This window comes from Carassius auratus, unplaced genomic scaffold (genome assembly GCF_003368295.1).
Source record: "Carassius auratus strain Wakin unplaced genomic scaffold, ASM336829v1 scaf_tig00215205, whole genome shotgun sequence".
In the NCBI taxonomy this organism is placed as follows: Eukaryota; Metazoa; Chordata; class Actinopteri; order Cypriniformes; family Cyprinidae; genus Carassius; species Carassius auratus.
Window position 1 is genome coordinate 948,635 of NW_020527982.1, and position 72,089 is coordinate 1,020,723.

Consider the following 72,089-nt stretch of genomic DNA (forward strand, 5'->3'; position numbering starts at 1 on the left):
AAGTCTTATGTAAGCTGTTTGCTTTGATCTTCAAACATATACAACAACTCTGTTTTGTTTTCAACAGAATTCGATTGCTCCCCCCTCCCACTGCCCCCCCGCTGATTTGTGTTCATGTTGTGTTTTTTAGTTTCCGAATCACCGTACATTTGCTTCATCAGAGTAGCAGCTGTTTACCCCTGTTAGGTAACGACCATAAAAAGCTCCAAAAGAACGAGGGAATCACTTTCTGCGAGCAGACGTCAATCAAACCTGTGTGCGCACCAAAAGGCCCCGGTGTATTCACAGGGCATTCTGCAGGAGGTCCGAATAAAAATGCAATGTTGAGTTTTTTTTGTAAATGAACCAGAAATTGTAAACAAAACCACACGTGTGCTAAGGCCATCCATTCATCGGACAGAAATTCTCAAGCAGGCTCTATTTAATATTTATTTTTTATTTCAATTACCGAAAAACAATTAGTAATATTTTTGGACACACACACACACACACACACACACACACACACACACATATATATATATATATATATATATACTGACCAGTCATACCCATTAAAGAGAGAATATACAAATATAGAGGTTGCTCGTGTGTGGTTATCAGTGTGTTTGGACAGAAGTGAGTAGAGGAGATTCAACAAGAGTATTTCCACCTGCTTGTGATTTAGTGTGTTGCATAGGAAATGTGATACTGCTGAGTTTGAGGGATGTGAGTGATATGAGTTTGTGCAAGCCTGAAAACATTACTATACTTTCATAGGGCTTGAAGGTTGTGTTTGTGGTTATGTATTCAGGGGGCCGGAGGCTAATTGACTTTTGGGGTAATTAGCATGTCGTTGAAAATCATTAATTCTACTCACTTTTCCTCCCTCATGTTTCCATTCGTGGGCTGGTCCGCGGCGCTCCGCTCAGTTGTCACTGTAATGGATGAGTCCATTAGCTGCCCCTGGCAGGGAGGTGATCGGTCAGAGAGTAAACTGGGTAAAAAGGCCAAAACTGTCACCAAACAACTTAAGCTAATAGCGTCACCACTTTACTTGATGAAATGTGTTAACACGCTCTCGTGCTTCACTTTTCTCCCTCCATCCCTCAGATAAACACACATGGTCAACACCCATATATTCCAGTCTCTCCTCTCTGCCGTCCTCTGTCATTTTCTCTTTCCACTGCTCCCTCTTTTCCACCTCTTTTTGCCATTTAACTTCTTGGGAGTGATGGTGCTGGAGAATATTAGGTCACTAATAAAGAACTGACATTTCCTTTCAGAATTTGAGTGTTATGACTTGGCATTAGGGTGAGACAGGGTTCTGAAACACTGTGTGTGTTCTGCAAGCAACAACTAATCCAGCAATTCACCAGTGAGCAAAGAAAAAAAATCGGTCTGATTTTGTACGTGCTCACTTAGAACTGGACTATGTTCAGAATAGAACACTAATGTACTCTGTACAGTACACTGAATTCTGCCTAATATTAAAAATAGCATGTGAACATTGATTAGTAAATATTTCAAATATTATGCAGTGAAGTACAGTAATATGCATTGTTTTTTCATTCTTTGGCTGTGTCCTAATTGAGATGCGGCATTCAAAAACCGAATGCATCACAGTGGCACAATTTCAAAGCCTTCCTAAACAGGTCATGAAGGATACAACAACTGGATCAGTCGTGAACCAAACTATCCCAAGATTCACTAGTGACAAGGAGATTTCCCCCTTTCATGTAAAAGCGCTTTGAATACCCCCAAAAATTCTATATAAATGTAATTAATTATTCTTATTATTGCATATCAGTGATGACAGGATGTATATATAAACAACAGACAAACAAAACACAAGTTTCTGTCAGGTGTCTGAATGAAAGTGTCTTTTTATGTTTAGTTCTGTAATTGATTAAATTTATCATTTATGACTAGCCTATAAATGACTATAAATGAATTTTCTGTGTGTGTGTAATTATGATTGCATTAATAGCAGTTCTTTTGCTCTGTTTGTTTTAACTGAGTCAGTAGATCACTTATTTTTCTGCCCTTGGCTTCATCGTGAGCCCCCGCAGTCTTAGCGGTTATTGTGGTGGGATGTTTTTCCCTCCCATATCTATGTCTCAGTCCAGAGGATGCTGCTTATCCAATACTAGATGGTTTTGGCTCTACATGACAGAGTTTCTCTTATATTTACCCGTCCGGAAGGTAGGATATGTCTCTCTGTGTCCATTTCTAGTTATTAAATGTGTGCTTGAGGGTTCAAACCAAAGACTTTGGTTGCCAGCCTAGATTTGTAATCCTCACCCTGGCATCAACCCTGTCGTATGTGTATTTGTGTGTGGTGTTTTGGAGTTAAATATTTTGACTGCAGTGAAAACAGAACTGAGACACTGTTTAACATTTAGCAAACTCCATGATGCAGTAAAATTTGCATTTATTCCTTTTTTTCTATTGCTTAGACCTTAACTGACACTAGTGCCATGGTATCATATAACCACACCAATAGTTGATACATACCACTGCAGTGAATTATTACCATATTCATGCCATTTGGTATTTCTATTTTTGACCAAAGCTCTATATATTAATCCAGCATTTTTTGACCTCTTGTCACTTTCCTATAGTTTTCTTCATATATTTAAACACTGTTCAAGTTCATGTCCTTTGTTTAGTTTTAAATGTTTAGGCTGATAAACAGTCCTAATGAGTGTGAACGCAATCTCCCTTTAGTCAGAGGCCTGCCTCTAATCACGGTAACAAACAGAGACAGACCGGCTACAATGTTTGCCACATGTTCCTGATCACAGATCTGCAGGAATTACGCCATAATCCTAATTTAAATGACCACAACTCTCAGATTGAATTACTGCTTTACACTGGTGAAGTCACAGCACTGCTTTTGGCACTGTAAACTTAATTCAGCTCTGAGGCACATTTAAACAGTTATATATACAGCATACCTTATACTATATGTACTTTAGCCATGTAATTTGTCTTTCACATATAGGCTACATTTTGAAAGAATACAAGTATGCTGCATTTTGCACAGAACATATTCTGGGGTTATTTTATTTAACAAAAAAAAAAAAAAAAAAAAAAAAAACAACAACAAACAAAAAAGAAAAACATGCAGAACAACATTTCTGGCATCTAGCTGTAAGGAATGAATTTGATTATTTTGAAATATTAAATAATTAATCATTAGTTACAAGCATTTAAAAAATGGGTTATATTTCTAATATAATTAAGATTTTTTTTCTAAAAATATATATTTTTTTAAATATGTATTTATATATATATATATATATATATATATATATATATATAATTACTTATTAGTTAGAAGCATGTCATATGATATGATAATTAAGAATTTTTATTTATTTATAATATTAAAATAATATTTATTATTATTGTTAATACTATTTAAAATGTTTTAGTTTAGTACATCGTTAGTATGTTGTTTTGGACAATGTAGCATGTTGTCCTAGCTGTCCTAGCTATCCTAGTGTCTATCAGGTAAAATTTTCCCAGACTTCCCAGCTGCTCTCTCTCTCTCTCTCTCTGAAGGACAGCTGTGTGATAAAGTAAGATTGTTCTAACAGTTTTTTTTTTAAAGCTTAACGGTAGCAGTTCTGGTGTTTTAGTAGGAGGAATATAAATATCAGTGTTGGAATGTTTGAATGATTCAGAAAAGCGCTCACTAGAAGACTGCGTTTGAGGGTTTCAGAGGCCTTCTAAAATTGTTCTGTCTCTAAATGCTATCAGTCAGTGTCAGACTGCACATGTGCTGTATGTTTCTATAGCCTAATTCTACACACTTCTATAGCCTAATTCTACACACCTAATGTACACAATTCATCACTGGTACAAAGGTTCTTAACCGAATGCATCCTTGAATACACATCCTTTCTCTTTTATTCACTTCATCCCTTTTAATCTGCCAGTTTTTTCAATACCAAAAAATGCTGCTTTACTCAGATCAGTGAGGGGCCCATCATTCTCTCTCTCTCTCTCTCTCTCTCTCTGATGAGGTGTTGTGTCATTAAACTTCTCTTTCCCAGGAGGCCAAAATCTTGAGGTGTGTTATGAATGTTACTCTCTGAATAGAATCTTTTTAATCTCAGGTCTTCCTCTGCTGAGGACTCAGATAGTCTTCCGAATCCACCAAGACACCAGTTAGACTTCAAAAACTGCTCAATGTGGATTTCAATGGGAAAGTTTGTGGGTTTGTCACAGGTTTTGCAAAAGGAGTTATTAAAGTATCTGGGAGCACAAACTTTATTCAATTGACATGCAATAATAATAATTATTATTATATGACCTCTTTCAGGGTGTCTTGGTGAAGTTAAAGCCACCCGGCAGGGTGCGTTTGCAGTATGGTGTCAGCTATGATAAAACTATAGGAAAATACAGTGATCTGGACTTGGCTGGGTGCCTGTTTAGTAGGATCCCATCTCTCTCAATCAAGTCTGCAGTCCCACAAAAACACATTACTTTCAGCAGCTCAGATACCCAAACAAGGCAGAGACAAGAACAGCAGAGAAAACGAAAGCTTGAGGGGATTAAATCAGGAGAGAACATAAAGAAGGTCAATCATATAAAGATGCTTCCTTCACCAACTAACACCCGTCAATTCACTTAGCACCCCGTCAAGCAACCCTCGCTCTAATAAATCAGTAGGCAGAATGAACAACCACAGAAAAGACGAACCAATGTGTTCTCAATTAGCCACCTCCTGAGGAGCAAAAGAGGGAAGGAAAATGGTGATGGGTGAGAAAGGGGACGTCCCGAAAAGAGAACGAGAGGATCTAGAGGTGATGCTTTGCCCCAGATGATTTATGGTTAATGGTTTAATTATCTGCTTTTGAAGCTTAACAAAGACCACCTGGAACTAAATGTGCAACCCAGCTAGAGAAAAGCAAGACAGTACATCTGACAAGCTGATCTCTCTCTCTGCTTGGTAGATCAGTTAAAAACAGGAAGTGGGCCGGTGGCTATTTTGTCTGTTGCTCTCACTCGCTGTCTTTCCTCTTTGACACTCTCAATTCTCTTCTTTCAGCATAATCCACTATTCATCGCTCCATTCAAACTGAAATCCCACACTGCACGGTCATGGACACATAGACACACTCACTGTGAATATATTAGAAAGAAATGCCTCAACTCTCACATCACCATTCGGTTTGTTTGGTGTGGGGCTCAAAGCGAGTGAAATTTAATTTGTGTATGTGTGTGTTCTCTGTCTTTTGAATAAAAACTGAGAGCAAACAATACTTGGGCATCTGTGGTCTTTAACCTATACTGAGATCCACAGTGGGCTGTGGGTTTGGGACAAGATACTTTGGAATACTGATATTTTAGAGAGAGTTTTGAAAAACAATTTATTTCCACAAAATTCAATTCACAAAAATCAGCACAATTGTTTTCAACATTAATAATAAGAAGACATATTTCTTAAGCATCAAATATTAGAGGCATATTAGAAGGATTTCTGAAGAATCATGTGACTGAAGACTGGAGTAATTACTTCTGAAAATTCAGTTAAATATTATTTAAATTGTAATACTAATTCACAATATTAATGTTACCGTGTTTTTGATCAAATAAATGAGGCCTTGAGCATGCTCTTCTTTCAAAAGCATCCAAAGAGCAACCATATCAAAATGACAAAAGAAAAGATTAATTTCTAGTTCATCTGCCTTACTAGAATATGAAACATTGGGAGCACACAGGAGGATTTTTCTGTTAAAACAGTTTAGTTTAAGCATGTTTGCATTGTGAAATCAGATTCAGATATTGCAGAATTAATCTATCTTTCCATACCCAGACAGCAAACTGACTACGAAACGCATGCACACATATGTTCCAGTACATACTCATGCATCGCCTGTGCTGACATCTTCATAATTCATGCATCTCTGGTTTGTCTTTCTGTCAGCAGTGAAAATGTGGGTGTCGGATTCAGGTTAATTATGTGTGTGTGAGAGAAAGACACTTGCTTCATGCTCTACTGTCATGAGTGAAAGACTGTGAGTCTTTAAAACCAAGCATCGTCTCGGGATGGGGGTCATGATCCTTGACCTTGGAGTTGTCCAAGTTGTCGTCTCCCTTCCAAACACAAAAAGCAGAGCACAAACCAGCCTTGTACCAAGAGAGGAACTCTCTCTCACTGTATCCTTGCAGAGCTTCTAACAGACAGTGGATCTTAAAGGGGACATGTAGAAAAACAGTTCAGGAAACCCATTTGATACTACACTCTCAGAAAAAAGGTCCAAAAGCTGTCATTAGGGAGATACCTTTTTTAGAAGTTATACTTTTGTACCTTATTTACCCCCAAAGAGTGCATTTTAGTATGTATATATACTATCTATCAATTATCTAAAGGGTGTTGTATTAGTACCTTTCCAAAGGGTGCCACTACTCCCCTAGTGACAGCTTTTGGATCTTTTTTTCCTGAGAGAGTATATAGACATTGCAAGTAAATTGCTGCGGAAGTGTATATTGCTAATTCAAACTTTTTTTTTATTTTTTTGTAAATTATGTGACCCTGAAAACCAAGATCTTGCTCTCTTGCAGGATGTTTTTCTTATAAAATGTCTCAGAATGTCCTGTTTTTTATATATGTATAACAACTTTTCAAATGTACAGTCTTGCGGTGAAACACCAGATGATAATGCTGGACTGATTGTGGAATTTGTAATGGAAAATAAAATATATTGTATATGTGGGAGAGGAATTCATGGGTGACTTTGCATGGTTCTCTATTTTATGCTTGTTAGTTTGAAAGCATTTCTGTAGATTAGCTTTGAATGCTGCTAATTAGCAGGGTTACCGTAGCACCCGTTTCAGAGAAATATGAGTTACATGCTTGTTTTTGTTAGGGCTTTGGGATAAGCAGTGCATGAGCACATCACAGACATGCCGCTTGGCAGCACTACAATCCATGCTTGCCATCTGATCTTTTCAATAAAAGGGTAAGATAACTCACAAATGTTAATGACATAATCATGATTATGTCATGATTTCTCACCACCAGGTCGCTGCAAATTTTTTCTGATTCAAACAAATAATTCTCTTTGCAGTTGGTCATTGGTGCTTCTGTGGTGAATGTCTTTTCTTTTCTTTTTTTGTGCCCCACAGAAGAAAATAAGTCATACAGGTTTTAGAATAACATAAGGGTGAGTAAATGATGACAGAAGTTTCATTTTTAGGTGAACATTCAGTTTAAGAACAGATTCTGTGACAGGATACTGTCATGATGAAACCGGGATTACACCGAGAGATGAAATATGGCCAGATGGAAGGTGTTAGGTAAAGCCTGACTGTATTTCTGCTTGCTACGAGATGTCATCCCTTCTTGCTTGGTTTGCATTGCTTTCTCTTACTTTCTCTCATTCAGACGTTTGAAACCTCATCCTGTGGCTCACAGCTTCACTCAACATACCTTCCGTCTTTCCTTTAATCTCTCCATCTCTCATCCCCTCATTTCCTTCACCATTATTTGTGGATCATTTCAGTTTTTCCTTTTCTTTGCTCTCCCCCTCTGCTTTCTGTTCAGGCGAGCTGGAGGGAGACTCCCAGTTCCTTCGTGGAGGTCCTGCAGCTCGTGGCTCTCCTCAGGGTTTCCGGGCTCAGGATTTTGTAATTTTCCGAGTCTTTTTTTTTCTGTATGATGACTGCTTTGGGGCCACTGAGTGTTTCAGGGTTCTCTAAACTTTCAAGAGGGCCCCATTCTAGCATGAAGACCTACACACACACACACACACACACACACACACACGCGCGCGCAATGTCTTCCTGACTGCTAAACACCTGTTTGTAATAGTATGTGTTCTAATATTTACATTTAGAGACAGGGGTTTGGACTTCGTTTGTTGTCTGTTTTATCTAATTTGTTTTTCACTGGTTCTCTTACGCTGTGTTGAGACCAGCTCTGTGCATTAGAGAGATTGTGTAAAGTCAATATCCGGTCATACAATAGAGTTTCTTAAGGGAAAGAGATTTGCCCTTTATTTGAAAATAGTTGGTCACAAAAAAACATGTGAAAGTGTTTTGATTGCTGATGAAAGATTTTATTTATTGGTTCTGTTTGAAATGAGCACATTGTTTTTCCTACTCTTATCAAATCAGTTAATTCCTTGAAACACATTCCCAGGTCTGTTTGGCACTATATAGGTTGCTTTTTCTCTCTTTATGTTTTTTGTACTTTACAGAGGCTTTCCCCCGTTGTGTTTCATTGTGTTCATCTGAAGGTCAAATTTTCCAAGAGACAACCAAAATACACTACTATTCGAATGTTTGGGGGCCAGTAACAGTTTTTGCCACTTTGAAGTAAGTCACTTATGCTCACAAAATCATACAGGATTAAATTTTATGAAAATCAAAAATAGCAGGTTTTGCGTGAGGGGTAGGTTTAGGTGTAGGGTTATGTAAAGGGATAGAATATTCAGTTTATACATTATAAAATTCATTATCTATGGGATGTCCCCATAAAACAAGGAAACCTGTGTGTGTGAAAGGAGAGAGTCCCCTCACTGGAAACTGTTCGGGTTTACAGGGGTCAGGTGTCATCATCGGGACAACAGGGAGAACAGAGAATAGGATGACAGATTCCCAGACATGTAACGAGAAAGCTGTGATTGGTGGTTTGGGTTTACAGAGCGGGTCACAGTGGTCAGACTGACAGGCCTTTGAGCACACACTGTCTGATAGGCAACCTGCTGTGGAAACAGTGAAACGCTCAGGGAGTGAGAGCTAGTTCATTTAGAGACCGAGCGGAAAAAGAGGACTAAAGGTTGAGGAGAAGAGGAGAAAGGGATGCTCGGGGTCACTCATATGTTTGCCATGTGTGAAGAAAAACAGGAGAAATCCTCGCATGAGAAGTGTTGTTTTTTGTATGTGTTTAAAGGGAAAGTTCACCAAAAATGTTCACCCTCACTTTCAGGCCAACCAAAATGTAAATCTTTCTCTTTTTTTATTGGAGAAATTCAGCATTACATCACTTGCTTACCTATAAAGTGAATGGGTGCCAACAGGATGAGAGTCTGAATGAAAGCTGATAAAAAATATGATGATCTACAAATAATCCACATGACTTCAGTCATCAATTCATATCAGATTGTCAGAAGAGAAATATGCACAGATCGAGCAAAAACAGTCCAAAACGAATATGTTGATGGATTTTAATGTGAGAGGATTTTTGATTGGAAGAAGCGTTATGGACTTGAAGTTAAACATAGCGAGAACAAGTGATGAAATGCTAAATTTCTCCAAATCTGTTCCAATAAACAAACAAATTTGTCTGGCCTGAGAGTTAACACATTTCTGGCAAATTTTCATCTTTGATTGAACTAAAAGTGAGCTTTAAATCAATATGAAATATGAAGTTGATCGTATTTACTTTATTAATACATGCAATATTAATACACCGTATTATTCATTGGTACATTTTTTTATAGAAAAAAATGCCTTTGTAATCTTTGATCAAAATGTAATAACTTGCCCCACATCTGGAATGGCTTTAGAGTTTATCCAAATCAGCTCTGCCTTATATATCATTTTTGATTATCCCGTTTTTCTCTGAATTATGTTGAATTACAGAAGTAAAATGGGTTACAAATAACATTTCACTTCACTTCAAGTGAGAGGCGCTAGTTAATTTTTATAAAATGTTTTCTTTTTTCAAATTTGTTACATTTATCAACTTCATTTATCATCTTTTTTACTTCTCGATTAGTTTTCTCTCCCAAAAGGTAGAACAGATAATGGCCATGATGAGCTTATAAAACACACTCATCTAATAAATGATATTTAAAAGCTGCCAAAGTAAATGTGTTGGCACATGCATTTAATAACATTATTGACATTCCTTTTTATTTTTTACTTAAAATTATTTATTTTATTTTTTATTGTTATATGTTTTTAATGTTTTATTTAATTTGTCTTTTTATTATTATTTATGTCACATATTTTGTTATATGTTTCCAGTGAAAACGACTTGTTTCTGGTAACATATGCAGGGACTTTCCCCATCATTTAGCCCACTTAAATCCCAGCAAGCTTGTGTTCATCTGCTTTCTCTTTTGACTACCATATGAATTCAAATCAACAACCAATTTGAAGAACCTACCCCACATTTATCTTTTTAAAATTATCTGTTACACTTTGTTACATCAAAGTGATGCAGAAAAGATCTATCACTACTTCTGTTTAATCTTAGCTTTGATGTTAACATGTAACTAAGGACTGACACTCTGATAACCATTTATTTTTAATCATATTTTTGGGGAAATTAATATATGAATGTGCCTTAACAGTAATATCCATAAAAATGCTTTTCAAAAGAAATGAAAGAGAGTAAAAGGAAAAATTAAGAGTGGTTTATCACTGAAACCTTGTGTGTGTGTGTGTGTGTGTGTGCGTGTGTGTGTGTGTGTGTGTGTGTGTGTGTGTGTGTGTGTGTGTGTGTGTGTGTGAGAGAGAGAGAGAGAGAGAGAGAGAGAGAGAGAGAGAGACAGATGTGAAGCGGTAAAGGGGGACCGGTATGATGGAGTGCTCCCTAATGTGTTTATATGAAACTCTGTTCATTTTTCATGTTGGTTTTACTCGAGTGAGTGATGTGTGTGAACGAGATTGGAGACAGGATGGCTGTGGAATGTGCTGAACTGTCATTGCAGGTGCCTCTCCCAGAATGCACTTCTGTTCTTTGTGTGATGTCACGATAACATCAGTCATCCTCTTACTGTGACAATCGCTGTGCTATTGACCTCACCCCCCAGACCCCAATAATTTAACTGGGCTAGATTGTGATTGGGGGGTCAGCATAATGGGGCACCCCATGTAAGGTAGCCACAGAGATCAACTCATGCCAGACTGAATTACAACACTGGCACACACACACACACACACACACACACACACACACTCTATTATTCACAGTTCAGCTTCAGGAAGCCTCCAGTGCAGTCACACAGGATTAGTAATAATTACATGGAAATTAAACCTTTCATTTAACAATGTCATCTGTACCTTTGCCCTCTTCTGCTCTCTCTTTCATTCTCTTTGTTTCCCCATCATCAAGTTGAATTGAGCCGAAATGCAATTCTTTCAAGTGCATGTGCCCACCATGTGTTCATGTCCCACTGTGAGTGTGTGTGTGACTGATTGACTGTGGTGAAAGCGAGCTGCCAAGCTAAACCAAACCGACATAAATCTACATTTAACCACAAAGGCTCCAGCGATTACACAAAAGCTCCTAGTGTGCTGCCTCACTGCCTACATCTCACATAGACTGCTGACTTCTAAGACAGCATCTTAACTTTCATGAAACCTTTTAAATTACTGATTTTAAACACTTTAGTTTAGAAATGAGTATAAAGTCTGCCTTCAGTTTTAAGTACCATCTCAAATTCAAATCAACAACCGATGTGTAGCACCAAGTCCTCGTACTACAATTATCTTTTTCGATAATCCTTTACACTTTGGTACATCACAGTGCCGAAGAAAAGATCTGCACTTTTATTAAAACTTTAGTGTTAGCATTTAGCCAAGCTAACAACACCGTGACTAATAAATATGTTGCACGCACAAATATTGGGTATGTTAGACAATTTTTAATTACACGGAACTAATATATATATATTTTTTTTATGAATAGGGCATATTTGTTATTTATGTTTGTCACCTCATCCATATCTTGGCCTTGATTTTGTTTTTGTTTATTTCTTTATTACTACTTTTGCAAGGATTTCCTTCTCCGGGAGGGTTTTATGAGATTTTGCCTTAAAATCTGGCAATTTTTTCTTGGTATTTTGAATAAAGTTTATTTTTTGTTTATAAGTTTATGTATCAAAAGTACTTTCTCTAAATTGCCATTTTGGATTCTGAATTCACCACAGAAACACAGGGATACAGGGACACAAGAATTTGGCTAAAACATGTCAGGAGCACACCTATGATGTCTAAAATAATGCTTCCATAGGAAGCTCAGGTTTTGAAATTGAACAAAAAAAGTAAAAAAAAAAATGTGTGGAACAGCTGATGTGAATGTGTTTTTGAAGGGGCTTGAATTTCATGGGTATGAGTATGTGTTATTGCACAATAATTTGATATAGTGTTGTGGAATGTGTTATGTGAAGTGTGTGTATGGGTGTTGGCAGACATTTCACACCACATAGAATTTTAAGGAAAGAGTGAAATTACTTTCTTAGCACATTTTCTTTCTCCAAGTGTGCAATTATGCATGCTTTATTTTATTATAATATAATGAGGGTCTAAAAGTACCTGTAATTACCAACTCTTATCCACGAAATCCACTCCTGGGTGCAGTCTGGCTGTGATTTTGTGTGTGCTCTGTTAGATGGTCAGTGGTTTGATTGAGGGCTTTATGTCTTTGAGAACATGATACAGCACTAGCTCTAAATAGAGCACATATACAGTATCCTGCTGCTGGTCTGGTACGTGTAACATATAAAACAATATGTTTCCTGTTTTCCAAAACTGTTTCATATTTTGCTGAATGGATTTCTCTGTCTCTCTGAAACAATAATTTTATATATTCTTCACTGATTTGTTTGTTTATATGAGAAATCACAAGAGTCTTGAGGGAGGGTTCTGTTTGTTTTTCCCTAATATTCAATAATTATTGTTGAAGGGTGATTTTATTGATGGATGAACTGTAGAGTTTGTGGAATACTCTTAATTTTGAATGGAAAGGAAAATTTGAATGCGAGAACGTCCTCCTTTTTCCACCACATTGAATTTGCAGACTGGTCAGAAATTACTGGACTATAACAGGAATGAAATTAAATACTCTTAAGGAAGGAGAATTAATAAAGCAAGGTGATAAAGGAAGTTTTGGGAGTGATAAAGCAAGGCTGTGGAGGGCACACAGTGGGTGGAGCCAGTAGACACAAAAGCGCCCTGCGTCCCCCCCTGCTCAGGCCCAGAGGGCAGCCCAGGGTCAGACTCTCTCCCTGGGGCATCTTGTACTCCAGCCCCAGGCTTCCAACAGGCCTGTGGGAAATTTTGGAAGGTCCTGAGAAAGGCCAGACCCTTTACAACTCAGAGACCTCACTTCACTCGCTTTCTCTCTCTCTCTATCCTCTCACCTCACTTCTATACGCTCTCTATATTCCTACATATTAAACACAGTAATAGCTCTACAACTCCAAGATGATGAAGATAACCTTTGTTTCCAAGTTGTGGCATAAATGTCTATAGAAAAGAGAAAATATTTGAGTTTTTTTGTATTGGCCGAGCATGTTTCATTTGTAAAAGTCAGATGTTTAGCATAAGAGACATCTATTGGCTTGGTAGGTTGGCGTAAGCTCGCTCTTTAAGGCACTACTAAATCCATGTTGACAAGTACGTGGAAGTGTTTGTGTTGTTGATTTTTATTCTTTCCCTCAATAATGTTGTATATCCTTGTCTGTCTACGTGTGAGTTTTTGGCCAAAGGATTTCAATTATAATCAGATATGTGTGAGAAAAGGTCAACAAAGTTGTGCAGATAGTAGTCCTCACAGCAGCCAAAGTTTAAATCACAAGATACATGAGCTCTATAACCCAAACCACACTAATGATATGCAATCAGCATTATTCTTTACTTTAAACTGTTCAAATACCCAATTTCACACTAAGATCCATCCATCCACCATGGCTAGATGAATAACATTGATATTGATGTTTTCTTTAATAATTTAACTATCATTGTCCCACAGTTGTGACATAGTTTCATAAGTGTACTTTGTTACCAAGGAGATGACATGTATTAAGAAAACAGAAAAATCAAGGTAAATTCAAGGTATTCCTGTAACTCAATCAGTGCAAATGTAAGCAATAAGTGTTAAAATATTACGTTTATTCAAAATATATAAAATGCGATTTATGAAATAAGCCTGAGAAATACAAACAGCTGTTGTGTAATCTCAAACTGTAATTAGAATTCAACAATAGTGTTTCATAGAAATGTCATCATGTTCAACAGAAGCCAAATAACACCGAACTCGGGTGTCGAACTCCAGCACTGCTTTAATCAGAGATGTTGAGATTGATTTTAGTGTGGAAAAAATCCATGCAGAAAAAAGGATATGGGCCAAAAAGGAAAGTGTGGCTGATATTCAACTAGCCGTGAGATGAACAGTTCTTTCCTATTTTAAATAAAGCTGGGGAGCAGATGTACAGGCCCAAGGTGAGATGAGATGTTGCTCAAGCACAAAAGAGACAGAATTATGAGGCTGTAAGTTATTATGTGTTACAGTACTTAAGTTTTTTATGAACTATGGGGTTTCTGTGCAAGTGTGTGCAGCACACGCAGGAGTAAGAATGTGTGTTACATTCTTTAAGATGAGATTGCTGAAGGGAGGACGTGTGATGATGGTTTTGCGTGTGTGTGTGTGTGTGTGATGGTGATGGTGTGTTTGTCGGCTTTGAGAAGGGAGTGCTGAGTGAGTGAGAGTTTGTCACTGAGATTTGTTATACAACCTGTCCTTCTCTCTCTCATTCCTCTTTCCTCAGTAATCTTCTCCGTCTCCTTTTCTCATGTAAATCCCTCCCTCCATGAAGAAGGCTCCATCTCTCCTTTAACATTTGGCTGACTGACATATGGAGTGTGTGTATGTGTAGGTGGAGTGTGTGAGATGTTTGAGCACATGCAGTGACTTCTGCAGGGGGTCAGTTATTGAATTGTGCATATGTAGTAAGTACATACTCATCCTTAACTTGATCATTAACTAAAACAGAAACACAATTGCTAAGTACACACACACACACACATAGACCTTTTATTGCATCTTCCACCCCATCTATTTCTCTCCTACTGTGCGGTTGTGTAAACCCACACATCTGCCTGCCAAACACTTCTGTAAAACTATTGCACATGCACATTGTTACAATAGAAACCCAGTAACAGTATGAACACAGATTTAGGTTTAGATGAATCACCCATAAATTAATAAAATCATAAGTACCAAATCAGCATACATTAGAATGATGTCCGAAGGATCATGTGACACTGAAAACTGAAGTAATGGCTGCTGAAAATACAGGTCTGCCAGCACAGAAATAAAAATATAGTAAAATAGAAAACATTTATTTAATTTGTAAAATATAATAATTGTAATATTTTAATTATAGTTTTTTTTACTGTATTTTTATCAAATAAATGCAGTCTTGGTAAAAAAATAAGAGTCTTATAAGAAAACATCTTACCCAGCTCAAAGTTTTTAGTGTATCTGTGTGAAAATTATGTATTTATTTTCAGTCAGGAGAATAATCTCAAATCTGGCCAAACCTCACAAGAAACTGAGTTCTGAGCTTCAGTCTCCAAGGGCTGAAGGGATGTTGGATCAGAACATGTGTGATTTCCTGTGATTTTTGCTTGTCTGACTGAGGTAAACTCTCCATAGGATCCGTGTCTACTCCTTACGGACCAGTCCTACTTCTCTCTCTTTTCTTCCCTCTTTCTTCTCTTTGTCTGTATTTTCAGGCTAGACTGAATTATTCTGGGCTGTAATAAAGGACCAGTGTCTGTGGGGTGACAGAGCAAGACAGGGTGAGGGATGCTGCAAGGACCTGTGGGAAATTATAGTTGTGAAATTGTGTGCGATATACTAATAAGAAGGCAAACTTTTCAAACACTTTTAATAGAGTAAAACTTATGAAACTCTGGATTGTGTCTTTTGCTTTCTGTTTATCTGCATTCTCTCTGATGTCTCTATCAGTCACACCACCAAGTGTGTGTGTGTGTGTGTGTGTGTGTGTGTGTGTGTGTGTGTGTGTGTGTGTCTGTGTTTACCAGCAGAGGTGTGGTCCTCTTCAGTTGAACAACACAAGTTTATGTGATCAGGAAATATCTACTCTCCATGCACCGACATTGGCAATTGACAATACAAGTTTGACCTTTGACTCCTGTACAGTCGGTGGCTGAGAAGGAAGGAAGCGATGTAATGCCTGGTCACTTGTGACCTACAATTGTACTAAAATATATTGATATTAAAGGGGGGGTGAAATGCTATTTCATGCATACTGAGTTTTTTACACTGTTAAAGAGTTGGATTCCCATGCTAAACATGGACAAAGTAAAAAAAAAAAAAGTTGTACATTTGAAGGAGTATTTCTGTTCCAAAAATACTCCTTCCGGTTTGTCACAAGTTTCGGAAAGTTTTTTTCGAGTATGGCTCTGTGTGACGTTAGATGGAGCGGAATTTCCTAATATGGGTGCTAAGGGCGCTTCTCCCAGAAGAGCGCGTGCTCCCGTAGAGCAGAGCACAGCAGAGACATTCACTGATCAGAGCGAGAGCGTCGCGAAATGTCACAAAAGGAGTGTGTTTTTGGTTGCCAGGGCAAGACAACCCTGCACAGATTACCAAAAAAAAAAAAAAAACAGCATTAAGGGACCAGTGGATGGAGTTTATTTTTACAGAGCATCAACGGAGTTGTGCAAGTGTTTGTGTTTGTTCCCTGCATTTCGAAGATGCTTGTTTTACGAACAAGGCCCAGTTTGACGCCGGATTTGCACATCGTTTATTTCTTAAGGATAATGCAGTCCCAACGAAAAAGGGTCACGATCGTGTGTTGGAACCGCAGGCGGTGAGTAAAACTGCTTCAAATATCTCTGTGTTGTTAACTTAGCTATCAGCGCGTAAGCACATCAAGTAAAAAACATGCGATGTTGTCATCAAACTGCACTTTCCACATGTACAGTTTAAAAAAAAAGACAACAAAGTGAAACTTTCCAAAACTGCTAAGCAAATATATACAGTTTCAATACATACCACTGCTCTTGTTAAATTTCAGCCACGGGATCTGATTCTGGATCATAAATATACACTGAATCTGACTGTTAGCCATGGTTTGTTTTGGATGATGTTTTTTTTTCCTCACGGTAATGTCACAGCTTCCAAACGCTCTCAATGAAAAAGCCTACTCGCGCTCGTGATTCTTTAGCTCCGCCCACACGTCACGCCTTCAGCCGGTCGTGTTTTTCTGGGAAAAATCGGTACAGACTATCTTTCTCTTATGAATATAATAAAACTAAAGACTTTTTGGAGTTATGAAGGATGCAGTACTACTCTATAGGTGCTCAAGATTAACAGGATATTGAGTGAAAACGAGCATTTCACCCCCCCTTTAAATACTTTCACAGTCATTCATTGTCATACACAGATGTGCTATGACCATTCAAACTGATTTGAAAAAAGTGTGTAAAACATTGTAGAAGAAATCAGTCATACATTAAATACTGCATATATATATGACATATACATGCCATTTATATTTCATATTGGCTATACGCTATTTATAAAAATGCTAAAAGTGTTTAAAAACTATGCTATGGAAGTTTTTTTTTTTTTTACTTGCAATTCTGATTTTATATCTCTCATTTCCAAATTGTAGAATATAAACTTGGCAGGGAATTGTGAGTTGTAAACTTTTTTTTTGTTATTCCATGGAAGGAAGCTTCCATAGGGAACTGTCATTGGAGCCATGCAGAAAAAAAGATGCATGACTCTCTTGATTATAAATGATGTGTGTTTACTGCAGGTTTTAGATCTTTTTTTCATCCTCATTTGCATAATATTCCATTTTAGTGTGATTTACAATGTATGTATGTGTTTAACAATCTCTCCAATAAGCATTTTGTTTCTTCCCTCTTGACGGGAGTCACTGGTTGTCAGTGCTGTTTTTGAATCTAGATTGTCTTTAAATTTAGAGGACAGAGTACCTCATCTTCCCTCTGTTCACATACTCTCTCTCTTTCTCAGTCACTCACTCCTTCCTTCGTCTGTGGGAATGAGGCTGTTATGGTGGTGGTGATTTGTGCTGATTATGAATGTGGAAACAGCACGTTCAATAGATTATCTCCCTTTGCAACTGCAGAAAATTAGTTCCAGAACATCAGACTAATCTGTGTATGTGTGTGTGTGTGCTGTGAGGGCATTTGAATGTTCCCACAGCATTTTTCCTAGATTATCTTGTTTTGTGGGCTGAGGAACCACACACAAACACAAAGTCCATAGAATGAGGGAGTGATGGTTTTTATGTCATCCATCTTAAACACTTACATACGCACCTACTGCCTTTTCATTGTTTTTTTTTTTTTTTTTTTTTGTCTTGTTGTCCAGTAAAAATATCAAAATGTCATTAAAACAAGATCAAGAAGCAAAACAGGTAGTAAGATGTGTTTTCAGAGAACATCTTTATCTGAAATTATTTTCCTTACCCCAATGGAAAAATGTTTATATAATTTTTCTTGTTTAAATGAGGTCTAAAGTCTTGACAGTGGGGTGAGGAAAATACTTAATTCAAAATATACAATATTCTTTTAAAACAAATCGTCTCAGGTTACGAATGTAACCATAGTTCCCTGAGTAGGGAACGATACACTACGTCCTCTAGGGGGCGCTATAGGGAACATCTCGTTGGGACCCGTGTCTGAAGCATACATTGAAAAAAACACCAATGGGTGGACGGCTACAGCCTCTGACGTCACTGTCGGTGCGACTATAAACAGGCACTGGGAGAACACATCATTCACTTCTTCAACTGAAACTTGCATCCGAAGCATGGCAGGGAGCTAGAGGATGCAGCGTCTTGTTCCCTACTCAGGGAACCATGGTTACATTCGTAACCTGAGACGTTCCCTTTGAAGGGAACTTCAAACTCTGTCCTCTAGGGGGCACTATGAGGAACAGTATACCCACGCCACAGGAGAGAGGTCTGTGGTGCGGTGCAGCTACACAGTAAAAAATGGGGTGTTAATATTTCAGAGTAAAGTTATTTTAACCCAGATAGAGTATTTTCAACATTTTGGGGAGTAAAACTGCTCTTTTAGTGGAGTTAAAAGTGAGTGTAAAAATCTGCAGAAACGCAGTGACAATTTCAACTCTACAGTAGTGATAAATACCCACCACTCTGCTGTGCTTGTCAAACGTGCTGCATTTCAGTGGAGGAAGATTGCGAAGGAGCAACGCTAGGCCACTAATATTGCTCGGTGAGTAACATCCTGTGTTGTCCACACCAAAACTGTATTTTTTAACTTTACATAATTTTAAAAGTGTGCTGATATTAGTTGAGGTCATATTACAAGTTATAGGAATCCGTATCGGTAACTGTGTTTCTTTATACATAAATTATGTTGCAATATTTTTATATATTGGTAATGTTAGCATGCTTCTGATAGTTAATGTTGGTCTTTTAAATGATAACTTAGATCACTGATTGCATGATGTGTTTGTTTAACATGGCTTAACAATTTTAAAGGGTTACTGTTCGAACTAAAATAGCTAATGTGCTAGCTAACTTTGGAACAGTTATTTGGTAGCTAATGGGATACCGTGCCTCTTAACTTTAACAAGCCTGTTAATTAGCTGCAGAAAATAGCCTAACGTTATCATCTAAGTAATGCATAGTGCATGAGAGAAATAAATAGGTAACTCTTAGTTGAACCAGCGCTAAATTATGATTTTGAATATATATTTTCTTTGCTAACAGGGGCAAAATGCTGTTGCGTGTTCAATTCGGGGAAGAGCAGAAATACGTCAAGCTGTCTGAGCTGACATTCGATGCTTTCTTGAAAGAAGGTGGGTACATTAGGTTAAAGCTATACTCTCTACATCATGGAGTGACACAATTAAACAGCTTTAACCTAATATGTTATGATATCTAGTTAGGTCAATAATCATATCTGTTGTGCTTTATATTTTCAGTTACATAAAATCGGCTGCAGATACCATGGTGACCAATGGTTTGAGGGTTCAAATGAGGGTTCAAAGTCTGTCTCAATGTAGCTTCAAAATCTCGATATGATCCTAGCAGAGAAATAAGGTTCTTATCTAGTTAAATGATCGGTCATTTTCAAAATAAAAATACCACATTTGTACGTGTTGTAGAATCTCAAGATGTGCCACATGTGCAGTCATGATGTCGTAAAGGTCCAATTTTGGTTAAAAATTATATTATTTTTATTTTGAAAACAGCCGATCGTTTCACTATATAAGACCCTTATTTCTCTGCAGGGATTGTCAGGTCTTTGAAGCTACATTAAGACATTTGACCCTTAATTTGAACCCTCAAACCATTGGTCACCATGGAAGTTCATTATATGGAGAAAAATCCTGGAATGTTTTCCTCAAAAAACGTATATTATTTTCGCCTGAAGAAAGAAAGACATGAACATCTTGGATGACATGGGGGTGAGTAACTTATCAGCAAAAACATTTTTCAAAGTGAACTAATTCTTAAACAGTTGTTTAAAATATATCTTCTATCACCACAATCTTGTGATCTAATCTATTGTCAGAAGTTAGTCACCAAAACAATTCTGTTGAATGTGTTTTGTTGTAGGTTGAAACCAGTGTGCAGCAGCATCTAAACAACATCACCAAAAGCAGTCAGCCCTACCTTCTCGCCCAGGGATCCACACAGAGCACCATTCACTCCTACTTTATTGTGTTTGACAAGCATGCACTTCCATGCAAGGCAACAGGTTCAGTTGGAGATTTTGCCGAACTCTTTAAAGCCCATTACGTCTTTGGTACGTCATACAGTCCTTCATTCGCTCCATATGACATACAAATGTTATATGGAAGGAATGACACATCTCTCCTTGTCGTGCCATATTGCTTTCTCAGGTAAACATTTTTATGTTATACATGTTTCTGTCAGAGATAAGGCAATGGGTTTGCAATGTAAATTCAGTGACATTGAAATACTTGATTTTTTTACAATAAATTGTGAGTTCTGTGATCTAGTGTTATTGTGCTTGTTTTTATTTCGATAGTAGTTGTTAGTTCTGTAATTCAGTAACAATGCATCTTATAATTTATATATACTTTTTAAAACACTGTAGAGAAATGAAAATTAAATATTACACATAAAGTGTCATTTTTAAAAAGAGTAAAATTAACTCTATACTGTGTAATTATATTACTCTTAACAGTGTGATTACACTACAGTGTTAAATACTTTTACACATTTCATTGTTATTTTTTACACAATATTGAGTAGAATTAACTCTAAAAATTTGACACTGACCAAAGAGTAAATTTTACACTGATTTCGAGTGGGACCAAATGTTATCTGAAACAGAGTCAAATTCAACTCTTTAGGAGTTAAATTAACACTTCTGTTTTTACTGTGTACCTGATCAGGAGAAAGGCCTCCATCCAGGTCTCTTAGCAGATCAGCCCGATAGGCTTGAAGTACCACCATCGTGTGTAACAAAGCCACAGCCTGCTGCTTCGTATGCCTTGCCAAAACCTATGGATGCAAGAAGAAAATGGCGCTCTTACCAGTTCTTTCAGATGCACGCTTCAAACAGAACAGCCAGTGAAGACGAAGAAGAGAATGACGTGTTCTCCCAGTGCCTGTTTATAGTCGCACCGGTAGTGACGTCAGAGGCTGTAGCCGGCCAAAAAGTTGGTGTTTTTTCAATGTATGCTTCAGACACAGTTCACGACAAGGTGTTCCCCATAGCGCCCTCTAGAGGACGCAGCTCAAAGCTTCCCTTGAAAGGGAACTTACTATCTTCTACAATTTTGCTTTTTAAGTAAATATTTTTTTTTCAAAGATGTCTAGATATATTCAGTCCCTCCAGAAAAACGCGATTATGCGATTGCGTGATTTAATGCATAATCAGCCAAGGGCCGCATATTTATGCGGAGGTCGCATTTTTTTTAAATACACCGCACTTTCGCCGCATAAAATCCCGATTTCAGGAAGCAAAATATATGGAGGTCGCATGATTTCATAATCATAATAATTTTCGTTGCAAAAAAGTCACATATATCTTAGCAGAAAGTTGAAAAACGTTTACTTCACACAAGTAAATTATTTTTATTTCCCAATGGGAACCTTATGAAGTGACGTAATTACGCGACGTGAACATCATTCTGTGAAGCCCGTGGTGAAACCAGGGTGAAGGACGCAAATCATTCTCATCTGCCAACAAAAATAAGCACAAAAGACCGCGCGAAGCAGTTAGCCGGGGTGTTACATGACAGTAGGGGCAAATTATTTTGAGAGAGGGATGAAGATGGCAAATGATAGGACGTTAGTTTTCATTTTCACAGTGGACTGTTGTAGTTTCATTCAGTAGTTGATGCACCTCTACAGTTGTAAGATTCTACTTTTTTGTTACAGAATAGTACCAAAACCTTACAGTTGTAAGTATATTAGTAGTATGTAAAATAATTTATGTTGCAATAAGAGATTGCACTTTGCAATTCCTGTAAAACAGCATTTTAATATTTGTGTGTATATTTTATTTGTATTCATTTTTACAGAAGTTGTTGAATATTCATTTTGTAAAGCTATAGAGAACTTGTTTGACTCAATGTTTTGTAAGTTTGAGCCATGTGTTAATTAAGGTCTGAAATAAAACAGAATGAGAACTTAAATATTCTGTGATTTAGTATGCTTGCTTATCATAGGAAGTCATAAGAAAGGGGGGGGGGGTCACCATTTTTTCTCTTTTTCATCAAACCGCAGTTTTTGCAAGTTCCCACAATTTCATCGCATAAGATTGCAAAAATATCCCGCATATTTCCATTGCACTGTATATTAGTTGACAAGACAAAGACAAACATACTTAAGTATGAATGAGAGATATGTAATATAATAACAATAATGAAAAAATTTATATGGAAACAAAAAGCTGAAGACACCCATGAAGACATTCCTGAAGATTTATGCTATTTTCACAAAACTAAAAAGATCAAGTGAAGATTAATTAAGGCAGATAAGGTAAAATCCTTTTTGACAAAGCAAATCTTCTGTCAGAAGTAAATCAGAATATGTAGATTATGATAGCAGTCTTCATAATCGTATAAGTTAAGCAAATATGTTTCTGTGGAGTTTAATATGACCTTATGTGCTAACTCTGCCATAAAATTAGGATTTGCAGGGGGTCTATGGAAGTCTTAAAGGCATGGCTTGACATGAATAATGTCTTCAAGTGTGTGTCTTTGTAGAGCTGACAAATAGTTTTGTCTTCACAAAGAGTAAGTTGATTAAACAGATGAAAGACAAAGGGCCAAAGTTAGTGAGTGTGAAAAATAAGGCATTAATATCCACAAAGCTGTACATATGAAGAATGAATTTCATGAGGAAAAGTCAAGGTACACAAACTTGAAGATTAATAGAGTGTGCTAGATTAGTGTGTAAGATTAATATTGTATATGCGTGTGTGTCAGTCTGCCAGTCTCCTTCAGTCAGTATTAGTCTGGGAATTGTTGCATGAGGAAAAATATCTGTAATGTGAAAGTTTAAAGGTCACTGGCTGCCAGGTGAATTCCAGTGGTGCTATGCCAACCTCCTGATGATAACTGGTCAGCTGCCAGAGGATTGCTGGAATTTTGCTGGGTCATCGTCACATAGCATTTGTGATTGCTGGGACATTGCCATGTAAAAGATCAATGGCTGCCGATGTAAATGCCAGATTTTGACTGGTTCCACGCCAAAAGTCAAACTGTGAGTGAATGTGGATGGGCCATATGTGTTGTACATAGGAGGATAAATGACTTTTTATTAAATATACAGTACAGTGTGTTGCTCACAATGGTATATTGTCATCTTATTTTGTAGTGCATTGGATTAATTTGTTCAAGCTTGGCAGTGGAGTTCACTGTCTTGAGTTTTGTGTTTGAAAAATGTACAAACCATCTGCTTCAATATATCATTTTGATAGCGCAGGTTTTGTCTTTCTCTCTTCCTCGTCCCTCTTTTTTGCTCACCCCTTTGTCCACAGGTAACACAATTCCCCTTTAGGAGGTTATGTGGTTTTAACCTTTGACCCCATGCCCCTTGTTAGTTGGTGCTCGGTAAGTTGTGAAACAATTGGCTGTTTGTGGTTCTGTGGATTCCAGTGGTGATTGTCGTTCAGCAACAGAAACAATCTTTTGCCTGTCATCTTTTAAAGCTCTATTTTGGGTGTATATTGTGTGTTTGTGTGGATTTGGCTCTGGCTAATCTGCTCATCTCTGGGGAGTCTGGACACTTGACTGTGTTGAAAGTCTATATATGTCTGTTCTTGCCCGTTATGAGTGTGTGTGCACAAATTGTTGTTCCTTATTTGTTCATGCTGTAGAGATTTGTACATGTTCATATAGGTTTAGAAATGTTAATATGTTTTAATAATACTTAATATCTTGCTGATTTTAAGGAGCCTGTGTTTTTTGGATTGCAGCCATAGACTAATGCATGTGTGAATGCATCTAATAGATGCAGTGTGTGTTCATGTGATTGACTATAAAGTTCCTGCTGTGGCTGGTTTGAGAGGGTAATTGGTGGTAATTGGTAGTAAATGTCCAGGAGGCACAAAGACCATTTCAACTGTGATCTATAAACACAACTGCCAATACTTTACTGTGTGTGTCCACCTTAAATAAATTACCCCTTTGTGTTGGTGGATGACTGAGTGTGTATATGGCATGGTTCTGTATGTGTATATGTGTGTGTTTGCCTATGGGACCTATTGCCTTAAAGTCACACCGAAGGATTAGGACCAGGCGCCATATGGAAATGGGAAATTAGCCTGAGGCTGCGTGTGTGTGTCCAGAAGGCTTTGTAGAAAGTGCACCGGTATTTCCATTGAGACGTTAAGCGCAAAGCGCCCAGATTCTTGACAGGAAACAGACTTATAGTGGACCTGTGTATGTAGGTTAGGGAGTGAATGTGTATATTTATTAGGAAGAGAGAGGAATGGTGTCCTTAAGTTATTTAACACAAGTAATATATGTTCTGTTACAAAAACCTAGTGACCAGTTAACAGGGATAGTTCACCCCAAAATAAACATTCTGTTATCATTTATCTTCATGTCATTCCAAATCCTTAAGACTTACCTTCTTCTGTGGAACACACACACACACAATGTTTTTTAAAACAATGGAAGTCAAAGTGGCCAGTGTCATTTTGGACCCCACTGATTTTCATTGCATTAGCTGAAACATTCTTTAAAATATCTTCTCTTGTGTTCCACAGAAGAAAGCATGTTATATATGTTTGAGTAAGACAAATGTTGCATATGACCAAACCTATGTTTACTAGAAAAGAATTGATAAAATAGTTGTGTAATTAAAAAAAGATTATTCTACCAAATATTTTGTATAGAGTATAACATTGCGAGCTTTGAATCACGCTAACATCAAACTCTAACAAAGTTCTGCAGGAAAGAGTCCTAAAATCCAAAAAACAAGAAATAATTTTAGCACTTTCGGTTTTATTTTCCCAAAGTCATTGAGTTTTCTGATTGGGTATTTGATTAAATTTCTGAAATAAGATTTGTGATTAACACAAACTAGATTATTTTTCACGTTTTATTCTACAGCATAAACTACATGAACAATACCACACTCTTGATATTTTTTTGTTTTACCGTCTTAAAAAAGGTGATTGTTAACAAACGGCTAAATGTGAAGTTGTCAGGGACATTAACCAATGAAAACTCAAGAAGGAAAACTGATCTACTCACTAGTCCACCTTCACAGCGTCGTTGTGTTTATAATCGTTTTCTTGCAAACTATTCAAACTCAAACTTTCCAACCTGCAGATTTTGAATAAAGATGAATAGAGTTGTCGTAAACCCATAGTGATTGTGACATTTGAGTGACAGTAGTTTGTTTATAGTATAACTTTTAACTTCTAGTGTTTACGTTTAATCTTCAGAATTCATAAAAAAAAATTCATTTCTGAAGGTTCTGAAAACTTATTTTCTGCAGACTGCAATTATCCAAAAGCCAATGCTTTCCAGCAAAATTCCAGTCTGAATTGAATGCTTTGTAAGTCAAACACATTTGACAAATAATTAAATTGAATAAAATATAAAAAATATATGAAGGAGGAGGTGGTCTTGGGTTCTGGTGAGTGGTTTGGCACCTGGAGCAGTAGGTGGGGAGGATCCAAAGTTTGCATCATTATCAAGGGTCTTGTGGAGTTTAGGGGTGGTTTAGAGGTTCATTGGGGGCAAATTGACTCCCTTAGTGGAGGTTTAGGAGTCAAACACTTATCTTAAATAAATCTCAGTGTTTTAAATAGATGGAGGCAGAGAGAAAGGTATTTGTATGAAATAAAGTAGGATTAAGGTGAGGTCTGGTCTTCATTGGGTTCAGACAGAGTAGCAGAGACCTATAAAACCTTCATGATTGTCTATAAGCTTTCTAACACCCTCATTTCCTCACACAAAGATGGACAAACACATGCACAAACATTCTCTTCATGATCTCCAAATGTTTATTCAGTGTGCTCAAATTAAAATACCATACCCAGCTTCGTTACATCCGTACACTGAGGCATATATCACCATTTTATGTGGCATTCCCATGAGCACACCCACAAACACCCAAAAATCCTCTTGTTGGATATCCTCAATGGCTTTTAGTAGCATTATAAATCAATGTGATTCATTCCTTATGTTGCTGAACTTTGTGTGTGGGGGAATAAAGTTAGTAAATGAATTGGACACACCCTAAACAAACGTGAAATTCACACACTCACTTGCCACACATGTGCATATTGATCTTGTGGTTTTATTTAGAGTGTTTTAATATCTGTGCTTTATCGAATTGTTAAAAGGGTATTTAACCTCATAAGTAAAAATTGTGTCATCATTTACTCAACCTCATGTCATTTCAAACCTACTTTATTCCTTGAAACCCAAAACAAGATATGTGAAAGAATATTGTTAACCAGACTATTTTGGTGACCATTGATTGTCAGTTTCTAAAAAATATTTTTTTCAACAGAAGAAAGAAAGTTTTTGGGGGGTGAACTTATGCCTTAAATGACTATTTTGGTTTGTTTGTTACAGAAAGCTATCATATGACTTCAGAAGACTTTGAATATTATGCATGAGTGGTATGGACCACATTTATGACACTTTGTTTGTTTTGGCCCTTTTGTGTCTGTTTAGGATACTTAAGTCCCCATTTATTGTAACTTCAAACATGTTTCTTCTTTTTTATTCTGTGGATGGGAGTCATACGGGTTTAGCGGGTTGACATGAGGGAGCTCTTCTGTTAAACATCTATTAAAAGCTTTTCCACAAACTTAAGCTGTGTTAACAGTTAAGACCACAGAATTGCTGATGCTGATACAGACTCCAGAGGCCCACAGAAAGCCAAAACACAGCACCCAGATCAACCACAAAACAGCACTGAAATAAAGCCAGGGAAAGATGTGAGGAAATAGAGGGAGGAAATAGGCTGGGGAGAAGGCAAAGTAAATCGTTTCATCCTTTCATTCACTAATTTCTGTTCAAACTGAGCAGCTGGCTCTAGATTCTGTTCTGTGCATGGTAATAGCAGAGGACAGGGATAAAAGAAAACCAGAATGAAGGATGAAAAGAGGGAAAAGGTTCAAAGGTTCCGCTCTCTGAAGTTTGTAAGCATGAGCACACATACAGTATATACACACTACAGTTTAAAAGTTTGGGATTTTTATTTATTTATTTATTTATTTATTGTTGTTCATTTTTGAAAGAAGACCCTTAAACTCACCAAGGCTGTATTTATTTGATAATATACATATATTAGTAGAAAACTATAATATTGTGAAATATCATTATTTCACTTTTTTAACATATATGTATATTTTACATTACAATTTATTCATGTGATGCCAACCTTTAATTGTATTACTCCAGTCTTGTCTCATGATCCTTTAGAAACCAGTTTAATATGTTTATTTGGTGCTTAAGAAACATTTATTATTATTATTATTATTATTATTATTATTATTATTATTATTATCTGTGTTAAAAACTTGTGACTAAATGTTGTGCTGCTTGATATTTTTGTTGAAACTGTGATACATTTGGATGAAAAGAAAGTTCAAAAGAACAGTATTTATTTGTAACATTATAAATGTCTTTAAAAAAAATTAAAATGATTGGCCCCAAAAGTTTGAAAAATAGATTACATGATCTTTAAATAAGTTTGTATCTATAAATGCTTAATATATAAATAAATAAATAATTATACATTACACAAATTAAAACAACATGATAATTTATAATTGTTTATAAAAATCAAAATTATTTTAAATATTTAAATATTTAAATGCTGTGACCAATCAGTAGTTCAAGTTCAAGTTCAAGTTCAATGTATTTGTATAGCGCATTTACAACAGCCTCCTGGCTGACCAAAGTGCTTTACATAAGAGCAAGAATATTACACATACATAAAAAATAGACCAGACAAAAATTTAAAACCACCCATTTCAAAATGTAGCATAACACAGTAGTCAGTACACTAAGGAAAATAAAAAAGTTATCAAAAGTATCAGTTAATTCTCAGAACTATGTCATAGGATTAAGTATTTTATCATTTATTTGACTTAAAAGTTGTTGTTCAGAGCTTAAATTTTTAGATCACTGAAGCTCAGGAGGATTAGGGTAAGAGACCTTTTCTATTTTAGACATCTAGGATCTAGATGTGAGAGACATTTTATTCTTGAGGACAATCAGCACAATCACAAGTATGTTCTGCTGCAACTGGTGTGTGTGTGTGTGTGTGTGTGTGTGTGTGTGTCCACGCTCTACAACCCAGCTTTTGTTGGTAATTGATCTGTTGCACCACTGTAAACATGAATCTCTAATATTCAGCTGTTATCACAATAAAAACTGATTTAAAAACCACACATGCAACTATGGGCATTGATGTGCACAAACCTAAATATTTATGCTAAATCATTTTTATTTCAGAAATATAGATTCACACACCTGCAAACATACAGACCGACAGGTCACTCAAAGCCACACAATTACCTCTAAACACACACACACACACACACACACACACATACACACACACACACACACACTGTTGTGACAGTTATGATTTACGAGCACTGGGGTTTTGATGATAAACAAGTAAATGAAATCAGAATGCACTGGTGGTCAAAGGTCACGAGTCATGGTCAATGACAATGTCACTATGATCATCTGTGTCAGGGTCATCACCCTAACATACTTGACCAATTGCTGCAAAGCATCAGGCCCTCTCCAGACCGCAAACTGGAGAATATTATCAGAACTTCATGAGTAATCACATTTATTTAAAACCCTTATCAGAGTTTCAGGTTATCAAATTACCTCCTCAAATTCAGTGAAGACTCAAACAGACTCATAACAAGCCTAAACCCAAAAATGCATTCCACACAGTAGCTTGAGCGTGAATATATTCAGAACTATAAGCCATGATGCAGAATTTAGGGTGTAACTGTAATGTGGTTTTGGGTTCAGATCTGTTCATTAATCTTCCTATTGGCCAGGGAAGGTGGAAGTTGTTGTGTATCTGGCCATATGCCATAAATACACACTATTCTGGAGAATTTCTCTGATAATCTTTCATCGAGTCCCACATTCAGCAACACATACACACAAAGCCCCTGTTCTCTGAGATATCAATTCCTATAAATACATGGACCATCATCTTTCAGTTTCTCTTAGCAAGCTGGCAGTGAATTGTACGCATATAAGTATGTGTGCTTCTATCATTATCGTAGCTTTTATCAGTCTGAGAGAAATAGTTTGAAAAGAGGAAAGGGTGGTAAGTACACTGTAATATCCTCAAAAGGCAAATAAGACTAATAAGAAAAAAGCAAAGGAAGAGAGGAGAATTAGCTTTTTGTCAGAGGTCACAGTACAATCAAGACTTTCTATAATTGATCTCTTTCCTCTTCATGGGGTCAAAGGTCAAGCCCCAGCAGGGATTTGTGGTTACCTCACATTTCAGATGTCTAGCAGGTGGTTCACACACACACACACACACACACACACACACACACACACACACACACACACACACACTCTTCAATGAAACAACTTATCATTTTTCTAGTATTTTCATTCTAGTTTTCTCTCTTTTCTTTCTCTGGTCGGAAATCATCCAACTTTTAAAGGCATAGTTTACCCCAAAATGTAAATTGCTTAAAGAGGCCTTTATACCCAGGATACCCATTTTTGGTAAGTGGTTGCAATCAATTTATTTTATTTGCTGAAAGTTAATCAACTAAATTGGTTTATTTTAATATAGCTAAAATAAATTGATTGTAACCAGTAACCATAATTTTATTTGTAAATTCAATGAATCATTTTTTTCAGTTGAAGGTATTTGAGAGAAGCAACATTGTTCATCAGGTATATCATGTTTATCAAAAACATTTAATATTAATTTTGCTTTATGTTTTAGTGATTTAAATGGTAACATATCATTTATTTACTCCATTTAACTTTATAATTGTCCAAACTGTGAAAAGCTCTGTACCGAAGGATCACTAAATAATTAATCTGCTGTCTCCCATTAGATGTCAATTAAATACATTTTAATTGTCAAAAAAGGTCAAAAAAAGCAATACTGTTGAGAAAGAATAAATGATAAAGTAAAATGCTTGCTTACAGAATGATTATTAAGCTACACTACTAAAACATCTAGATGAGGCTCAATCAATAGAAACACACACACAGCATCTCAAAGCTGTTCTCTCAGCCCACCAACATACTGGCTGTCAGTCTAAATCATTGCCTGAATCCTTCTGTATATTTAGACGTAAGCTGCTGTGTTTGGACATGGAATGACTGAGGACTCTTTGCAGACTTTAACAACAAAATGTCCTAGACAATAAACCAAAAGTCTGTTAAAACAGGTTCTAGCACTCCAGACAGTTTGCACTTGGCAAACAGTCAAACTGTGTCTGAAATCTTTCGCTATATAATACACATTCTTTCTCTCTCTCCTTTTCCCTGGTCATTTCTAATCACCCGTTGCTATGACATTAACAGCTTTGGAAGCGGTATGCTGACATCATGCACCAATGACATCTGCTTTTTTCTCATTTGATTGTCCCAATCCAAAGATCCTGCAGCGTCTAAATGCTCCCAGAGTATCAGGACCTCTTTTGACCCCACCCCGGCAGAAAAGCGTGTTTTACAAAAGACACTTTTTGAAACCACCTCCCCAATGCAACCCTTGAGTTAATTAAAATCAGCAAGCCGCAACAATAGCAGTGGCAGATCAAGGGAGAAATGGAAAGTGTCCTTAGGTTATATGTTCTAGTCAAAATAATCAGAATAGAGTCTTCCAAAACATCCAGTCAACATTGCATATAGAGTGTGTGCACAGACCAAAGTTAGTGCAGGAAAGATAAAATACTTTTTTCTTTTTTTATTGTGAAAATGTGTAAAAGTGTAAAAAACTAGAGAAAAAAATACCACCCCAGTTTATGCGATCCATCATCAAGACCAGTTTGAACAGTTTTATGACAGGAAATGACCAGCATGGTCCTTCTAGAACCCATGTAAAACCAGCCACAATGCAGGGTAACATAATTTCATGCTAATATCCAGCCTAACCATTTTATGGTTTATATAAGAATATTGTGATTAATGGTCACAATCCATCCAGTCTTTCTTATGCATTCAAATAGCTTTAAACAGCTTTATGCTCTTATGATTTATGAATGGATATAAACTATTTCCAGTATAGGCTAGATAATAATTCAAAGTCAATGTTTTGTGTTCCTCCCAGTGGTGTTCCTCTGCATGAAATCCGTTTGATTAACTTGTTTGGAAAACTGCCATGGATAGTGTGTGAATGATTTAATAGCTTCAGGGTCTAGTCCTGTCAGTTAAGGTGCTGTATAAGAGTTTTGTCTCGTGCAGCAGAATGGAAAGCGCTCGTGCTGCCTACTGTCGCTATGGTTACCCGTATCAAGTCGCCTCGGGAGTCATTTTGGCGCTTTAACTAACTTTACTGAAATGTTGTTTGGAAAGGCTTTTGAAGTATGTAAAAATACAAATACTTCTGAGAAGGAAACCAGTTACTCGCCCATTTGATTCCACTAAGAAGCGCAATGAAATGAGCGAATACCGGGGGTCGTTTAGCTCTCGGGGCGCTCTCGAGGGCGGGGAGGGTGTTTCTCAGGACTGAACAAACGGACTCCAGGAGAGAGCGAGCGAGCGACAGACAGAGAGAGAGGGGAAGTAGCGCACGGGGCACAGGCGAGCGACTCGAGCTTCACCTGAGATCTGGGATCACAGATCATCACACCACTCGGGTCCAGCTGTGGATGTCCAAAATCTTTTGCGCCTGGAGTTTGTTCAAACTTGTATAAGGGGACTCAGCCCTGAGAGAAATATTGATTCCTGTTAGTGAAAAAAAAGGTTAAGTTAATTGAAAGTGGTCCATTCAACATGGAATTACCGGTTCTGGTTTTAGTGGCGGTGGTCCTATCGTTCGGCACCAGCAGTAAACTGAACGTGCCGCGCCTTCGACTGTCATACAAAGGTAAATGACATCACATCTATCTGAATCAGTTCAACTTTTATTGATTCATTTTTTTCTCTCTGTAAAATGGAACGCAAAAGCCAAAAATCTAACGAACAGATTTAAAATGACCTGGTTCAGCTTCATCTCGCGACTGTGAAGAGAGAACACTTGCTTTAAGTAGATTAATGATTATTTATTCTCACTGTTTGAGAGTTAAGGTTAATGTTGCCATCCCTCGGTTCATCGTGCATGTGAATTAATCTACCGTTACACAATTTACAGGTGCATGTGATGACAAAATGCAAAGGCACCTTTATTGGCAATCAGTCAGAAAAATTGTAATTGCAAACAGATTCTGGACTCAAAAATAACATTTACAAAACGTACATATGAGCTGTTATGTTATATGGAGATAAGTAGGCTACAGATAATATGAATAAATAATAATATTAATTGCGCATAATGTTATATTGCACAGTGATTAATGCACTGCATTGTTTTAAAAAAATATTCACAATGTCTACTTCTTGATTGTATGTTTAAACTCGATTTTCTTCGTCAGTGGTCGAAAAAAGTGCAATGTGTGAAGTGTATTTTATGTTTCTAGTAACCTGTTTTCCTTTGTCGCTTTTCGCATATTGCTTTCCACACATCCTGTTTGCACATTGAGCAAAGCTTTGCGCAAAGTCCCTAGTGACCTTGTCAGATTTAAATCTGAGCGCACTGTTCAACACGATTACAGTGTCGTTTCCGTCTTTGAATGGACGTCAGTTTCTCTGGAGATGTTGTGGCTGGTCTTTTTTTAAACTGTGGGAAAAAGCTACGTCAGAACTCCAGGCTACTGTTTCAGCTGTTATCCAAAACCCCGGGATCTTCATGCCTCGCGCTACCCTGGTGCGCGCTCACCTCCACGCGGTCAGACTCTACGAGCTGCTCGAGAACGTTAGTTAGTGCTTTTTTATGGCTGCTTATTAGGCTACCGGGTTTATAGTGCAATGAGAATGTTGCAGTGGCCTGAGGGAGTTTGATATGTTTTACCTGTTGAAATACGCTGCTACTTAGTTATTAAAGAAAACATTCGCACAAAAATGAAACTTTTGTTATCATTAACTCACCCTCACGTCATTCAAAACCCCCATTCATGAATGAGATGTTAAGCTGCTGTTTCATTTACCGTAATTCAGCCAGTTTGCGCAGGAAAGATGCAGTCATTTCAACAGCTATCCGTTTTTGAATTTGCGTGAGGGCGAACAATTTTCACACTAGTGGATGACCTGCGTTGACCGCAGAAAGATGCTTGGATTGAAAGTGATTAGTGTTGCTGTTTTTTTATTTTATTTTTTTTTTAAGTTTCATTAATTACATTAATTAAAGTCTAATATATAGGCTATATGTTTTTGTTTAACAATCCTTGTAAAATTAATTCAATGCTGCCTAACACCTTTTAATGTTCCATGAAATAAAGAAAATCAAATGGGTTTGTAACAACATGAGAGTGAGCAAATAATAATTTACTATTATGCTGGTCCCCATTGACTTCCATGGTATGGAAAAAAATACTATGGACGTTAATAGGGACTTGCGACTATTTGATTAGCTATTCTTCAAAAATGTTTATTTTGTTTTCAGCATAAGAGAGAAATTCGTACATGTTCGGAACAAATTGAGGGTTAATATTTGATGACAGAATTTTCATTCTTGGGTGAACTATTACTTTAAGAAAAACTTTGCACAACCCTAATTTACCCAAGAAGGGATAACTGCAGGCTGGAGCAGTGGGTGTGGCAAAAGATTAGGGTGAGTTGAAAGGTATGGGGTGTGTATTAGGGTCTTTTTAATTGGCTAGGGTCAGTTTTAGTCACCTTTTGCCACACCCATTACTCCGACCTGCAACTACCCGTTTCCATTTACTTGCAGGATGCAAAGAACAAGGTAGAGACCTGCACACTTGCTGGACCCGAGTCAACCGAGTGCTGTGTGGGACAAGAATTGATGGGTGAATTTGGGTGTGGACGGATAGACACTGTGTGTACAGGATGCGTTAAGTTAGAATTTACTCACCTCTCAAAACGTGAGTTCTTGTGCACTGCTGAAATTTGTCAAAATTTGTCAGCATTTTAGTAATTATAAAGGGAACACTCTTTGCTCGCACTCTGCCATGCCAACCCTATAAACAGCCTGTGCTTGCTTTTCTGTTACTGTTTTTTTTGTTGATGCTATAATAACAAATATTTTACCGGGAGCATTTATGCTGTTGTGGTAAGGTGACACGGAACTTACTATTTCATTTAAATTTCATGGATCTCTCCCACGCAGGCCTCTAGAACAAGGTTTAAGGTGGTGTCAGGAATACAAAGCAGTAGTTTGTATTAATTGTTTGTGAGTGCCTCTGATAAGCTCTTTACATTAATGATTATAAGCTGAGCTAAGAGCTGGTGTCTGGTTTCACTCCATTGGTGTGAGTGTGTGACTGGAGTGCATAGTGAGTGAATTCTAATGTGCCCAGTCCCTGCATGGACCTCTGATTGCATGTAATAGGCCTGTGTTCTACTCCATGGACGTGCTATTAACCTTGATAATGATCAGCCTAGAGACCCATCCAGTTGGACGGCATATATTTAGATTTTAAAAACTGATGGGTTTAGAATGCATGTTGGTCATTCTACCTACTGAAAAGGCTAAAGCACACACTCATCAAGCTGTCAGAGCTGTATGGATTGGTCTGGAGGGAGCATGTTATGTTTTGAATGGGAAATGAGGGACGGCCTGTATATGCCAGCAGCTGGGAAGTATGTGTGTGTGGATCTTTGGGGTCCTTTGGTGGGTCAGTTCTGACCTCTGCTCTGTGAAATGTGTGTGCTAATTTAGGAGGAGACACACAGTTTTTCCTCTCTCGCACATTTTTACATCCACATGCATTCATATACACACACTGGCACACTTTTCTGTTTTATGGTTGAACATACACAGAGTCGCAGAGGTGAGCGGATCTGTGTTTGTTTTAGTTTACATGAATGAATTATTATATTAATGAGTTTATTTTTTTTAGCCTTGCCCAGATGTTTGTGCATGGTTTGTGAGGTCTGTCACTAAAAGAATGTTTGATGATTCTTTTGTTTTGTTCACATTCTCTCACTCCCTAAATATCCCCAGCTCCCTGGAACCGTTTGTTTGAAAGAGCAGGCCACAGAGTTCCATGTCTGTAAGATGGATGTTTTAAAACTCTCCCATAAGATTTTAGTGCTAGATTAGGAATTGCTCTAAATTTTAAAGAACCTGAACTGCCATAGTGACTCAATAAGACATGCTCTCTCTTACCAAAATCCCTCCCTACAAATGTACATTTGTGCCAGTGAGAATATTGTAATCAGAGATGAAGCAGGAGAGCAACGGAATGTAACAAAGTATCATTCTTGCACCACAAACTGACAGCTGCTTATAACAGCTGCTTGTGAAGCTGGATATGGCATTTATCAAGAACAATCCTCTTCTCAGATGCTCTCTGCTTCCTCCATACACGTTTTTTGAAGCAAACTCTCGATGCTGAGGCCAATTGAATTAACATTAATGTGACTTTACTTCAGACTTTTAAAGTGCATGTAAATATACTGATAAACAGATTGTGTGCTGGTCCAAGCGGAGTACAGAGACTATATGGAGTGTGAATGAGAACAAAATTGGTGGATGAAATGGAGACTTACTGAGGAAATTCATTTCAGGTGGAAGGTTTAGCAAAATGGATGCAGGTGGAATTTTTCTGAAAACACACATTCCCTCCATCCTTGTGGCGTCAGTCAAGAGTTTGCAGTGTAACGTAGCAGAACAATGAAGCATTGTGGCGGTTTCCTCCTGGGTTGAGTGGAGTTTGTGGTTTACCGCAATTAGGTCACAAGCCCTGGACGTGAACAGACACACTGATAACGTCCACAATGGCTGCTGGTCACTTGAACTATGATTTGATTGTTTTAACCCCTTGGCTGATGACTGTCCTGGGATCTGTCACAAACACACATGCACACAATTAATTACAGCTGTAACGGTCTCAATCACACTGCACAAATACAGCTGCCCTCTATACACACATGCCAACATATGGAAACATGGCTTCTAAAAGGGATCAGAGTAATAAAGGAGAAAGAAAAGAGGTGTCAGAGAAAGCAACGAATGAATGGAGGTATGGTGTGGACAGAATGCATTTCATGTCATATAGATTATTTGTGTGAGAAAGAAACTTTCTTTCTTTCTTTCTTGTTAAATGTGTCCGTGTGAAGCCATAACCAGGCATTTTGTTTAGCTGCTGGAGTCTCACTGTGTGTATGTGTGTACAGTGGGGAAGGCACTGACTCTCATGGCTGCTGTCCAGAGGGGTTCATCTAAACCCTCACATTCTGATTCTTGCTTTGGGGAGAGAGGGGATCAGGAGAGGCCAGGGCGCAAAAGAAGACAGAGGGACTAAAAGAATGAGACTGACTAAAGAAAGGCCGAGAAAATAAGCTAGAAAAAGTAGGTTTGAGGGGGAGAGGGGCTTTTATGACTTTACCCGTAAGAGCTGGTGTAGCCGGATTTGCCCTGAAGCAACATGAGTGTGTGTGATAAATGAAGACAGACAGGCAGAGACAGAGCAAGAGAATTAGAGGAAACAGAGCAGATACTATGATACTGGAGAATTAGTTATGTGAACATGTACATGCTATCAGTGAAATGTATGGACTCATGCACTCATTCTTTAGTATTACTGTTCCCCCCATTTTTGAATAATAGTGAAATCATCAAAACTATTAAATAACATAAATGGAAGTCTGGGCATTGAGAAAAGGGATTACATTTAAACAAAACTCACCATCCTTTGTCTGGATTCCAGATCTGCACACTCCAACTTCATGAGGTGCATCTTGGGATGCTATAGAGATCTTAATTATGCTGGGTACTTCTGCTTTTTTGCCCCTTTGCTGTATGGTATAACTTATCTATTTAAAAATAAAAAAAGAGAAAGAAAGAATAGTATGTTTGTAGCAGTTCATTTAAATTGTAATATTATTTTAAAAATATCACAGTTTTATTGTATTTTTTTTTTATCAAATAAATGCAGCCTTGAAGAGTATACAATTTCCCCAAAATAATTAAATAAAAATAATTTAAAAATATTTAAAAAATGTAACCAACCCCAAACATTTGAACAGTAGTATATTGTTAAACAGCTTGGTGTAGGACTGTTTTTTGTATGTTAATGAAGGTATTCAATACATTTTAGATGTCTTGAATTGTTTAAGTCTTAATCTGCTGTGAAATGTTGATGTAGTCTAATTCAATTTGTTATTTGAGAAAGGCAGTTTCTGACATTTGTGTGTGTGTGTGTGTGTGTGTGCGCACTTCTTAACGTTGTGTATATTCAGTGCCTAGGGGAAGATACCATGAGATCTTTCTGTTGATGTTCAACTCTGTGAATGGTGTCCCCTGCTGCTCTCTGCACCAGCCAGTAATCAATTAGTTCCACCCCGCAGCTGCTGACAGAATCAGCCTGAAGCCCCCAGAAGATCAACTGATACTGAAATCACACACACACACAGATGCATGATAAAATTCATGCAGGTTATATAGTAATACAGTATATATGTCTACACCAGGACGGAAAACATGATCAACTTCCTGTGTGGGCATGTTTAATCCTGAGGGTTATGTATTCAAATATTACATATTCATGCTTCCTTTCTCACTTCTTAATCACATACAGACACACGACCCTTTAGACAAAAAATGAGAATACATGCAATCCTTAAGGCAAACAGCCCAGTCGGCTCTAACGCAAGACCTCTCCCTTCTCCCATTTATATTCATTTCATTACAAGTAAGTGAAAGTCTAAAAGGTAGGCCAGATGCCAACAAGCATGTGTGTGTTATTAATGGTTGTTTAGAAAGTTGGTGGGTTGCCACTGTGTAGAAAACCTTCTGATGTAAGAAAACCAGTTTAGGAGAAAGAGAGGAAGGGTAGAAATTCCACCTCACTCTGGAAATTCTGGTTTGCATTTCTTCATTTTCCTCTTTTTCTCATTGATCTCACACATGACAGATGTGATTAGAAGCTAACTGATTTAAAGATCGTAGGGTTTGTAGGAAACCTGTATTTTTATCAGGAGTTGTTTCTGTTATATAACCAAGGAAGCCTATTATACCTGGAGAAGGCATCTATTAGGATTCCCATTCATCTTACTGAGAGATGAAGTTACACCATCTTATAACCGTCCTGTGCTAACCATGCAAACCCTGATCACTTGTTTTTAACTACGTCATTTATTCTGACACTACATTTTTAGTTCTTTTCCAAAGTGTTACACATCTACTGGCACACACACAGCCTCTTACTGTCACACTGGAGTTGTGTGCTTGTGTTTGTGTTATAGAGAGCTTGCCAACTCAGACCTCTGTGTAGTCTCAGGTTGTCATTTTATTATGTTTAATATCATTAAACTGGTGATTGTGAACTGTTATTTTAAGTGGGATTATTTACATAGTGTGATTAAACTAGCGCCACTGCACACTTTGGGGGAAGGAAAAAGTAACGTTAGTCTGTGAGGACATAAAAAAAATGATGGCTTACTCGCACAACACTCTTGTGCAGGGTGTAATTTATTTACAGTGCCAATGAATAAGACAGTCCAGAGTAAACTATATATATAGGCAGAGCTGTAATCACCATAGACAAGTCCCCCTCAATAATTAGAAATGGCCAAACTATCCCGCCCAATATTAAAAATCCTTGCACTGATATTTCGCACTCTATTACATCCATTACATATATATACAGTGGGTACGGAAAGTATTCAGACCCCCTTCAATATTTCACTCTTTGTTATAATGCAGCCATATTGCAGCTAAGTTAATTTTTTCCCTCATTAATGTACACACAGCACCCCATTTTGACAGAAAAACACAGAATTGTTTAAGCTTTTGCATATTTATTAAAAAAGAAGAACTGAAATATCACATGGTCCGAAGTATTCAGACCATTTCCGTACCCACTGTGTATATATACAGTACAGACCAAAAGTTTGGACACTCTTCTCATTCAAAGAGTTTTCTTTATTTTCATGACTATGAAAATTGTAGAGTCACACTGAAGGCATCAAGGGCTATTTGACCAAGAGAGAGAGTGATGGGGTGCTGCGCCAGATGAGCTGGCCTCCACAGTCACCGGACCTGAACCCAATCGAGATGGTTTAGGGGTGAGCTGGACCGCAGACAGAAGGCAAAGGACCAACAAGTGCTAAGCATGTCTCGGGGAACTCCTTCAAGACTGTTGGAAGACCATTTCAGGTGACTACCTCTTGAAGCTCATCAAGAGAATGCCAAGAGTGTGCAAAGCAGTAATCAAAGCAAAAGGTGGATACTTTGAAGAACCTACAATAATGACATATTTTCAGTTGTTTCACACTTTTTTGTTATGTATATAGTTCCATATATAATTCCACATGTGTTAATTCATAGTTTTGATGCCTTCAGTGTGAATCTACAATTTCATAGTCATGAAAATAAAGAAAACTCTTTGAATGAGAAGGTGTGTCCAAACCTTTGGTCTGTACTGTATATATATATATATATATATATATATATATATATATATATATATATATATATATATATATATATATATATATATATATACATATGCTAGAATACTCTGATAGCATTTCTATTGCTGCTGTCACCCTGTGACCTAACAAGTACAGAGCGGATGACTTGAAGACTTGATTCTTATTAATGAATCAAAAACATACAGTGTAAACAGGAACAGTTTCTCTTGCCAAAGACTTTGTAAATGAAGAGCATCAGGCATAGTCCAAACAAGTCCTGAACAAACAATGAGCTGGATTAATGAATCAGTATAGTTACATACTGAGTAATCGTTCACATGACAACATGTAATTAAAGATTCAGATAAAGAGTTTGGCAGTAATATTGTTTTCAGTTTATTTTTTTCAAAATCAAAATAATCTTATTTGACAATGGAACTGCATTTACTTTCTCTGAAAATGTATTTTCCAGTTGTAGGCCTACCAAAAAAATGTGTATAATAATTTTAAGAAACCATAAAGAAACTAGAATGATTAGTGGGAATCAAAACTGTAATTATTCCTTATGATTCCCATCTCTTCTAAGACATAATATAAGAGAAAATGGGAAAAGAATGTGAAGTTGTAATGTATATGTATATGTCTCTGTTTAATTGTTTTCATATGCTTGTGTTTATGTGGGACTCAGGGTCGATTTATGACTTATTTAGATCATCTGCCACCATTGTGCTCTTGAGTAGAGCACTAAACCACAGGTTACCTCAGGGGTTCATTGCAATTATTGTTCCTTTATGTCTCCGCTGCATGAAACGCATCCGTTAAATGACAAATAACAGGGATCTGTGACTGTGTCTGCATCAGTATTTCACTGTTCGGAGTCTGTGTTCTGGAAAGAAAACCCTTGAAAGTTTTTTATATCATTGTGGAACTTGTATGCAAGATCACTCTTACAAAGAAAGAACAAAACTCTTTCTCTTTTGTTCATCTCGTGAGTTTACTTGAGCTTTATATAAAAAACCTCACACAACGTGAAACCCCAGAATCGTGTTTGAAGATATTTTGACCTCTTTGCCAATGATTGTTAAAATGCAAAAGTGTTTTGGTAAACTCCTTAAATGGCTAAAAGAGAGTTTGAATTGATTTATATAGAGGAGTGTATTGTGAATGTTGTTGCTGCATGTGTGTGTGTTTTTATAATTAGGGTTCAACATTTGGCTTCTGTTTGTGCTCTTTTCATCTGCGCCCCATTAGTGGCTTTAGACACGTGCCGCCCTCTCAACGAGGCCTCCTTCCTCCTTCAGCTCTTTCTCCAATCCTCTTTTCTCTCCAACTGCACATCATATGAGGGGAATGTGGAGGGAGTGTGGAGCTGTACTTCAGGATACTAGAGAAAGATAACGAGAGAATGTTTGTGGGTGTGTGTGTGTACAACAAATGACTGAAGCTTCTTTGGTACAAATTCTTTCTCCGCGTTACTGGATAGTAAACGTCAGATATGTTCTGGCTGCCTTGTTTGGTGATACAACATTGTTGCTTTCATGCGATACAACATTCTTGTTCTCTCTGTGGATAAATGTATCAGTTACTCAGTGTTTAAGATTCTGAGATGTTTACAGGTTCAGCAGAATGCAAAGTTTAGCCAAGTTTGGTTAAAATGTGTCTGTTGGAAAAGTAATATTTTGACTTACAGCATTTAAAAAATAGTTATACCAATAAAACACAATTACATTTAATTGATAAAGTGTGGTTTAGTTCTCAGAGAGATCTCCCATCAGTCACATTCCACAAACTGCTGGATTTAAGATGAGTGTCCTCTTTCAGCACTTCATCACCATTCTCTCCTCATAAATCTGCTTTGACTAGTAGAGACAGATTTGTTGTCATTTTTCAGTTCGAATGTGGTGTTCAGTGTCGTGTCATTCATATTTCATGTCTCTTTCTCTCTCTCCCTTTCCCACAGATCTGTTGGCCACAAACCGTACCTCCATTTTCAGTGGTTTAAATGGAGATCTGCACTTGTCAGCTGTGTTTTTGGATGAATATCATGACAGGCTTTTCTTGGGAGGGAAGGATGTTCTCTACTCGTTGAGACTAGATCACAAACATGATGCTAAAGAGGTAAGACATACTATCACTGCGATAAGGTTCAGATAATAAGTTACCCACGGAGAACACAGGTGTGAGAGCCCAGAAAAAGTGCTAGTGATGAGGGTCTGAATGATTGAGGGTCTGTTAGCGAGAGGTGTCATGTCTGCTCTACTGGAGACTGTTATCTACAGACACAGATAAAATCAAAAGACACTTGCATGTGCTGAAACATTTTACACATGATTTGTAAGGGGCGTGTAAAGGCAGGTTCACATACATCCCTGTGTTTAAAAAAAAAACAGATGAAGCACTACAAAATGGAAAAGAGTCTTGTTTTAACTTGATAAGGTGTCTTTGAAGGGGACATCAGATACAAAATGGTGTTTGTTTGAGTATAAATGTGTCTTAGCAGTGTGTGGACACAACCACCCTACAATGATAAAAATACATTCACTCCTTTTTTTAATTCCCAATTGTTTTGACCTGAAACAGGTCACTGTGAACAGAGCTGTTTTTGACAAGGTAAAAAGGGTGTTGTTTTCTGCTCCCAAAGTATTCTGAAGACATTTCATGAAGACCCTAAAGAATAATACCAACTTGTGGAAAATGGGCATCCAATGTCCCCTTTAAAACAGCTAGCTGCATCCCACTAGTAAAAGACATCCATCTAGCATTGGTTTACATAAACTAATAATTTAAAACAATGCAGACAGGTCAAAATTCTGTTGGCATCTCACCACCACCCCAAATCCACATTTATTTATTTCTACTAAGTATTACATATGATAAAACTTGTATGATAAAAATTTTAATTATATTAATAAAATATTTGTAGTATTTTCTTAGAAATATTGTAAAATCATAACTATTTAAAATAATATTTGTAATTGTATAATATTACAACTATTATAAAACCATCATTGTTAAAGTGTCTTTATAGTAATATAACATATAGAATATTATACATATCATAACATTTTTTTATTAAAACTTTCAAAGGAAATTTTAGAGCTCAGGCTTTCTGTCACAGACAGCAGGCCAGACATGTTATTAAAAATGTTTACTAAAAAACACACAAAAACAGCTGCTCATAAACACACATCATGATAATTGACCGCGCTTGTGTCAAAGACTTGTTTAGACCTCGCTTAATACATATAGACACATAAATGGTCTTGGTTGATTTTACAGGTTTAATGTCTGCTGCCCTTTTCCTGTTATTCACAGTTTTGTGGTGTAGTTTATAAGATAAAGTTGTGAGTTATGCGAAGAGCCACAGTGTATAAATAGGCACTGGACTAAATGGACTGTGAAAGCAGAAGTGCTTTGTCTAGAGGGTTTGGCAGTTTTTTCCCTGTGTCTCTGTTCATGTGAATATGTTTTGACTCAAGTCACTGGAGCCTCAACCAGTGTGGTTGTTTTCATATGCAGTCTCCAAAGTATTTGTCATTGTGTGTGGCCTTGTTAAAGGATATGAACAGGAAGAGGAGGTACATTGCCATGGTGACAGACACATGGGAGTGGCTGCAGCATTTGAGGTTATGACCCTGTGACCTTTGGCTCAAGGACAGACGTTTTCTGCCTTGTTAGACCCTTGAGCATTCTGTAAGACCACTGCACTACCACTGGCCACAATTTTAAAACGTACTACCTTCTGTACTGAGAATTTTGTTACAAAAATTAAGTTACTACTGAATTGTTCTTTTCTGTAACAATGTGCGGGAAAAGTTTTCACCTTTTTTTTAGCCAAGAAACAAAATGAGGATGTATGGATGTGTGAATTTACGTGTGCTAGATTGTTTTGTAGATGCAATCAGTACAGCTTCCCAGCGAAGGGGAGGGTGCCACAGAAATCTAGCAGTGATTCATAAGGTTGTTCTTTAAGCGGAAAAATTACTCAACCCTGATCAGACTTCCTTTTTTCCTCTTGGGCATGTATTTACCGCAAATCTCCATCACCTGTTACCTTCATCTCAGCTGATCTCAGTTGAGTGAGAGGAATCATTCACTCATTCTTTTCAGAGGACTGTCAGGTCCAGGATTGACCATGCAGTGTTTCTCTCATGGTTAATAGAGGAGGGTTAATCTTAAAGATGGTGCATCTGGAGCAAATTAAAAAGCTTTCTTTCACACCATGGATTTATAGTATAATGCAGTGTTTTATCATTAATAATGACCTCTTTAGGTCAATAAAACCCAACTACAGCCACATTTGGACTATTTGTAGTCCAAGTGTCCTGAAGAATTAAGGTAATCGGAAAGAGGAAATGATTTAATGCACAGGAAGGATGCTGGGTAACAACTGATTACAGATAAAGACAATGTCGAAATGAAAAAGAACTTGAAAGGGTAAATAAAAGCAAATGACTCACTAATGATTTAATCATATGGAGGCTTGGTTTGAGGAGAAACATTTCTTGAGTGATATATGACATTTTACAAGCAGTAGAAGGATTTGTAAATGTCATGTGATGCAAAAAGGTTGATTAGTCAAGTGGCAGACAATTTTATTCACAATGACTAAAACTGCATTCAAAGTGAACATAATTTCCCTGGGAACTGAACCTGTGACCTGTGAGCTACAGGAACACTATACACTATTACACTATTTTACTTGAATATATTTTTGTTGAAAATATAATCTTAATGTGTGGCAGATATATCTAATCACACAAATTGCGTGATTTTGTTCCAGACTGTTCTGTGACACATGAGAAATTAACGTGTCAGGATGTGCAATCTCTTATAGATGTTTGAATAGAAGACCTAGCAGATGAGATTGTTTATTTCTCAATCGTTCATAACATCAGGATAGGTTTTTGTAACTTTCACACTATCAGGGTTGTTTTCATAAATCTATCTTTATTGTTGACATTCATGAAAAAAAACCAAAGCATTTTCGTCGCACACCCTCCCTCAGCGACACTAGCTCACTTTACCCCACATAATAAGTGGAGCCAATTTGTAAGCAATCTGTAGCTTGATTTCCCTGAAGAGCGTAAACATTGGCAATATGGCGTTGTCGAAAACAGGGGGTGCGTTCAGAAAACCTCATATAACAGATAACATAAATTAACAACATTGTTTGAATTTTTGAATTATTTGAATAAGCCAATATTTTTGCAGTTCCATTTGATGCTGCTTTATTGGCATAGAAATTTGGCATGAAACGGAAATTGCAATATTCTTTTCTGCCCTATTGGGATGAATATCCATGTTAAATGGATTCTTGAACAAGAAAAAAAAATGTAGGGCAGGACTTGATTTGTCCATTGGAAAAGATCATTGAATCATTGTTGTTTGCTGTTCTTTGTCCATTTTGAGTTCATGGTGACTTTAATTGGTGTCTGATTTTGTTATGTTTGGATCTTAGGCAGAGTAATTAGTCTTAACAAGTAAATGAGTCTGCTTTTCCTTTTTATGTCCAGATCCATTGGCCTTCGTTGCCTGGGAACCGGGAGGACTGTATTCTCAAAGGGAAGGACCCCGAGGTGAGTTAAAAAAACAGGCTCTGGTTCTGAATAAACTAGATAAAGCTGGCATACTTTATATGTCAGGTTCTTTCATGGCTTTCAAGTCAGCTGAAATCATCAAATGTAGTTTGTTGTGGACTTTTTGGTTAGTGTGATTCTCTTCATCATTTCGTTTGGTTCAGTCTGGAGTTTCAAACAAAAACATCTGTCCATCTTCAGCTATAATCTGAGTGAGCTGCAGTTGGCATGTTGACTGGAGAGAAGAAGCCAAACGCCCATGAATGAGATTTGATCCTCTCACTTATTGTATTGCTTCCAACCAAGTTTGTGTGTGACTCACGAGTCTCTTAAATCCAAAGACTGCTGAAGGCTGTCCCAATGCACTGAACACAGATATTCCTTTATTGTTTGAAAACCCCTTTGCTTTCTTGTTCTTTTACATTTCTTTTTCTTCATGTTCAGCCTCTCCCTTTTCTCTTTCAGCACCATGAATATGTTAATTACTGTATGTTCCAAGTTAAATTTTTCCTGTCCTCTATCCCTAATGGTGGAGGGTCTTCCACCCCTACCCCCTCCCCACACACACACAAACACACACTTGTACAGAGATACACTCTGCATCTGTAAGTGTTTAGCATGTTTCGCTCGTAGAGTGGAAACTGTCCTCTGGTGACTGTCCCAGCAGTGTTGTTTGTTGTGGCAGGTGAGTGTGATTTCACAGCAGTGTTTTAATAACTCTGTTGAGTGTGTCAGTGTGTGCTAGGGAATTGAACAGGATATTTGTTACAGATATGAACTCATTTTAAGGTGTTCTTGTTAAACATTACTATTATAATAACAATTAATTACGCAAATATTCCAAAATAAACCAAATTCTAATCCTAACCCTAACCAAATAGTATGTATATGTAGTTAATTAATATTACTCTGTACTTAAATGCATAATTACACTGTAACAAGGACACCTTAAAATGAAGTGTAACTGAGTTTTATGTACCACATAACACAACTTTGACCACATGACTTTCCATGAATAGGGGATATTTTAGGATTAAACTTTATTTTTATAGTCCACTTTATACATTCCTTTATACATTCTGCCAACTCTAAGTAACTTTGCAACTACATGTAAACTAACTCTATTTAGAGTGGTAGTTGGTTAGGATTAGTAGAATAAGTTGACACGTACTTGCAAAGTTACATATAGTCAGTAGAATTTCTGATGGGGAATCATAAAATAAAGTGTTAGCAGATATTAACCAGACAATCTACTAATAATCTAATTACTAGTAGTTGACATATAGTTGCAGAGTTACTTATAGTTAGTAGAATGTCTAAAGTGAACTATCAAAATAAAGATTTACCAATGTTAGTGTATTTATTTTATTTATTTATTCTAGATTTAGAGGCACAAATACCTTTTTTTGTGACAACTATTTGAAACTTTAGATGAACTTCAAAACCGAGCATGAAAATATATAGTTTTAAATACATCAAACCTCAAAAATGGTATTCAATTATTTATAAATACAGCTTATTTATAAATAATCCATTTAATTTATCTGAATATGTACATTTTATTGAATATCTTTTGCTACAATAAGACTACACAAATCAGTTTTATCACAAATAAGGTTTGTCCCAAATTTTGATTACATGTCAGCAAAAAAATCCCACAAGAAACTGAATGGAAAATTAAACAGCTTAATATAAAGTTTGACCTACTGAGACTGACAAACAGCATAATATATTTTAACATTTATATTTATGTTTATGTTTTAGGCTCTCTTTTATTCCATGTTTATGGAAAGAGTCTGGTACATTGCTGTTTTGGATCTCTCTCATTCTGCTGGTTAACATCTGGCAGCAGTTTGAGCATCTGCCTGCATCTTTTATGACCCTTGACCTTTTGCCCATTTATGCTCCACTGATTTTGACCCTACGTACACAGTCAATAAAGCTGCATACAGGTGGCCATAGTTAGAGTGTGTGTGTGTCTGTATGTGTGTGTGAGACGTCTTCCTCTTTCTGAACCTTTCAATAATTGGAACATAAGAGCTTCGTTCCCATGTTAAAAACTCTGATTGGTCTTCAGTGAGTGGGGATCATTTTCTTGCTCTTTTCTCTGATCCATTAAAGTTTTGATGATTCCTGTAATTGTCCAGGGAAATACTGGTCACACTCACACATACCAAAATTCCTCATGATCATGAACCGCATTTGATGAGTTTCACCTCAGTGTCCAATGTAAAATACATGTGTTTGTCAAGATTGTACCCTCAGTTGCCACCAAACATTTTCATACTCAACTCTTGTTATGTGTATGTTTGGTACAGACGGAGTGTGCAAACTTTGTACGGTTGTTGAAGCCATTTAACCGCACTCATCTACTGGCCTGTGGAACTGGAGCTTTCCAACCCGTGTGTGCATATGTGATTGTTGGACACCGCGGAGAGGTAACACACACAAACACTCCCTCCCACTGCTTCACACCTAGTGTGTTTGTGTATGCACATCGGGAAGATCTCAATTACTTTTGTATATCAGAGACCTAATTGTTTAAGCTCAGAGGTCACCAACCAACAGGTCAGCGCTTAAGGCCAAGACTAGATCATGAGAGAAGATGAAGTGACGAAGTGACGTGACATTCAGCCAAGTATGGTGACCCATACTCAGAATTTGTGCTCTGCATTTAACCCATTCGAAGTGCGCACACACAGAGCAGTGAACACACACACACTGTGAACAAACACCCGGAGCAGTGGGCAGCCATTTATGCTGCGGCGCCCGGGGAGCAGTTGGGGGTTCGATGCCTTGCTCAAGGGCACCTAAGTCATGGTATTGAAGGTGGAGAGAGAACTGTACATGCACTCCCCCCACCCACAATTCCTGCCGGCCCGGGACTCGAACTCACAACCTTTCGATTGGGAGTCCGACTCTCTAACCATTAGGCCACGATGAGATACGAAGCAAAAACACTCAAAAAAAAGATAAATAATGTGTGTTTATTCTGAATAGAATGACTGTTCTGGCATTAGAGAGCTGCTATTTACTTCCTTTCAGGTGTTTTGATTGGTGTGTCAGCACACGGGTGCCACAGTTGTCTGACAAATAGGCATTATACATTGTGAAACTGGACTGGCACCGGAGGTTTATTCAGTCTTTGGCACCACTGGACACACCCATAGAGTGTCTAACATCAATGACAGTAAAAACTACTGCACTACTATAAGTACAGTTCAGATTTCTGATATGATACAGTCTAGAAACTCAAAGTCCCACGATATGTAAAGGCCAAAAATGTACAAAAAATTAATCACTTACTCACACTCATATAGTTCTAAACCTGTATGAGTTCTGTATGTTGAGAGTCTTCTGTTGAATATAAAATAAAAAAAAACTGTTAGTCAATGGATACCAGCAACTGTTTGGTTACCAACATTCTTCAAAATATGTGAACCTGAACCACAAAATCAGTTGAGATTATATCACCGGAAAGCTAAATAAATAAGCTTTCCATTGATGTATGGTTTATTAGGGCCGGACAGTATTTGGCCGAGATACAACTGTTTGAAAGTCTAGAATCTGAAGGTGCAAAAAAGTCGAAATACTAAGAAAATCGTCTTTGAAGTTGTCCAAATGAATTCTTAGCAATGCATATTACTAATCAAAGATAAAATTTTTATACATTTACGGTAGGAAATTTACAAAATATATTCATAGAAACATGGTCTTTACTTAATATCCTAATGATTTTTGGCATTTTGGCAAAGGAAAATCTATAACTTTGACCCATACAATGTTTTTTTGGCTATTGCTTAAAATATACCCCAGTGACTTAAGACGTTAAAATATTTTAATCTATATTCAACAGAAGAACAATTTGATATCCCTTTAATTGTGTAATCAATTTTGTATTGATCTGGCGCAAAAAAATATCAATTAGGGTGAACAGATAAACATAATTTGATAAACAGATACAATTTATTTGAATTGGGTAAATGTAAACCCGGACAAACTATTTCACTAAAATGTTTTGAGTTTCCCAGTGCTGTATACAGTATAACACAGAGAAAAGGGATTGTGTATGAGAGCACAGTCATTGCTTCAACTCTTCTGGCTTTAAAGCTATGTGTATAATAGACCGTGACAAGAAAAACAATGATGTAGCGTTGCGTAATGCTACTCTGGTACTTGTTGGAAAAAGCAGTTAATTACTTAAAGAGCTACGCTATTATAAAACCAGTTGAAGTACATAGATGCTACTGATAATTGTAGCAAGTAAAAGTTAGTAGTGTTGCTAATTTTAGTTAGCTAAACCCCAACACTGTTATTTATGTTTGAGGTCAGTTTGATGCAAATTACAATAAACTAGTAGAAACTAGCAAATCAAAAATGTGGGGTCAGTAAGCAATCAATACTTTAAACTGAGCTGAATTGACAGCAACTTAGTGTTACAATAAATGATTTTTCAAGTAAAAAATATTATGCAGCACAACTGCTTTCAGCATTGATAATAAGAAGAAATATTTCTTGAGCACCAAATCAGCGTAAAAAAAAAAGATTTCTGAATGATCAGGCGACACTGAAGATTTAACTAATGACTGATGAAAATTCAGCTTTGTCATAACAGGAATGAATTACATTTTAAATTATTACAATACGAACTGCTATAATAATCCACAATATTCATGTTTCTACTGTGTTTTTGATCAAATAAATGCAGCCTAGTCTGCATCCTCCAAAAGAATCTTACAGCCCTCTGAACAGTAGTGTACATCAGATCATGTTTCCATTTCAGACTTCACATTTTTACACCCGTGGTCTCTAAGATCCCAGAGTAATGTATTGTGACATTTTTTAAGCTATTAGTTTTGATTATAATCAGTTAAGGTGAGGACAAGTCAGGAAATATTAAATTGAGCTACAATAATAAATATATCTTTAGAAATATTTAGTTGGCCTTGGGGTCTCTAATATCCCAAACTGAACATTATTAATCCCTGTATTGTAAAAATAAATAATATATTTCTTCACAAGCAAAAGAAATTGAGACATTTGTGAGCCCAAGTTTATTTTTGAGTTGTTAAATTGAAGTGAATTTTCTAACTTCTTGTTGGCAGCATGTGTTCAGTTTGGATCGCAGCACGGTACAGAATGGGAGGGGGAAATGTCCCCATGACCCCAAACTACCCTTCGCAAGCACATTCACAGGTACATTTCAGTGTGTTAAGTTTCAGCATCAATGTTCATGCCACTGCATGCTTGTGTTGTGTGTTTACATGTATGTCTGAGCACGTTTGTGTGTGTGTGTGTGTGTGTGTGTTTTGGCTTTTGTGTGATGGGTGGAGGTTTCTGCTTGTCAGTTTTCACTGAGATTATGGCCTGTTGTAGATTGACTGCTCTGATGGGAGAAATTTGAGGTGTTCTTCAGTCCAGGTTTAGTGTTGTAGGGGTCTTCTGTATGTATGTTCATGGGTGTGTTACAGTCTTCTGGGGCACAGACACATCTCCCAGTGTGTATGATTGTATTTATAACACTGTACAATCTTGGCTTACCTCGATGGACATTTTGCCAGATTCATGACAGATTTTTTAAAATTGCATGTAAGTGAACTCGGAGATACTTTCACACACTGACACATTGTACACACGAGTTAAACATGGTTTAATTATTATAATAATACAAAAGAAAAACAGTAAAATGGTATGATCTCATTTTAGATGATGAAGTGTGTGTGACTTTGAAAAACCTTTGACTGTATATTAGGTCTCATCTGATTTATACAGTAGGTGTGCGTGAGTGTGTTTTCAAGCTGATAACATGATTTAATGAAAAATTGTACAATGGGGCATAAAATTGTTTTCTTTTCCTTCCTCTCACGTAAGAGATTGTGTTCTCTGCACTGACCTTCAATGCTCTCTCTCTCTCTGTCTCTTGGTCTCTCTCTCTCTCTCTCTCTCTCTCTCTCTCAGGTGGAGAGCTGTACACCGGTCTGACTGCAGATTTTTTGGGGAGAGACTCTGTGATTTTGAGAGGTTTAGGGACTCGCTCGCCAATGAGAACAGAGATGGATCAGAGAATCCTACATGGTAAAGAGTTACTTAATTTCCATATTTATAAACATTTTCAGTCTTATTTCTTATGTGTTTTTTTATGGTGGAAAGGATGGCGACATTAATACATTTTATTTTTAGCAAAACTGTTATTGTTGTATATCAATTATTATAGTATTATTATGAAATCAGTGTTATTATTGTTAACTAAAATTAAAACTTGAAAAAAATATTTTTTGTTTACAAAATATCTATAACTTGGACTAAAATGAAAAAAAAAGGATTTGAGATATTATTATACAAATATTACAAAAAAAAAACATTGGTGGAAATAAGCAATTTAAGTATTATTTAAAATTTGTGTAAAATGTGTTATGCCATTTTCACACAATAAATGTTGCAGATATTTAGTCTTTATTCATATTTAAAATAGAATTTACAATGTTTTATAATGTATTTCCATATTTTAAATCCTGGGACAAAATTGCTAATTATTGATTACACCCAATTAGTAAGGATTTCTCAAAATCATTAGTCAAATTGTAAGGATATACTACATACTTCCAGCAATTGGAAATGCATTATAATAGTGTGTCTGTGTCTGTGTGTGTGTGTGTTTGTGCACGTACAGAGCCCAGGTTTATTGCGGCCCACCTCATTCCCGACAGTGCAGACAGAGATGATGATAAAATGTATTTCTTCTACACTGAAAGAGCAACAGAGACTGCAGAGCGAGACGATGAAGGAGCCATACACACACGCATTGGACGATTGTGTGTGGTGAGACAAACTACAACGAATACCACATACACACAGTACATCCAGGCACAAGTAGGCCAGTATACTGGAATGCTTCTGCCCTTTTCAACCAACTGTGCACAGCTGCTGGATAGTTTACATGCCTCTGAATCACACACTCACACACACTCACCGATTAGCCCAGTTCACACACACACACACACACACATACACACACTAATACACAAGGCTCTGTAGAGTAAGGGGAGCAGTACAAATCTCCCTCTGTTATTCAGAGGTCAGTGTCCAAAGGGCCAGGGTCAATTGCACATTACTGTCACTTTGAATTCTATTCATTGTTCAACTTCAGCACATTCCCATCACACACACACTCTCTTACACTGCAGAGAAGGTGATTATCTCCACAAATACTGATTACACAGATTTAGGATTCTTTACGCCACCCATGTGTCCTCGACACGGTAACCCAGCTACATTGCTTTTTGGGAATCTGTTACAGAATTTCCCTTATGGTGCCATAATCTCCATAACTGCAGCTGCCCTGTGATATTTTGTGATATTGAACCATACTTGTTCCAATGGGAACGGTTACAACTGAATGTTTATGTATAAACAGGGTTCAGATTACAGGGGTTTGGGTTGTGACCCCCTCAATTAAACCACTTCAGATGAAAAAGTCAAATGAGAACTGTCACAAACTCCGCTGTACTAGGTATTGTGGGAAACACTGTGGCACTTTTTGTAAACTAGTTTCAATGCACTATTATTTGGAATGCACTAATTATAATATTACATACTACTTAGGACGGAAAGTATACAAAATGAGACGCAGGGGTAGTTTGTTTTACCCAGCGTTCATTGTGTGTGGTCTGGGGGTAAATGATACTTGACTTTTTGCCGATCTGTTGTCCAGAAGTGAATTCAGCACTTCATGTTTTATTGTTCATGTGGTTTCAGAATGATGTGGGTGGGCAGAGGGTTCTGGTGAATAAGTGGAGCACATTTATTAAAGCCCGACTGGTGTGTTCTGTTCCTGGACCTCACGGCATCCAAACACACTTTCACCAGCTGGGTGAGACAGTAAACGCATACTCCCCATTCTATGTACAATGTTATATAAACTTGAAATCATTTTGATCTCTAAACCCCCTTGAGTGATCTTTGACTGTATGTGTTTGTCTTGCAGAGGATGTGTTTCTGTTAAGGACCAAAGATGAAACCAATCCAGAGATCTACGCAATATTCAGCACCATCAGGTCCGTCTCAAATCCCACTGAAAGCACATCTGTTTATCTGTGCATTTCCTGTGTAAAGCACTGTGCTGTGCTTCAACTCAGATCGATTGCACTCTATGATTTCGTTCAGTTTGTCTTTGTGTGTGTATATATATATATACATATATATATACTTGAGTGTCTATATATATATATATATATATATATATAGACTTTTATTTTGTTTTAATCAGTTTTTGATTCAACTTTAATTTTCTTCTCATGTAATTTTATGCCTTTTTTATTTTTTATGTTCTTAATTTTATTACATTTTTTTCCTCTATTCATTAATTATGCTATTGTAAAGCATTTTAAAATGTATAATTAAACTTGCAATGCCTTGTCATTTTTAAAAGATAGTTCACCCAAAAATGAAAATTTGCTGAAAATGTACTCACACTCAGGCTATCTAAGATGTAGATGGGTTTGTTTCTTCGTCAGATTAGTGTGATGCTTTTATCAGCTGTTTAAACTCTCATTCTGACGGCACCCATTCACTGCATATGATCCATTGGTGAGCAAGTGATGTAATGCTAAATTTCTCCAGATCTGTTCTGATAATTAAACAAACTGAAATCTTGGATTGCCTGAGAATGAGTACATTTTAAACAAATGTTTATTTTTGTGTGAACTGTTTCATGAAGAATTGGTATGTGAGTTTAACAGAATATTTTCTCTCTCTAGTAATGTGTTTCAGGGCTATGCAGTGTGTGTGTATAGTATGGCTGATATCCGTGAAGCATTTAATGGGCCATTTGCTCATAAAGAAAGGCCGGACTATCAGTGGGGACCTTACGAAGGACGAGTCCCTTACCCGAGACCAGGAGTGTGCCCTAGTAAGATCACGGCTCAGCCTGGCCGTGCCTTCCGTAGCACACTGGAGTTTCCAGATGCTGTTCTGCAATTTGCTCGAACACACCCACTAATGTGGCGTCCCATTTACCCATCACAACGGCAACCACTGCTGCTCCGCACCGGCGCCGCATACAGGCTCACACACATCACCGTAGACCGCACACAGGCCGAGGACGGATACTATGATGTCATGTTCATCGGCACTGGTAAGACAGATTGTCATCACTTCAATTAACACTCAAGTATGTTTATAACCCTGGCTGACTGATTGAATAATGGTAACCTTTGACCTCTTCAGATATTGGGACTGTGCTAAAGGTTATCGTACTTGGAAACAGTAACTCTCTCACCAACGAAGAGATCACTCTGGAGGAAATGCAAGTGTTCAAGGTCTGTGAGCTCAAAAATGTGTGTGTGTGTAATGATGTGTGCATTTATTGAATTTTCAGCCATTATTCCATAGCTTCACCCCGATCAATAAATATTTCTTGTTATTATTAATGTTGAAACAGTTGTTAACAGTTATTTTTTGTGAAATTTTGATTTTTTGATAAAATTTCTAACGAATAGCATTTATTAGCATTCTTTTGCAACATTATAAACTCTCTTAAAATCTTACTGGCCCCAAACGTTTTAACATTAGTGTATGTGTGTATGTAAGCATACCTTAAGTGTTGTTTCTCATGATATTTATCTGCAGGTACCCACTCCCATAACCTCCATGGACATATCTGTGAAAAGGGTAAGTTCATGCTTCATGCACTCTCACTTTATTGTTCCAGCAAATTAATGTAAGCTAAGAAACAGAAGCAGCACCATAAAAATCATTTCCCACAAAATTCCCAAGGAGGCTTTTACTGTGTGCAGAGAAATGGGACTTTGCTTTTTGACTCCAAAGCAATAAAACATTCATGCAAAACAACCAGTTGCTAAGTTATTAATCATGAACCAGGTTCTTTCTATCCAAACCGTCTGACAGTTCACTTACTTCATAGACAGTCCTGGAGCCACATGAGTTAAAGCATCACCTCACACAAAAATTTAGTTACATACAAATCATTCCAAACTCATGATGTTTTTGAATGTAATTCAAAAAAGGGATTCACACTTAGTTCCTCATTCAAACACACACAGTTCCTCAATACTAATTGCACCAGGTATGACAGTGTTGGTTGATTGGTTTTTTATTAAATTTGTATTAAAAAATGACAAAGTTTGGTCAGATTGACCACTTTTTAGAACTTGACATTCACATGTCCTCATTCACTTTTATGTCAAGTCAAGTCACCTTTATTTATATAGCGCTTTAAACAAAATACATTGCGTCAAAGCAACTGAACAACATTCATTAGGAAAACAGTGTCTCAATAATGCAAAATGATAGTTAAAGGCAGTTCATCATTGAATTCAGTGATGTCATCTCTGTTCAGTTAATGTCTGTGCATTTATTTGCAATCAAGTCAACGATATCGCTGTAGATGAAGTGACCCCAACTAAGCAAGCCAGAGGCGACAGCGGCAAGGCTAATAGCAGCCAGGGCATTCTCCTAAGCATCTCCTTTTGTGTAAAAGTGTTTGGAATGATATGATGTTTGACTAAATAATGAAGATTATTGTTTTTTGGTTGACCTGCAATATCTCTGTGGAAAATGGAACCAAAATGTTGTTGTTTTTCTCTCTCTCTTCCAGCAAACTCTGTTTGTGGGTTCACACACAGGTGTTGTCCAGGTGCCTCTGCACCGCTGCAGTATGTACGGTAAAGCTTGTGCCGAGTGCTGCCTGGCTCGAGATCCATACTGTGCCTGGGACGGACACACCTGCACACGCTACCTGCCAAACACAAAACGACGTTACCGAAGACAGGACATCAAACATGCAAACCCAGCACTGCAGTGCATGGACCAAAACCCCAGCGGTAAGAAAGAAGGAAAGAAATGACAGCCTTCTTAACTGAGTGCAGCCGTGCTGCGTGATTGTCAATACACCAGCGGCATCCTCTGTGAATTTCAATTGAATTTACATGTCAAAGAGCTCACTGGTGTGAAAGTGCAGGAGAAGAGCAATTCCTTCAGAGATTTTAAGTCAAATTGTTTAATCGTTAGCATTAGAAACTTCATTACACCTTTGAGCTCGTCTGTTAGGAAGATTAATAGGGTTTGAATGGCAGTCTCACTCCAGTGGGACAAACTCTGTTCGGTGTGAAATACAGGATCTGATAGTGTGATAGGTGAACTGGTAGATCACTCTTTATCGCTCATCACAGAAAAGAGAGAATGAGAGGAAAGAACAAAAGAGGTGTGAGTGATGAGTGCTTGAGTGATTGCAAGCCAAAGATTAGAATGTTGGTGATGAAAAGGGAATGTATATGTATGTGCACACTTATAATCCTGGACTGATCTTACAGTGAACCGTGTTGTGTGACTGTGTACAAGTGTCAGTTTGAACCATCATGTGTTTCTCTCTGAAGTGGAGGACCTAGAGCTGACTGAAGAACGGGTCGTTTACTGCACTGAGAACAACAGCACCTTCCTGGAGTGCATCCCTCGATCGCCACAGGCCACGGTCACATGGCACATCCAGAGAGATGACTACATGGAGGAGGTGTTTTGTTGATTTAATTATTAAAAATATATCAGTTCTGTTTAAAATGTGGATACATTCTGGCTGGAAAACTTGGAACATGTCCACTGAACACTGAAAATAATCTTGGGAGCAGTTGTTGTAAAGTTAGCACTCTTTATTGGAATATCCCATTTTGTTTAATTATGAAATGTATTATTTTAGGTTTGTTTTATTTGAGAAAGTGACCGATTTTTTTAAATCATGTTCCACTAATTTCTCTTTTCCTCTGTTTAGGTGGTATTGGAGGAACGCATCACTAAGACAGACGATGGTTTGTTGTTCCGCCGTGTGCTCCGTCAGGACGAAGGCATCTATGTGTGTCGATCTCGGGAACACGGATTCACACGAACCCTCGCACGCTTCTGGTTGGACGTCTTACACACCGACACCCTTTCGGACCTCCTGTCACGTAACAGCAAATATAAAGTATGGTCGCCGTGCCCTGCCAACACAGCCTCTACCAATCGTGGCCCGGCCAGGGCGTGGTTCAAGGACGTCTTGCAGCTGATTGGTCCTTCAAACCTGCCGCAGGTGGAGCAGTACTGTGAACGTGTTTGGTGTAATGAGAAGCTGAGACGCAAACACAAAAACATGATGGACAAATATCGGCAAGCGCAGGACTCTGTGCGGAGAGCACGAGTCCAAAAGAGCACAGGAGAATCCCGAATCCGCTCTCCACGGGATCTTCACTCGCAAGAGTAAAATACAGAGCCACATGAAGCAATATGGACTTCCAATAGAAAGTGGACTTGATTTTTAGATGCGCTCATACACACACACACACATAAGCATACTTGTTTTTGTTTGTGGTGATGTAAAATATTATGGGCTTTGTGTCTAACAATCCAAGATCTCTCTGTGTTATTTAGGGCATTCTTGAGCATCCTTTCCAAAAGTTCCTGTGACCACGGCAGCCGGCTCTCATCATCTCACAGTAGACCATGGCCGATGTTATACATCTCACACAGCAGCTGCAAAACCTTTTTACTGGAACAAATGGAACTAGTAGATTGGAGCGCTGCCCCTGCTATAACAGGTGCCAAGAAACATACATTCATTTAAGATACATCTGGATCTGATACAGCTGAGTGTAATACTCAGAGACTTTTCCTCAAGTGAGAACTATGGCAGCATTCAACAAAACTCAGCTTGCCGGTACATTAAGCTGTAAAGAAATAAACGTTTGGACTAATTAGACTATTGTCTAGTAACTGAATCATAGGGTGACGACCGTTGAGACTTCAACAGAACTGACTTTGTTCTTAATCATCTTGAACCACTTTGCAATCATGAGCTTCAGAACTTTGTACAGGGTTCGTTTTCTTTTCAGTTTTTGTGATGTAAAGTTTTGGTAACACTTTATAGTAAGGTATGAGTTATAAGTTAATGCATTAGCTAACATGAAATAACAATGAATTTTACAGCATTTATCAATCTTGGTTTTTAATTTTTTTTATAAATGTTTTATTACATGCTTGTTTTTTTCACATTGTATAAAATCACATTAATTTATTATGAATGTGAATTAGCAATGAACAATAATATATTTATAAATTAACATTAACCTAAACTAATAAATGCTGTAAAAAATTGTTCAGTGTTCATGTTATTATGTGGCTCGTTGGAATGCACGACTCTGATTGGTCAATCACAGCATTCTGTCGTCCATGGCAACACTGCAACTAAAACTAGCCTAAGAACTTCACTACAGACTTTCGCTTTCTTTTTTCATAGAAACGCTAATGGTGCCATGTTGCGTGTCAGTTTTCAGTCTTAGTGAAAATGACCTCAGAGAACTTTATATTACTGCAATATAACTGCCGTGTCATGTACACTTGTTTATTTCTTTGGTGAAAAACTAATTTTGCCACAACGACCGCCTGACTGTACATCACTCTCAAACTGAACCTTATTATAAAGCATTTCCAAGTTTTAAATATATAGCAAACTCCAATGTAAAATTAGACAGTTGATGTTTTACTATTTATTCTTTGAAACGCTGTTCAGCTGCTGCAGTGGCCTTGATATGAACATCTGTGTCCTGTCTCACTGTTCACTTACTCTAGTTCACTTGTTTCTTTAAAAACTCCTGCATCACTTGAACCATTTGTTTATTTATATTTAGAAAGGTCTGAAAAAAAATATACCGCTTTCTCTAAAAAACTTAGTTGTTTCTACAAATCTTTCCTGGAGAGCAACCGTTTGGCTGCAAACTTTCTCCAGTGTCTATTCAGAACTTCAGGGAAAAATGTGCAAACCGCTGGAGCAAATCGAGAAAAAGAAACAAGCTCACTTATAATTTTCTGTTCAGTGCCCTTACGTGACTGACTGCATAGACCAGTTGCACTGAAACTGCTTTTAGTGAATGTACAGCAGCACTGCTCTGATTTGAACTGCTTGTGTCATTAGTTTTTTTTAATACAATATTAAAACAATAATCTGAAATGAGTTCTGCACCTCCAAAAACATCAACAACACAATTCCTCTTTTTCACTGTCTTTAAATCAGTTTTGATTTTAGCTCATTTTCTCTGTAAATAAAATAGACACAATGCATTGTTTTAGCTAGTGTGTCTGATATATTTATGTTATTTATAAGGGATTCTTGCATGCAGAAAACTCTGACCTGTGTTTGGTTCAGTGATACATAAATAAAAACGTTTTACAGAGAGTTTTATGGGTTTGTCTTTCACATCGCGTCCTTGGAAAGCGATTAGGTCAGCTCATAGCGACCCCTCTTAGAGGCACCCAGGGGTTGGGTGTGAACGTTCAGCGTTACAGATGTTTCTTTTATGTTTTCCAACATTTGCTGGTTTATCATGCTGAACTGAAAAGGTATTTGTCAGTGGTAAATTTATAAATGACTCTATTCAAGTGAGGTCATACGTTAGTGTCATTAGTCAGAACGAGGCACAACATTAAGAACACGCGCCTGTGCTGTGATATATATATATATACAGTATTGTTCAAAATAATAGCAGTACAATGTGACTAACCAGAATAATCAAGGTTTTTCGTATATTTTTTATTGCTACGTGGCAAACAAGTTACCAGTAGGTTCAGTAGATTGTCAGAAAACAAACAAGACCCAGCATTCATGATATGCACACTCTTAAGGCTGTGCAATTGGGCAATTAGTTGAAAGGGGTGTGTTCAAAAAAATAGCAGTGTCTACCTTTGACTGTACAAACTCAAAACTATTTTGTACAAACATTTTTTTTTCTGGGATTTAGCAATCCTGTGAATCACTAAACTAATATTTAGTTGTATGACCACAGTTTTTTAAAACTGCTTGACATCTGTGTGGCATGGAGTCAACCAACTTGTGGCACCTCTCAGCTGTTATTCCACTCCATGATTCTTTAACAACATTCCACAATTCATTCACATTTCTTGGTTTTGCTTCAGAAACAGCATTTTTGATATCACCCTACAAGTTCTCAATTGGATTAAGGTCTGGAGATTGGGCTGGCCACTCCATAACATTAATTTTGTTGGTTTGGAACCAAGACTTTGCCCGTTTACTAGTGTGTTTTGGGTCATTGTCTTGTTGAAACAACCATTTCAAGGGCATGTCCTCTTCAGCATAGGGCAACATGACCTCTTCAAGTATTTTAACATATGCAAACTGATCCATGATCCCTGGTATGCGATAAATAGGCCCAACACCATAGTAGGAGAAACATGCCCATATCATGATGCTTGCACCTCCATGCTTCACTGTCTTCACTGTGTACTGTGGCTTGAATTCAGAGTTTGGGGGTCGTCTCACAAACTGCCTGTGGCCCTTGGACCCAAAAAGAACAATTTTGCTCTCATCAGTCCACAAAATGTTCCTCCATTTCTCTTTAGGCCAGTTGATGTGTTCTTTGGCAAATTGTAACCTCTTCTGCACATGCCTTTTTTTTAACAGAGGGACTTTGCGGGGGATTCTTGAAAATAGATTAGCTTCACACAGACGTCTTCTAACTGTCACAGTACTTACAGGTAACTCCAGACTGTCTTTGATCATCCTGGAGGTGATCATTGGCTGAGCCTTTGCCATTCTGGTTATTCTTCTATCCATTTTGATGGTTGTCTTCCGTTTTCTTCCACGTCTCTCTGGTTTTGCTCTCCATTTTAAGGCATTGGAGATCATTTTAGCTGAACAGCCTATCATTTTTTGCACCTCTTTATAGGTTTTCCCCTCTCTAATCAACTTTTTAATCAAAGTACGCTGTTCTTCTGAACAATGTCTTGAACGACCCATTTTCCTCAGCTTTCAAATGCATGTTCAACAAGTGTTGGCTTCATCCTTAAATAGGGGCCACCTGATTCACACCTGTTTCTTCACAAAATTGATGACCTCAGTGATTGAATGCCACACTGCTATTTTTTTGAACACACCCCTTTCAACTAATTCAACTAATTGCCCAATTGCACAGCCTTAAGAGCGTGCATATCATGAATGCTGGGTCTCATTTGTTTTCTGAGAATCTACTGAACCTACTGGTAACTTGTTTGCCACGTAACAATAAAAAAATATACGAAAAACCTTGATTATTCTGGTTAGTCACATTGTACTGCTATTATTTTGAACAATACTGTATATTCCTGCTGGAGAACAGAGCACAGTAAAAGAGCTATAAAAATCCAAACCGAAACACCAGCTAAATGAGGCTCTAATGTGTATATGTGATGTAGTTAGCAGGTGGATATGGTTGCATCATATAACATCATATATGCATCATAGAAGCAAGCTTAAATAACCAAGCCATAAATAACACCTTACATTTCCTTAGCTTAGTACATACTGGGAACTCCAACATTGTAGCAAGTTCTGCTTAGAGCACCACAGAAAACTCAGTCCTGAATTTTCATAAAGTGAATTCATTTAGGATTTTTCCATTGAACAGCATGAAAACCTTTACATTTAGAGAGTCATCTCATCTGAAGTCTGCCATCACAGCCTCACGTCTATCTGAAGTGCACTGAACTTGAGAAAGTGAAGACTGCTGTAAACAGTAAATCACAGCAGCTGCAGGATCACTGATCACCACTGACGCACACCAATCACCCAATTCCTGTTTAGAAACATGGACAAACACCATTAAGGTCCAGTCAGACATACCAGTGTGTCCAGGCCTGTATAACACTATACTGAGCAGCACAGCTGACTAAAAATAAACATTCAGTCATATACAGAATAATGCAGACTGCCAAAGTAAGAATGGAGAGACCATGTTCACTCAACCACTGTCAAGGGGCCTCATTACAAACAGTTTAGTTCAGCTGTAAACACACATACACACATTCTTTCTTTTCCCACAACCCTTGTAATAATCCACAAATATAATATTTTCTGAAGCCCAATTAATTCTTAACTCATTTTCATTGTTCGGGGAGGTGTGTTTTTCTATGTAGCTACAAACTCATCTCTCTCTGCTCATCTCATCATGGTTTGGGTTTGTTTTGTCAGCCTCCTCTCTGAACTCTCCTGCTCTGTCTGGTCTGAGGTCAGAGTGAGAGAGAGAGAGAGATAGCGAAAGAAAGGCAGAAATGAAACAGAATGAATACAAGGGCAAGAATCTATAGGTGAGTCAGTGAGAAGATCTGTCAGTCTGTATTCTTAAGTCACCACTTCTAATGAGAGTCAGAGGGGTTAAAAAGTCCAATAAAGAGTTAATTAACAGTAATTGGCATCATCAATCATTACAGCTGTCACAGAAAGAGACATTACCAATTAGCAGACAGAATGGAAAATGTGTAGCAGGTGGTCATGTTTTATATTGTCTTTATAAGCATATTCAATAATACAACTAAAAATATAATACAAATAACATATAAATAAACAAAGAATTTCAGAATTATTGGTCGTTGTTTTATTTTTTTGGCTAATAATGTGATGCTCAATATATTTTCTTCACTCGTTTATTATATTTTTTGTACTTTTTTTAAATAAATTATTTTTTAAATTATATTTTTATTTTATTTATTTTTTTACAAATAATCGTACCTTATGAAATCTGTACGCTTTTAACAGAATATTTAATAGGGTACGATTATTTGTATAAACACAGCATGCACAACAGCGCTCTCGAGTGGTGAGATCGCGTTACTGCATAATAATTTTTTTTTTTTTTATCTATCAAAAATAAAACTGAGGAGTTATTCTAAGTAACTGTATGTTTTATTGTGTTAATCATTTACAGTCTGATGCAACAGTCCACAGAGAATAATACAGTGTTCGTGTCAACTTTGGCCTTTTGTTGACGTCCACAAAATGCAACACACTTTCCCCCAATGTACAGAAATCTGAATATTTAATAACACAACACATAGAGAGCCTCTCTTACATTGAGACACACACACCCACGCTCTTTTCTTACACTCTCTCTCAAAAGATGAGAAGCGTCACAAATACTAGTAAGAAAATCAGATGAGTTTGAAATGCTGTTTGAATAGTCTTTTAAATGACTCAAATAGTTAATTTAGAATTATGTAAGGTTAGGTCTTTAAATATGTATTCAAAAGAAAGGGAATTATTTCAAAATATACACACAAGGATGTTCTCATATTCTCCTCTATCAAAATGGACATTACACATGTAGGTCAGTTTTATCTCAAACCACCACAACACATTAGCTTATCAGGCCATAAATATATGTTGAAAACAACAGATAATCTCAATAATCTTGTAGTTTTAAAACATGGTCTTCCCACTGTGTAAAAAAAAACGCTCATCGAGACGTTTTAAGTCATGCAAAAAATAACCATTAAGTAGGCTACAACTTAGAAAATGGATATAAATACTACCACATGATAGTCCGCCAGTTCCGCTCAAAACATTTTCACATCCATTAAAAAATGAATCAGAACTGATTATTTTACAATGCCAATCTCAACGCCATCACAGCAGAAACCATAAATACCCACAGACACCAGATGAGGGCCCTCAGACCGACACAGAACACAAACATAATACATTAGCTGTGCTCTTCCAGTATATGATGTTTACAGAAGGCTTATTTTTATCAACGGTTAACATACTGTATATGGTAGAGCTGTATATGACACATATGCATAACTTTTCAGATTTTTGTTTTAAATAAGTTACCTAAAAGTGTCTAATCTAAAATAGTTTCTCTGTATATTTCCTCACCTGGTCTCGGACCATTCTACCCATAATGCCCCTGTACATTAATGTTGTGTCCAACTCAGTCTCATTCAACACACAATCAGAACACCTGAAACATAACTTAGTAAATCAAAATAGTTCACCTTTGTTACTTTACAGAACCGCAAGAAATGTAAAGCTCAGTGACTTCTTTAGGCTTGCAAGGTATATAATTACCGTTACATGAAAAAAACATTTACTTAAACACTCTTACAGTAGCTACAACCTTACCAGATCACAAATCTGCAAAAGTTTCTTCTCGTTTTGTTTGCTTGAAATCTTGTGTTTTAAGTCTTCAAGCAGTGACAGAAGAGTGATGGTGTTCATCTGCTGGTGAGTCAAGGGTCTGTGAGGTCTCTGTTTCAGGGCCAAAGTGACAGAAGAATCTAATATACAGAACAACAACCAGATGAAAACAAGAGGATGCATGCATTTACTCAATGTGTGTCCACAAGAGCCTGTGTTTACATAGTTCATGCACGTCTTTGGGTCCTCAATTTCCCAATTGCAATTCAAAGGGATATTTGGGATTTTAGGACCTTGACTTTGTGTTAGTATTTAGAGGAACTGGATGGAGCGTGGTTTTCTGAATAAAATCAGGAGTAATAGATGCTGGCGGCAGTGGGATTGGGGTCGTGGGGGCACTAGAGTGAGTTTTCAGACTTGAGATGAGGGCAATCGAGTAAATAGAGACAGGCAGTGGAGTGTCATCACAGGGGTAACAAGAGGAACAGGTGATAAACAGTCAATGAAAGAGATGCTGTATGAGAATCTGTCCACTTCCAGTGGTTTTTGCTCCGTCAAGTCCGTCTCTCATCCCTTGTTACTCTCCCGTGCTCCGCGGCGATCTGAGGGCAGGTCTCCCATCATGTGTTCTGCGATTTCGCCCTTTCCTCACTTCCTTCAGGTGCTTCCACTTTTTAGAGTGCAGCGGGTCATGAACCGGTGCCTTATTGGCTGTATCTGGAGAGCTCTTCCCTGATAGGCTGTGCTTGCGTGTCCAAACTTGCTCGCAGATCTGGTCGACCGTGTTTAAGTTTGGGTGATCCACCAACTGCATGAAGTCCCTGTACCACAGCTTTTGTTTGGTAGACTGCCCGTGATTGGCGTGGGTGTGGGCGGGGCTGTGAGGGATAGGAGCTGAAGGGGCGGGGCCAGCCAAAGGCAAAATCTCCAATGTGATCGCGAGGATGGTCTGGGTGAAACCGTGTTCCATTGCGTGACACTGATACACACCGCTGTCTCTACGCACGGCTCGCCTTAGCAACAGGCCGCGCTCAGTCAGCAAAACCCGCTCATCTAAACGAACCTGTAATTACACATACACACACACTACATGCATCAAGTATCAGATATAACCGCACTGATAGGAGAGAGAGAGTGAAAGTTATTAAATCAAACAAATACACACATTTATCATCTCTTATCAATGCTGTCTGTATCTGTCTTTCTCATAATAACCCCACATACAGTATCTGCCCCAGCCTGCTCTCTCCTCTCTCTCACCTCCTCCCGGGAGGTTTCCGGATGCCTCTGATAGGTCCATGTAATCTGGGCCTGTAATGATTTCGGGATGCATTCCAGGAAGGAGCTGCTTCCATCCACAGCATACAGCCTCTTCTCCAGAACACGCTGCTTCTGATGGTCTGCAAAACATCCCAATGTAGAAGACATTTAGATAAGGCATTAGACAATCTGGTTCCTCATATAATGTGTATATGCACTGATATTAAAAGTCTTGTCAATAGCAATAAGACAGTTATTATTTTTATGTTATTTTACAGTTAATTTATACATCCCAATATTATATGGACACTGTGATCAACCTTGTATTTGTTTTTGCAATTGAAGCTGACTTTAAAAAAGTCTGGGTTGTATTTTCTTTTACCTTTTTTTGGGGATTAAATGATGTCGGATGACCCTATGTTGGCTTTTGCATTTAGCTTTTTGCCAGAATTCTCTTGTACAAGGAAACTTAAAAATAACAGCATTTATTTGAAACAGAATTTCAATTTAAAAATATTTTTGTCACTTTTGATCAATTTAACGTCTTTTCCAATTGTTTTGAATTGTAGTGGATTTTTTTTATTTCTCTGAATCTCATGTGCTGATGTGTGACCCACCAGTTAAGAATCACTGCTTAAATTCACATTGTGACTGAATTACTGCACAGTAGTGAGAACAGAGAAATGGCTCCTCTTAGAGGCTGACAGAGGTACTGCAGCATTACCTCCTGAGCAGAGTGCATTAGGATCCCCATTCCTCACATCCTGACGCCGGAACCTCCTACACACATGAATACACATACACAAACATGTTAAAAAGTCTTAGCATAACATACTTCTTCAGGTTTGACTGTGAAATGCAGCTGGGTACAACAGTCAGAGACCAGTACTAAAAATACCCAGGTTTTCTATGTGGTCACAACATTTTAAACTCCACTATACATGTGTACGAATAAAGCCTTGTATGGCAAGCATGACTGAAGCTGTACCGTTTTGTGTTTGGCAGGTAGCGTGTGCAAGTGTGTCCATCCCAGGCACAGTATGGATCTCGAGCCAGACAGCACTCGGCACAAGCTTTACCGTACACACTGCAGCGGTGCAGAGGCACCTGGACAACACCTGTGTCCGAGCCAACATACAGCTGTTGCTGTAGAGAGAGAAAATAATCACGTGATTCACTAATGCGCTGCTTTCATGTGTTTCTGTAATACTGTTTTAAAATAGCTGATCTGTATATATTTTTTAAAAGAAAGACAGATTCTCACCCGTTTAGAGGAAATCTGCATGCTGATTATAGATGAAGAATCCTGCAACAAGCACACAAGAGCTGGTTTTACAGACGTTTTATTTTAGGCTATTTTCTTTAAATGTAAAGTGAAGCATAATTGCTACAGACTTACTTAAAACTGTTTGCAATTTTACCCACACACAAATCATCTCACCTTAAAGAGCTGAAGCTCCTCTAGCAGAAGCTCTGTGTTACTCCAGCTTCCCTTGGGCACAGAGATCACCTTCAGCACAGAGCCGATATCTGCAGAGAGACGGAGAGAGACTTTAACCAAAGCCACAACCAGCAAAGATAGTTTAGTCTAGAGAGTATTCGCCAATACTCAATATTCTACCTGTGCCGATGAACATTACATCGTAGTGTCCATCAGCTGCGTTGACCCGGTCTACAGTAATCTGAGTGAAGGTGTATGGGATTCCAGTGCGCAGGAACAGCGGCCGGCCTCCCAGTGGAGTGACTGGATTAAACATTAATGGATGGTGCCTTGCAAACTGGATTACATTATCAGGGAAACCTTTAGTGGACTCAAAACTCCCAAAGGTTTTACTGGGACACTGAGGAAGAGAGAAAGAGATATGTGTAGAATCCGGAGACACAATCCGTCTACATATGTCAGCAAGTCCAAACCTATGAACAGTTAATGACTAATCTTCATCTACTCATGCTTTTCTAACATTCACAAAAACAAATGTATATTCCAAAAAATTTGTTTTGAAATGGCATTGATGCTTCTATTAATTTAAAGTACCATTCATTAAGAAAAAAAAAAACCTTTGAACTATAGTTTAAATGTGAGATACGAGCACACTGTTCTCACCATGCCTGGCCGAGGGTACGGCACTTTACCCTGGAATGGAACCCATTGATAATTTGATCCCTCTTTATGGGCAAAAGGTCCTAAAAATGCCCGGCGAATGTCATTCATGGTGTAGAGACACACCGCAGAACCTTGAAATACGCTACTGTAAGACACAAACACACACACATTACACTAAAGGGAGATAAAATCGTGACACAAATGCTGAGTTCAAGTATGTTGGGCTTTCTTTTCTTATTATTTAAATCCCCAATTTACCTGGGAACTGTTTTAATTGAAGTGAAAATTATGCCTTTTCATATGACTTACTTTCTTATGTGGAACAAAAAAAGAGCTATTTTGAAGAATTGCTTTTGTTCATTTGAAAGTCACTAGGGTCCAAAATAATACTGGACCCCAATGACTTTGGAGAAAAAAAGAATATATTCAGCCAAATATTTAATTTTGTGTTCTACAAAATAAATATAGTTCTACAGGTTTGGAATGACATGAGGATTGGTAAACGATGACAGAACTGAACCTTTTGGGGCGAGCTAAGCCTTTAAACCACACCCTTTGAAGAACTCTGACCTTGAGGTGGTAAAGACGGTGTAGATCAGCGGGTTCTTTCGGTCACGGGTCTGCAGCAGGAACACATCCCCTAAAGGTCCAGACAAAGGTCAGACGGCAATGAAATGCAATTGTCAATTATAACAGCATAATTTAAGAGTAGAGTCTGTGTGTGAGAGAGAGAGTTCTTACTAAGTTCATCAAAATGTGTTTCACTGCCATCATTGCCTGGTACAGAACACACCAGACGAGCCTTTAGAAATGTCGTCCACTTATTAACTAGGCTGCGCTGTCCTCCCATATCGTTCTGTAAAAAAAAAAAAAAACAAACATTAATTTAAGTCAAAATAATCAATTGCAGCCAATGGCCATTAGGAATAAAAACATATAAAACAGCACTGATAAATCCTGCTCCTAACCCTGCACAGCTGACCAATCCGGGAATATGTAACCTTCCCAAATCCTTGAGCTTCTACAGCCGTTTCTCTGAAGAAGAAGAAGACTTTATCATCATCAGGATTCTCACTCTCTGGAACACCAACTGCTGCTATAAACTTGGGCTCTGAAAAACAGCATTATCATAGGCTTCATTGTTATTATACAAAAAAAATATATAGTAAATTATAATGGAAGATTAAGATATAAAATCAAATGTTTTCTTTTCAAGAATTTTCATTTTGTATCACCCTGATTTTTGACTTTATGCACAATAAATACATAAATAATTTGTCTAAGATAACCTCTCCTGCATATACGCACCATTGAGCCAGCGAGAATCATGCGGTTCTGTTCGTATGGAGGGCCTTTGTCCCATGCTTCGAAAGATAGTAAAGTCCCGTCCCATTAAATCAGTGGCCACACCGGCATAAAGTTCATCACCTATATGATGATGTAGAAATGGCTACTGTTTAGACATGACGTAACAGCATCTAAATGTAAGACAGAGAGTTGAACAGTGGCAGCTAACCAATTAGAACAGATGCCGATGTGTGGCGTGGGTCGTATGGACTCTTTCCTTTTCCATCTTCTACCATAGAGGGGTCGATTTTAAACACATGATCCTATAGAGATAGAGGAAAACGAAGCAGTGCATCTGGCCAACTGTAAGTGAAACTGAGGATGTGTTCCACACACACACATGCATCCAGATGCTCACACACTTACCTCTATCTTCTGTCCCACCTCCACATAAGCACAGGAGGGGTGGAAAGCCCCTGTCCCACAGGCGTACAAGTGTGTCCGATTGTAGTGGTGTAGCACTTTCACATAGTTTACGCAGTCCGTCTGCAAAACATACACGCACAAATCAATTTGATGAAGGACATATTTTACATACTTTCACTAGTTCATCTGTCAGACAGGGAAACTGTCAACATCTACACTGAATATTAGTAGCTCAGAGTCAAAGACAGACACAAACACACACACACACATATCTTTCTCTTAAGAGACCACGTATGGGGCGGATCAGAAACGAAACTTCATTTGTTACATATCCTTGACAACAGCCTGACATGAGCTCGCTTTAATTCCAGAACTCTCTGTAATCACTTGCACACATAAAAACAAAGACACGTTGACTGTTCAACTGACACTCATGGACACAAATAATCTCTCTGTTTCTCATTTCCTTTGTGAATGTGCTCGCTGGAGCATGCCCAATTTCCACGGAATTCCCGTGCCTGGAATCACTACGACAACATGAGGGAGCGGGAACATCCAGATTTCAGGGTAGTGGGAGAAGATGCAGGGACGGAGCACAGAGAGCAAAAGAGAGGAATGTGGAACAGGAGAAAAGGGCCGAAATTAGACGAAAAGGAGGGACATGAGATGTGAAAAGAAAAGACGAGATGAGACAAGGACATAACCAGAGAAGGGAATTCAAATACAGAGATAACCATAGAGCTCAGTTGAATTTGAATATGAAAGACAGCAACAAAGAAGAGATCAGACGAGAGAGCTAGTGAAGAGACAAGATGAGATGAAACGAGAATAGACAGCAGAATTTACTCATCGTTGTAATGCATTTATGGAATATGGCAAAAACAAGGCATCTAAGCAGGCAGCATAATCATGCAAGATTAAAATATGTGTGTGTTGTTTGTGTTTTGTGTAACCTCTCCATTACCTTTACAGAAAGATGTGATTGACATGTGCCCTCCTGCCCTGCTTAAACCCCGCACACAAACTCACACAGACACACACATACACGGCTTGGGGAGAACAAAGGTCTCTCTTTGAGCTTAACACACCCTCTGAAGAGTGTGTGTGTGTTGTACGGTGGGGGTGGCAGGATAGAATCATCGAACACCAATTAAGTTGCTGACAAACTGTATTTATACAGAAAAGGGTCTTTCCCGTTCTCTATACCTCTTGTGTACACACACACTAGGGCTTCTGTTTTAAGAGCTTTACAGCCCTCAGTAAGGGAAGGATGTGTTAGGTGTGTGTGTATGTGTGTGTGTATGTGTGTGTGTGTGTGTGAGTGTGTGTGTGTGTGTGTGTGTGTGTGTGTGTGTGTGAGCGTGTGTGTGTGTGTGCTGATGGGCTCTTTGAAGTGAGCCCACGAGACAAAGAAAAAAGAAAGAATGCGAGGGAAAGAAAGAGACAGAGCTTTAAAATGAACAGTGTCTCTCAGTAGGAATAAGCCATAAACAGTATGTGTGTGTGAATTTGTGGTGAACGTTCAACTTTGACCTTTTATCAAGAGTGTGATAAAATTGATCATTGGACACCTGTGTGATTGACCACATGTAGTCAGAGAACATCAGCATCTACAGCTTGGTATTTTTTCATTTCGGAGCTTAACAGATGTGGGCACTATGAGCTGTGGTTGTGTGCCAGAGACTGAAACAGTACTGAGAAAGAAGTAGGACATAAAGACACTGAAAGACAGAGATACAGAGAAGTGAGTAAACTGAAAGCAATACTGAGTGAGAAGTCAGGAGTTTAGACCGAGAGACAGAACAAAGGAGAGAAGCTTGAGAAAGTGAAAGGTCAGCGGGAGAATCCCAGGGAAAATCTTAAGTCTTTATTCATGGAGGTCTGGTTCTGTCCCTGTCGTCCTGTACACACCTACATGTAATGAGGGTCAACTCACAGGTCAGCGCACTCAACAAAGTCTGTGTTTGTGTCAGTTCTCATTGTCAGCTGACATCAGTCAGTTACCCACAGCAGAAGGAAGCCCAACACACACACATTTTGAAGTTACACAACTTTACACAGCCTTCACAATAAAGAGACATTCAGACAGACACCGTGTCCAAAAACATCCCACACATATCCGCTTAACACCCCAGATAACACACACACACACACACACTAAAAACATGAATTATGACCTTTTCACAAACAAGTTGATCAATTTAAAGCATCTTTGTTGAATCAAAATATTCTTAAATATATTTTTAATTCTAATTTTATATTTCTGTAATTCTTAATTATACATCTGTTCTATTCTAAATCACTCAGTCAGGAGTTTTTAACCTTTATAGACCTAGACTCTTAACAAACCTATGGACCCTCACTAAATATAAAAACATCAAATTTTAATCAGTAACACCTTATTACAACGTTCATCAGAAAACTAACTAAAACTATTATTACAATATATAATTCTTATCAGATAAGCAAATGTCCAACAATATTATGAAACTTTGAAAAAAAAAAAAAACATTCTATAAGTTTTGCAAATCTTTTTTTTTTTTTTTTTTTTAGTATTTTCATAGACCCCACAGACCCCTGATTGAAAACCTTGGCTCTACGCTGATTTATGTCTGTTCATGTTGGAGCCGTTTGGCAGAGATGTTTGTGGTAGCGGTGCTAATAGCTTAA

The 72,089-nt window shown here is 37.7% G+C and overlaps 2 protein-coding genes and 2 long non-coding RNA genes across 4 annotated transcripts in view; 3 read left to right on the forward strand and 1 right to left on the reverse strand.

Annotated features, from left to right (window-relative positions):
* LOC113093975 (uncharacterized) overlaps positions 1 to 6,933 on the forward strand; it is a 10,049-nt gene extending 3,116 nt beyond the window's left edge. Inside the window, exon 5 of the long non-coding RNA XR_003287949.1 lies at positions 5,924 to 6,933. This is a non-coding gene — a long non-coding RNA (uncharacterized LOC113093975). The remainder of the gene's footprint in view (positions 1 to 5,923) is intronic.
* Positions 6,934 to 18,723: 11,790 nt separating this feature from the next.
* On the forward strand, positions 18,724 to 19,793 carry LOC113093977 (uncharacterized). Its single transcript, XR_003287951.1, has 3 exons — positions 18,724 to 18,975; positions 19,476 to 19,564; positions 19,691 to 19,793. It is a non-coding gene; the product is annotated as an uncharacterized LOC113093977 (long non-coding RNA).
* A 12,104-nt stretch (positions 19,794 to 31,897) lies between these two features.
* LOC113093958 (semaphorin-3G-like) lies at positions 31,898 to 59,611 on the forward strand. Its single transcript, XM_026259574.1, has 15 exons — positions 31,898 to 32,264; positions 41,775 to 41,932; positions 45,331 to 45,393; positions 47,712 to 47,831; positions 50,499 to 50,589; positions 51,352 to 51,468; positions 52,064 to 52,212; positions 53,149 to 53,263; positions 53,378 to 53,447; positions 54,150 to 54,526; positions 54,619 to 54,710; positions 55,021 to 55,062; positions 56,009 to 56,234; positions 56,787 to 56,920; positions 57,176 to 59,611. The coding sequence occupies exons 1-15, from the start codon at positions 32,171 to 32,173 to the stop codon at positions 57,641 to 57,643; spliced, it is 2,316 nt and encodes a 771-aa protein (XP_026115359.1). The 5' UTR covers positions 31,898 to 32,170; the 3' UTR covers positions 57,644 to 59,611.
* Positions 59,612 to 63,518: 3,907 nt separating this feature from the next.
* Positions 63,519 to 72,089, reverse strand: part of LOC113093904 (semaphorin-3B-like) — a 10,256-nt gene continuing 1,685 nt past the window's right edge. Inside the window, exons 4-17 of the mRNA XM_026259480.1 lie at positions 69,420 to 69,539; positions 69,223 to 69,316; positions 69,015 to 69,134; positions 68,675 to 68,817; positions 68,448 to 68,562; positions 68,277 to 68,346; positions 67,707 to 67,851; positions 67,224 to 67,443; positions 67,044 to 67,132; positions 66,867 to 66,908; positions 66,591 to 66,748; positions 66,327 to 66,382; positions 65,603 to 65,742; positions 63,519 to 65,405 (exon numbers count right to left, since the gene is read on the reverse strand). Coding sequence (XP_026115265.1) covers positions 64,920 to 65,405; positions 65,603 to 65,742; positions 66,327 to 66,382; positions 66,591 to 66,748; positions 66,867 to 66,908; positions 67,044 to 67,132; positions 67,224 to 67,443; positions 67,707 to 67,851; positions 68,277 to 68,346; positions 68,448 to 68,562; positions 68,675 to 68,817; positions 69,015 to 69,134; positions 69,223 to 69,316; positions 69,420 to 69,539 — 1,998 coding nt within the window. The 3' untranslated portion in view covers positions 63,519 to 64,919. The remainder of the gene's footprint in view (positions 65,406 to 65,602; positions 65,743 to 66,326; positions 66,383 to 66,590; positions 66,749 to 66,866; positions 66,909 to 67,043; positions 67,133 to 67,223; positions 67,444 to 67,706; positions 67,852 to 68,276; positions 68,347 to 68,447; positions 68,563 to 68,674; positions 68,818 to 69,014; positions 69,135 to 69,222; positions 69,317 to 69,419; positions 69,540 to 72,089) is intronic.

Excerpts from the sequence above, each read along its gene's own strand:
- LOC113093958 (XM_026259574.1), top strand. The coding sequence starts at position 32,171 with ATGGAATTACCGGTTCTGGTTTTAGTGGCGGTGGTCCTATCGTTCGGC. Across the intron at positions 52,213-53,148 it reads GCATTGGACGATTGTGTGTG|AATGATGTGGGTGGGCAGAG; the intron begins GTGAGACAAACT and ends ATGTGGTTTCAG. Across the intron at positions 54,527-54,618 it reads TGTCATGTTCATCGGCACTG|ATATTGGGACTGTGCTAAAG; the intron begins GTAAGACAGATT and ends TGACCTCTTCAG.